The 72089-nt window shown below is 36.2% G+C and overlaps 1 pseudogene; it reads left to right on the top strand.

The window, feature by feature from the left end:
• The first annotated feature begins 37912 nt into the window (after positions 1 to 37912).
• LOC129394116 (MICOS complex subunit MIC26-like) lies at positions 37913 to 58260 on the top strand (annotated as a pseudogene).
• The last annotated feature ends 13829 nt before the right edge of the window (positions 58261 to 72089 follow it).

Below are 72089 nucleotides of genomic sequence, written 5' to 3'. Positions count from 1 at the left end.
TCGATTTTGGATCTTTCCTGCTTTCTTTGGTGGGCATTTAGTGCTATAAATTCCCCTCTACACACTGCTTTAAATGTGTCCCAGAGATTCTGGTATGCTGTGTCTTTGTCCTCATTAGTTTTAAAGAACATCTTTATTTCTGCCTTCATTTCGTTATTTACCCAGCAGTCACTCAGGAGCAGGTTGTTCAGTTTCCATGTAGTTGTGCGGTTTTGAGTGAGTTTCTTATTCCTGAGTTCTAATTTGATTTCACTGTGGTCTGAGAGAGAGTTTGTTGTGATTTCTATTCTTTTACATTTGCTGAGGAGTGCTTTACTTCCAACTATGTGGTCAATTTTGGAATAAGTGCAGTGTGGTGCTGAGAAGAATGTATATTCTGTTGATTTAGGGTGGAGGATGTCTATTAGATCTGCCTGGTGCAGAGCTGAGTTCAATTCCTGGATATCATTGTTAACCTTCTGTCTCATTGATCTGTCTAATATTGACAGTGGGGTGTTAAAGTCTCCCATTATCATTGTGTAGGGGTCTAAGTCTCTTTGTAGATCTCTAAGGACTTGCTTTATGAATCTGGGTGCTCCTGTATTGGGTGCATATATATATTAGGATAGTTAGCTCTTCTTGTTGAATTGATCCCTTTACCATTATGTGATGACCTTCGTCTCTTTTGATCTTTGTGGGTTTAATGTCTGTTTTATCAGAGATTAGGATTACAACTCCTGCTTTTTTTTTTTCTTTTGCTTTCCATTTGCTTGGTAGATCTTCCTCCAACCCTTTATTTTGAGACTTTGTGTGTCTCTGCAAGTGAGATGGGCCTCCTGAATACAGCACAAGATGGTTCTTGACTCTTTATCCAATTTGCCAGTCTGTTTCTTTTAACTGGGGCATTTAGCCCATTTACATTTAAGGTTAATATTGTTATGTGTGAATTGGATCCTGTCATTATGATGTTAGCTGGTTATTTTGCCCATTAGTTGATGTTGTTTCTTCCTAGCATCGATGGTCTTTACAATTCGGCATGTTTTTGCAGTGGCTGGTACCAGTTGTTCCTTTCCATGTTTAGTGCTTCCTTCAGGAGCTCTTGTAAGGCAGGCCTGGTGGTGACAAGATATCTCAGCATTTGTTTGTCTGTAACAGATTTTATTTCTCCTTCACTTATGAAGCTTAGTTTGGCTGGATATGAAATTCAGGGTTGAAAATTCTTTTCTTTAAGAATGTTGAATATTGGCCCCCACTCTCTTCTGGCTTCTAGTTTCTGGTGAGAGATCCGCTGTTAGTCTGATGGGCTTCCCTTTGTGGGTAACCTGACCTTTCTCTCTGGCTGCCCTTAACATTTTTTCCTTCATTTCAATCTTGGTGAATCTGACAATTATGTGTCTTGGAGTTGCTCTTCTCGAGGAGTATCTTTGTGGTGTTCTCTGTATTTCCTGAATTTGAACGTTGGCCTGCCTTGCTAGATTGGGGAAGTTCTCCTGGATAATATCCTGAAAAGTGTTTTCCGACTTGGTTCCGTTCTCCCCATCACTTTCAGGTACACCAATCAAACATAGATTTGGTCTTTTCACATAGTCCCATATTTCTTGGAGGCTTTGTTTGTTTCTTTTACTCTTTTTTCTCTAATCTTCTATTCTCGCTCCATTTCATTAATTTGATCATCAATCACTGATACCCTTTCTTTCACTTCATCAAAATGGCTATTGAAGCTTGCGCATGTGTCACATAGTTCTCGTGCCATGGTTTTCAGCTCCATCGGGTCATTTAAGGTCTTCTCTACACTGTTTATTCTAGTTAGCCATTCATCTAATCTTTTTTTAAGGTTTTTAGCTTCCTTGCAATGGGTTTCAACATCCTCCTTTAGCCCGGAGAAGTTTGTTATTACTGACCTTCTGAAGCCTACTTCTGTCAGCTCTTCAAAGCCATTCTCCATCCAGCATTGTTCTGTTGCTGGCAAGGAGCTGCAATCCTTTGGAGGAGAAGAGGCTCTCTGGATTTTTAGAATTTTCAGCTTTTCTGCTCTGGTTTCTCCCCATCTTTGTGATTTTTTTTCTACCTTTGGTCTTTGATCTTGGTGACCTACAGATGGGGTTTTGGTGTGGATGTCCTTTTTGTTGATGTTGATGCTATTCCTTTCTGTTTGTTAGTTTTCCTTCTAACAGTCAGGCCTGTTGGAGTTTGCTGGAGGTCCACTCCAGACTCTGTTTGCCTGGGTATCACCAGTGGAGGCTGTGCTGCAGAACAGCAAATATTGCTGCCTGATCCTTCCTCTGGAAGCTTCGTCTCAGAGGGGCACCCATCTGTATGGGGTGTCAGTTGGCCCCTACTGGGAGGTGTCTTTCAGTTAGACTACACGGGGATCAGGGACCCACTTAAGTCAGTCTGTCCATTCTCAGAGCTCAAACACTGTGCTGGGAGAACCACTGCTCTCTTCAGAGCTGTCAGACAGGGACATTTAAGTCTGCAGAAGTTTCTGCTCCCTTTTGTTCACCTATGCCATGCCCCCATATGTGGAGACTACAGAGGCAGCAGGCCTTGTTAAGCTGCGGTGGGCTCCACCCAGTTTGAGCTTCCCTGGCTGCTTTGTTTACCTACTCAAGCCTCAGCAATGGCGGACACCCCTCCCCCTGCCAGGCTGCTGCCTCACAGGTCGATCTCAGACTGCTGCGCTAGCAGTGAGCAAGGCTCCATGGGTGTGGGACCTGCCAAGCGAGGCGTGGGATATAATCTATTGGTGTGCCATTTGCTAAGACCGCTGGAAAAGTACAATATTTGGGCGGAAGTGTCCCATTTTTCCAGGTACAGTCTGTCACAGCTTCCCTTGGCTAGGAAAGGGAAATCCCCTGACCCCTTGTGCTTCCCGGATGAGGCGATGCCCTATCCTGCTTCAGCTCACCCTCCATGGGCTGCACCCACTGTCCAACCAGTCCCAGTGAGACGAACCAGGTACCTCAGCTGGAAATGCAGAAATCACTCATCTTCTGCGTCAGCCACACTGGGAGCTGCAGACTGGAGCTGTTCCCATTTGGCCAACTTGGAACAGAAACCCTGCATTTCTTATAAGGTAGATCTAGTGGTGATGAACTCCCTCAGCTTTTGCTTGTCTGGGAATGTTGTTATTTTCCTTTCTTTCTTAAGGACAGTTTTGCTACGTAAAATATTTTTATTTTGCAAGTTTTTTTTTCTTTCATCCAATTGAATATATTATCATTTTCTCCTGGCCTGCAAATTTTCTGCTGAGATTCACTGATAGCTTTATGGGTGTTCCCTGGTATGGGAGGACATTATTTTTTTGCTCTTGCTGCTTTCAGGATTCTTGCTCTATCTTTGATTTTTGATAGCTTGATCATAATATGTTTTGGTGTAGTTTTCTTTAAGTTGAATCTGAGGAGACCTTTGAACTTCTTGTACTTGATTGTTTATAACTTTTCCCAAATTTGGAGAGGTTTCACTCAGTATTTTTTTTAAAACAATCTTCTGTGCTTTTTTCTCTCTCTTGTCCCTCTTTAATTCTAAAATGCAACTGTTAGATCTATTTATGTTGTTCCAGAAATCTTGTAGGGGTGTTTTTACTCTTATTTTATGTTTTCTCCTCTAACTGAATAGTTTTAAATATCTTGTCTTTGAGTTAATGGACTCTTTCTTCTGCTTGATCAATGCTGTTGTGGATGCTCTCTATTGCATTTTCTACTTTATTCATTGTATTCTTCATGTGTAGACTTTTTTGGCTCTTTTTATGATTTCAATATCTCTGTTAAACATCTCATTTTGTTCATGTATTATTTTTATTGAATTTAATTTTCAAATAATCAAACTTCATTGAATTAACTTTTTGTGCTCTCTTGAAGTTTACTGAGCTTCTTAAAGCAATTATTTTGAGTTGTCAGGTAACTTGTAGATTTCCATGGGGGCTTGCAGTTATTTTAAATTATTGTGTTCTTTGGTGGTATTTCCTTGGATTTTCTTGTTTCTTGCTGCCTTGCATTGTTATCTGTGCATTGGATGCAGCAGTCGCCTCTTCCAGACTTTATGGATAGGTTTTAGTGGGAAAAGATTTTCCCCCGTGGGTGTGGGTGTGAGGGCACCAGCTTGGTGGGCTACAGCAGTTCTGCCTCTCATGAGGACACAACAGTGTAGTCTCCAGACATCTCTGTTAGCTGACATCAATGTTGGTAAAGATTCCAAAGGTGTCCAAAGGTGTCCAGTTGCCAAGGCTATGGGTGTCTGCAGGGATGTTGGGGTCTTTGGTGACAAAGGCTTCTGGGGTCCTCCTGATCTATTTTTCTCCTATTGAAGAAGTCATGTACAAGGACTCTTGGTACCAGATATGGATTACAGATATGCTCACAATGGTGGTGGCACTGGTGTCTGATGTGAGGCACCTTTGGAGCAGCCACAGATCAAAGTTCTAAAGCATGAGTATTTGTGGAGCTACTGGGGCTCCAGGATCTGGGGCAGCAGTGTCATCAACGTCTGAGGCACAAATATCTTACTATCACATTCATAGTGGTTTGTAAGATTATGGTCTTCTTGATCAGTCAGGGACCTGGTATCTGGAGGGTGAACAAGCATAAATTTATAGAAACTGCTGCAGCTGTCAAGCCAAGGTCTAAAGCACAGGTATGCACAGAGTGATCAGGGCTCCAAGGTTCACATAGAGGCTAGGTCACAGCAGCAGTGGTTCCAGTGTTTGAGGCACAAATGCATTGAGGCCACAGAGCAGGATTCTGGAGTGTAGGCATGTATGGAGTGACTGTAGCTCTGGGGTCAGGGGTACACATAGGGTTGGGTGGAGTGGCAGCTTCAGTCCTAGTGTGGCACCATAGCAACTCCTTGGAGGTGGACACAGCCATTTCTCCCTCACCATGGGATTTGTGGCAGAGTGGGGGCTCTTAGTTACCTCAGTGTCAAAAAAAATGTCAATGTCCTTTGCAGAGCAGTCTGCTGCAGACCATGATGGGACCTGCTGCATAAATGACACTGATAGCCTCCATCCTTCCTTGTTTCTAGCCATGACCAGACTTCTCAGGTATGCCAATGTCCCCAGCTATTCTTTCTGTGTGGTTAGTCTCCTGTTTTTTGTTTTGTGTTTGTTTGTTTGTTTTGTCCTGCTGCATTGCTGCAGATTTTTAAATGGACCCTTGAGCTCTCACTAGGTTCACATCATTTGTGGTTATTTGTTGTTATTTGTTGGGAGAAAAAAGGCTTACATCACCAATGCTGCCATCTTGCTGATGTCACTCTCCCTTGCTAATTTATTACATCTGTTTATTATTTTGAGATCCTTTTGATTATCTAGATAAATAATCATCTGCAAGTCAAAAGATTTTTTACTTCATAATTACTAAATTCTATCTTTCATTTATTTTTCTTTCCTTATTGTCTTGTTTAGGATCATTAGTATAATGTTGAAGAGAAATGCTTGAGGCGATATTCTTATTTTTTTCTGATTTCCCAAAGGGCCAACCAGTGGGTATGTTATTCAGTTAAGGCTTTTTATAGATGCATATTATTACTTTGAGAACATTCCTTTCTATATCTAGATTTCTGAGAGTATTTATCAATAATAGATGCTAAATTTTGACTTTTTTTCTGCACCAATGTGTAAATTGCATAAAATATTGATCAACTCTAACCATTCTTGTAATAAATCTGTCTTGGTCAGAATGTATTACCTATTTTATATTCTGGTAAATTCAATTTTTTAAATATGTTGTTAAAGTTTTGGTGGTTGTTTTCCATTTGTCTTTCTTTAAGTATAATATTAGTAATTAATTTTCTATTACTTGAAAGCTAGTGAAGCCATTTAGAATTGGTGCTTCTGTATGAGAATGTTTTAAATTATTTATAATTTGATAGCTGGGTGTCTAAAGCAATCCCATGTTCTACCAGAACCACAAGTTTAGAGTGGAATGCTTCACAGGGGTTAGTTAATTAATTAAAAGTTGATGAGTGAACATCTATAAAGTGCCCATTACAATGCTCACTGTTGAGGGCTTGGGACATAATCAAAAAGAAAAGCCAAAAATATCTTGCTATATTTTGCCTGTTTCAAGAAGGTTTCTTAGTATTTAAAAATCACTAACTAAGGCTTAAGTCCTAGAAAAGGATAGATGAGAAAGGTTTATAACCCTCAGGCATCTGCTTTAAGACAAGTGATGGGGATTGAGTGCCCATGGGGAGAGCTTGGCACAGCAGAATTGAAGGAGGCAAGGATGCTATGAGTTGGGTGTGTTGCGGGAAGCTGTGATTGAGGAAACAGATCTCAAAGGGTAATGAGACTGCATTACTACCTTCTGTCCTCCAGGATTTGGCTTTGCCTTTGAATGTCTTCTGAGTGATATCAGGAATAAAAGACACTATGTTCACTCTTGCATGGCTTGCTTTCAGATATTGGGTTATCAGAGCATGGGCCCATCAGTCATGATGATGGATTTATGGGTGAAGAGACATCTTGGAAGGAGATATGGTAAGTTTACCAGGGGAGTGGTGGGAAGTCCCTGGGAAGATAATAAGGCTGACCTTGGGAAATATCAATGAAAACAGCTTTCCTGATTATGTCCCATGAACATCTACCTAAAGAGGAGTGATTATTTGAAACACACACACACACACACACACTAGAGAAAGTATGAGTATTTAATAATCATAAAGGAAATATCCACATAAAACTCCTGCCAATTAAAGACGTAAAGTATTCCCAGGACTTTAAAAGCCCTCCCCACTGCTCCAGCTCATTTTTATAGGTAACCTTAATCTTGACTTTCATAATGACTATGCCTTCACTTTTTTCTATAGTTTTATCATCTATCCCTAAAGAATATATTAGTTTGTTCTATTTTTCATTTTTATGTAATAAAATCATACTTTAAAAATTTAATTTCTTTAGTAGTTATAGAGCCCTTCAAAGTTACCATTTCTTACAAAAAAAAAAAATTAGCTGGAAGTGGTGGTGACACCTGTAATCCCAGCTACTCAGGAGGCTGATGCAGGAGAATCACTTGAACCTGGGAGGAAGAGGTTGCAGTGAGCTGAGATCATGCCACTGCACTCCTGCCTGGGTAACAGAGTGAGACTGCATCTCAAAACAACAACAACAACAACAAAAGTTACCATTTCTGTATTTCAGTTTGGGCTAAGGTAGGATTTTCAAGGAATTTGTACATTTCATCTAAGTTATCCAATTTAATTTCCAATACTGCCTTATTGTCCCTTGAAGATGACTAAAGTTTACATTGGAATCTCCTCTTCAATTTTGGTCATGTTTTGCACATTTTCTCTCCTGCTGGTCACTTGCTTGCTTGTTCTCACACTTGTGCCATCTCTAGCTCTCTGATTGGTTCAGACTAGAGATGGGTTCATAATTTTATTAACATTTTCAAAGCACCAACTTTTGGCTTTGTTGATTTTTTAATGTTGTTTATCTTAGATAGATTTCTGTTCTATTTTTTTCATATTTCTGCTATATTATTTTCCTTGATTTTAAATACCTCCTCCTTCTCTAACTTCTTAAAGCACAAACTTGAGTCATTAATTTTAAGCATTTTATGGCAGACAGACAGATAGATATAGATGATAGATAGATAAATAGAAGGCAAAAAGGATCATGGATACAGAACATTGAAGTAATTAATTAATATCTCTTATTTGGAATAAAATAGGAAAAGAACTTCAAATGTTATTTCTTTGTGTTTTAACATAAAGTATTTATCATGGTGTAATTTAATAATAAATGATAATTCTTCTATTAAAACTTTTCGCCTTTTAAGTGTCACATTCTGACAATAATTAAAGAATAAAAGAAGAACATACATTAGTATGATTTTTTTGGTATTGAAATTAGGTCAAAACCAGTAACATACCCAACATTGGGTAATACATCTGTGAATCTGACTATATAAAATATGCAATAATGAAAACTTTCTGATTTCCTATTAGATTAAAATTGTTTCCAATTTATACCTAAATATTAATCTGGGCAATAGTTCCCTTGGCCCAAAGGGATTATTGTTACATTTACAGGCAGAAAGCTTCAGATAGGACAGAAACTTATTCCTTCCTCTGCAGGAAGCCCTTCTCCCACCGCCACCATTTAACAACACAGAGTTCAGTTGAGATGTCTTACAGTGATGGTATAAATTAGGGTCTTGGCTCAGTGTATGTGTCCTCTGATGTAAAATGGTGAACTGAAAAATGATAATAATAATGAAATCAAACCCAATTCTTATATGAACCCTCTAAAAAGGAAGAACTAAATAGAAAGCAATTAATTAATGTGACACTAGATTTTCAGCAATGGAGTCTTTAGAAGGCATTTTTAAAAAGTACGTAAGTGTCTATTCTTAATAGCATGGTACCTAGAGAATAATGCTGAAGTGTCAGGAAAAAATATCCCTCGGCTATTATTTTATTCTATTTTCATATGTAGTACATGTTTATGATAAAATATTTATATAATATCAATACATAAATAGAATACATGTATTAATTGTCCATTATCTCACCATTAATAAATAACACTGTTAACATTTTGATGCTTTTTTGCCCTTATGTGCCCAATTGTGCACCTACTTGCCCTCCTACTCCCAGAACCTTCATCTCTTTGTCAGCATCTCTGGACATTGGAACCAGTTCTTTCAGTGTGCATAGCAGGTAAGAAATGCCAGGGAATTAATGCTCCTTACCACCCCAATGGCAACCCACAACCAATAATTGATGGGAATGGTTATATAAATACTCTAGCTTTCTCCCCCTTGGATAGAATAATTTTGATGTTCTACACTGTTCTCCAATATTCCCCAGCAAGTTTCACCTCAGCTGCAGCTGCTCACAGTGATATCTTGGTTGAAACTACAAAATGTATTAGTTTTTCTTTCTTCCTGATCTCAGTTCCCTACTCTTCTCTCGGTCTTTCCTGGGCCAACCTCCACTATACAGTACTGTCCAAACCAAATCTATGGAGAAAAAGAAGGAAATTCAGGTGCTCATAGTTAAAATACTGCAGTAACCCTCTCCAGGTAATAAAACATAGCTATGATTTGTCTTTGACTTAACGTTGTAGGTCTGGAGGAGATGTAAATGCTATGAATAGAGACAGTGTTTTAAAATTATCTTATATAGCTGTGAGCCTTTATAGTTTTCAAGGTTACAATGTCAATGGTAATAAAAACGTAGAAAGCCAAAACATTTTGTGTATACTTCTATTATTTTCAAATAAGAAACTATGTGGTAAGGCAATAAAGGCTTGCTATTTGTTGTCTTGAAGGTAACGTCGTACCTCTAATTTCCCATTTGATGGCTGAGGATTGTGGAAGAAAGATCTATTTCTTCATTTGAAAGATGGGACCACAAATACATAAGAGAACACATATGAAATGTGTTTCACTGTGTATGGTAGACAGAAATTAATTCATACATACAAATCTTCTCTTCATTTTCTTTGTGGAAATTATTTAGGGAATACTTTGCTATTCCACATTCTTTTGCCTTTCTGGGAATACCATTAGCCCTCTACTGCTACACAAACACGTTGCAAAATGGAATGGCAGGAAGAAGAAGTGACAGGATCTAGTGGGGCAAAGTTCTGCATTTTCCTCAACTGTTCAGATCATTTTTACTACTATTATTGTCACTTTTAGCAAATTTGATAATGCACTCATTTCTCCTTTAAATTTTGTGACTAGCACTGTAAGAAAAATCAATGTGTTTCTCTTTGGCAATATGATATCTCATTGTTCACAAACTCAACTCATGTCTAAGAGGAGAAAGCATGAATGACCTAGTCTGGAAGAAAAAGAAATTTGTTGAAGTCCATTACGAACCTTGAATCCATCTGTCTTGAATTTTAGGCTGGTAGTCTTGGAGTCCAGTTGTCTTCATTTCTCCTCTACCACATCCATGGCCACCAAACTGACTCACAGCCTCCTAATTCTTGCTCCACACAAATCTGCTCTCTGCATAGGAGATATAGTGAGCATTTAAAATGTATACTGCACACTATTTTACTCTTCTGCTTAAAGCTTCTTCTAGAGTCAGCATTAAGGATCTAATTACATTTCAAATGAAACTCAAAGCTCTTACATAGTGTACAGTCTGACCCTTGTAGACTTTTCAAATCTCTGCTCATTCTACTCTTCCATTCACCTGCCCTATGCCAGCTACCCAATTTCCATTCAGGTCTTCACATCGCTGAGCTAGCCAGTGTTAGGACTTACACACTTACTGCTTCCTCTATCTGAAAGTCTCTTCATGGCATTCATGTGCCTGGCTTCTTCCTGTCCTTCAGTCCTCGATGTAGGCTTTCCCACTTAAAGCATCTTTTAATTTTCCACCCTATTTAAGGGTTACCCCTCACCCATTATTCTCTATCATAGCATCTTGAGGCCTTCACGATGTTTAGTGCAAGTTAAAATTAGATCATTGTTCATTTGCTTGCTGAGATTTCTTTACCAAACCATACTGCAAGCCCCTGAAGTGCAGAGAATCTGAACATTTTTTTCTCACTTAGTACTGTGGTGCATGGCATGTAAGAGAAATCACAATCAATATTTTTGAATTAATGGATAAAAAACTAAATAGTAAAGTATTTGAAGATGAGAAAGATTTTCAAATAAAAAGCTGTCAAGACATTGAAAGGCAGGATTTAGTACATTATATGGAAAAACAGTGGATATTGCTAAGGCTTTTCAAGGGTCTGAATCTTCCCACATTGCCCCTCTGATTAGCTTGGAAATATAAGTGGTCTGTTGGGCATGGTACAGAAAAAAGTTTCAAGCACGCATTCTTTCAGGTCAAAATATCATCGGAGCAGCTGTGTTGATTGTGTTTTTATTATGTATGTGATGTATACCGTTGTTTGACGTTAGTAGTTTTCTGATCTTTCAGTTACTGTAGCACATGAAGTTGGGGAAGGTGACCAATGACTGCAATTCAAAGTAGTTTTGCCATAATATAGTGTAATCTTGCTTATTCTTCTTATCACTGCCATTCAGACTAACAGTACTATACAAAGAGGAGGATATAAGGACAAATAAAGTAGTTTTGAATTTAAACCACATCATTTAACAATAGATGACCTTGAGCAAGTTATGTAACTTCTTAGAGCCTCAGATTCTTCATCAGTAAAGATGTTTGCAAAGCCTGAATTACGGAACTTAGATTCTAGTGCAATATCAGCCTTATAATCAATGCTCAGTAGTTATTTTTTCTACTATTACTTTGTTTTTGCATTATTGCCATTACAATGGCAATAATCTGGTGGTTTTTGTGGGTCTTCAAAAGCCTATAATGAAGTTTCCAAGGTTTAACTGACAGTGACATTTTTTTGGAAGATGGCAACCTGGGTAGACATGACTATTCTGGAGTGACAATAACAGCCCATTTCTTAATTTAGCAACCATTTATTAAGTGCCTTCTCTGTGCTAGGCATTCTCCCATGTGGTGGGATACAACAGTGAACCAAACACTCAAAGGTGAGAGATGAGGATCCAGTTTCATTCTTCTACATGTGGCTTGCCAATTATCCCAGCACCATTTGTTGAATAGGATGTCCCTTCCCCACTTTATGTTTTGGTTTGCTTTGTCAAAGATCAGTTGGATGTAAGTATTTGGCTTCATTTCTGGGCTCTCTATTATTTTCCATTGGTCTATGTGCCTATTTTTATACCAGTACAATGCTGTTTTGGTGACTATGGCTTTATAGTATAGTTTGAAGTCAGATAATGTGATGCCTCCAGATTTGTTCTTTTTGCTTAGTCTTGCTTCAGCTATGTGGGCTCTTTTTTGGTTCCATATGAATTTTAGGATTGTCTTTCTAGTTATGTGAAGAAAGATGGTGATATTTTGATGGGAATTACATTGAATTTGTAGATTGCTTTTGGCAGTATGATCATTTCCACAATATTGATTCTACCCATTCATGAGCATGGCTTGTGTTTCCATTTGTTTGTATCATCTATGATTTCTCTCAGAAGTGTTTTGTAGTTTCCCTTGTAGAGGTCTTTCACCTCCTTGGTTAGGTTTATTCCTAAGTATTTTACTTATTTTTTTTTTGAAGCTATTATAAAAGAGGTTGAGATCTTGATTTGACTCTCTGCTTGGTCACTGTTGGTATATACAGGAGTTACTGGTTTGTGTTCATTAATTTTGTATCCTGAAACTTTGCTGAATTCATTTATCAGTTCTAGGAGCTTTTTGGAGGAGTCTTTATGGTTTTCTAATTATACGATCATATCATCAGCAAAGAGTGACAGTTTGACTTCTTCTTTACCAATTTGGATGCTCTTTATTTCTTTCCCTTGTCTGACTGCTCTGGCTAGGGCTTCCAGTACTATGTTGAATAGAAGTGGTGAGAACGGGCATCCTTGTCTTGTTCCAGTTCTCAGAGGGAATACCATCAAATTTTTCTCATTCGGTATTATCTTGGCTGTGGATTTGTCATAGATGGCTTTTATTACATTAAGGGATGTCCCTTCTATGCTGATGGTTTTAATCATAAAGGGATGCTGGATTTTGTCAAATGCTCTTTCTCCATTTATTGAGACAATTATGTGATTTTTGTTTGTAATTCTGTTTATGTGGTGTATCACAACCATTCTTGCATCTCTGATCTGAAACCCTCTTGATCATGGTGGATTATCTTTTTGATATGCTGTTGGATTCAGTTAGCTAGTATTTTGTTAAGGATTTTTGCATCTGTATTCATCGGGGATATTTCTCTGTAGTTTTGTTGTTGTTGTGTCCTTTCCTGGTTTTGGTATTAGGGTGATGCTGGCTTCATAGAATGATTTAGGGAGGCTTCCCTCTTTCTCTATCTTATGAAATAGTATCAATAGGATTGATATCAATTCTTCTTCGAATGTTTGATAGAATTCAGCTGTGAATCCATCTGGTCAAGATGGATCAGGGACTTAAATCAAAGACCTGAAACCATAAAAATTCTAGAAAATAATATAGGAAGAACTCTTCTAGACATTGGCTTAGGCAAAGACTTCATAACCAGGAACTCAAAAGCAAATGCAACAAAAACAGTAATAAATAGGTGGGACTTAATTAAACTAAAAAGTTTCTGCACAGCAAAAGAAACAATCAGCAAACAGACAACCAACAGAGTGGGAGAAATTCTTCCCAATGTATACATTTGACAAAGGACTAATATCCAGAATCTACAAGGAATTCAAACAAATTAGCAAGAAAAAAGAACAAACAATCCCATCAAAAAATGCACTAAGGACGTGAGTAGACAATTCTCAAAAGAAGATATACAAATGGCCAAGAAACATATGAAAAAATGTTCAACATCACTAATAACCAGGGAAATGCAAATCAAAACCACAATGTGATACCACGTTACTCCTGTAAGAATGGTAATAATCAAGAAATCAAAAAATAACAGATGTTGGCAGGGATGCAGCCAAAAGGAACACTTTTACACTGCTGGTGGGAATGTAAACTGGTACAACCACTATGGGAAACAGTGTGTAGGTTCCTTAAAGAACAAAAAGTAGAACTACCATTTGATCCAGCAATGCCACTATTGGGTATCTACCCAGAGGAAAAGAAGTCATTATATGAAAAAGATACTTGCACACACATGTTTATAGCAGCACAATTCTCAATTGTAAAAATATGGAACCATCCCAAATGTCTATCAATCAATGAGTGGATAAATAAATTGCGATGTACATACACAGTTATATATATATATATATATATATATATATATATATATATATACACCTCAATTTATTTATCCACTCATTGACTGATGGATCTATCTATCTATCTATTCAGCCATCAAAAAGAACAAAATAATGGCATTCCCAGCAACCTGGATGGAATTGGAAACAATTATTCTAAACGAAGTAACTCAGGAATGGAAAACCAAACATCGTATGTTCTCACTCATAAGTGGAAGCTAAGCTAGGAGGATGCAAAGGCATAAGAATGATACAATGGACTTTGGGGATTTGAGGGAAAGAGTAGGAGGGAGGTGTGGGATAAAAGACTACCAATTGGTTACAGTGTATACTGCTTGGGTGAGAGGTGCACCAAAATCTCACAAAGCACCACTAAAGAACTTGTGTAAACGAACACCACCTGTTCCTCAAAAACATATGGGAATAAAAATAAATAAATAAATAAATAAATAAATAAGACACTCAAAGCCCTTGTCTTCGTCAAGCTTGTGAGTTAGTCAGCTAGGCAGATAAGATAAAAATAATGTAAATGAGTTACTTAGAATAAAAAATAAATCAGGGCAAGGGAGTAGAGAGTGACAAGGGAAGCACAGGAAACTACTCCCTGAGTAGGTGCTACATAAGTGTGAACTCAGAGGATGGGAAGGTGTGAGCCACAGAGATTTTAGAGGAAAGAGCTTTCCAGTAATGATCCTGAAACAGGAAAATGTTGGCATGTGCAAAGGTAGCTTCAAGCTTGGTGCAGGCTGGTGAGAATCAGGTGAGAGCAAGTGGGGGAAGACATGAAATTGGAGAGGAAGGCAAGTTTGTGTATGTCGGGATAAGGACCCAGATTCATTCTCATTGGGAATCCTTTGAAAGTTTTCTAGTCAAGGAGGGCCACATTTTCATCAGGAGCACACACTGGCCCACAAGAAGCACATGTGTGATCTGTTTTTCTTCCTATTTACATCCCCATTAGAAATTGACAAACAAGGCTTTTATTCTAAGACTGAAAATAGTTCATGATTTCACATTATTATTATGTTTTGCACATAAATATACATTTAAAGCTCTTAGAGGGTGATTTATGGGTTACTGATTTATGGGTTACTTCTCTTGTGAAAACATTTTCTTCTACACATTTTATAAATAAGAATGCTAAACTGAAAGAAGATGTTAACCCTATTTTTAGGCAATGCTTGATCTGCTTTTCTTAAATTGGGGTTCTTCTTTAGCTAAGTTGTAATTTTCCATTCATGGGTCAGATGGTCATAGGTTCAAGTGTAAGTCTATTATATACTACCTGTGTAACACCTTGGACCTGCATAACACCTGTGTAATAACGTGGACAAGCTATCTAACCTTCCTTCTTCCTCTGAATAATGGGGCTATTATTACCTACATTACTTATATGGAGCTAACACATTGTGTAACACATAATAGATACCTCAGACCTTTCTCTTCCCATTTGAATCTAGTGTTTTGTTTTGTTTTTTTACACTTATTTTAGGTTCAGGAGCATATGTGCCAGTTTGTTATATAGGTAAATTTTGTGTCATGGGGGTTTGCTGTACGGATTATTTTTCCACCCAACTAATAAGCAGTTTTTCATTGAGTCTGAGTATCATGAGTCACCATAAAGATTTGTCTGAATTTGGGAATAGTAAAGTCTGACAAAGGAAAATGATCAAGTATGGTGTAATCACCCTTGATTGTCTTATAATAACTGCAGAAAGGTGTGCTCAGTACAACCATTGCCAGACAAAATATTTTGATCAAAATCCCAGTCTGAAAGATTAGTACCTGCTTGAGAAATGGGCTGTGAATTCACCAGGACTAAATGAGGATGAAGCTTCCTATGGGCAATAGACCTTGCCCTCATAGTTCTGTAGCTGGACATAGCTCAGTTCTGACAGATGGTACTGGAGGGAGACTTTCAATGTTAAAAAATTTATTTATTTACAGCTACAGGCTATAATTGAGGTCATTTAGTCTTCTGGTTTCCAGCCCACATGGGAAAGTGGTTAATTTGCAAAGTGGGAGAGTGGGCATCCCTGTAATGTTGGAAAAAACACATAATCTCTAGGAAGAGGTCATGGTTCCTATCCTATTTCTGAGTCCTTTATTATGTACCTGATCTGTCTTTGCCCTCCCCCATGCGCCCCCCACCGCCCACAGTAAGCCTCATAGTTCAGATCTGGCTCTGAGGTCTGTACAATCTGTCCAATTCTAATGCTCCATATGTCTATGAGAATGTGATTAAAAGTTACCGAGGTAATATGCAAAAATAATTTGGGATGTTCAACCCTGTGGTAATATTTAACACCTTAGAAATCTTTTCTTTAGGCTGTTACATCTATCAAGAAAGACGGCAGTTCTGAAAAGCAGTTAAGATGAGAGAATTTATCAAACTTCCCATTAACTGCAAATTCGTGGGATGTTTGAAAGTTGTGAGTGAACTCTTAAGACCATGGTCACGGGGTGGCCTTTAATGTGAAATAGGTCTGTGGCTGAACTTTGTCTTTAAGACTTGGTGTTTTAATGAGGTTTTATCCCATCTGAGCAGAGACAAGAAGGCCAGCAAAAATGCTATGTCTGCTAGACACTTGATAGTTTTTGTTCTGGGGAGAAGTGGTTAGGCTATGTTAGAGCCTACACAATTTTAGGCATTCTTCTGTTTCTTGAAGTACCCCAAAGCTTTCATGTGCAGGTCAACTATCTCATGTCTTCCAATGCCCACCTGTATCTAAAGATAAAGAGGTAATGGACATTTCCAAACTTATGGCACCACATTGCCAATTCATTTACTTTCCTGACATTTCAAAGTGATCTTCTGCCTTTGTGACCTTTAGAACAATAGATTATTTATGCAGGTATTTGGGAAGATGTACAGAAAGTTAAAATTACTGAAGCATTTTGTGGGCTGGTGGGGACATGGGGAAGACTGAAGTGTGAGGGAAATGGTGATTCCCTTTTAGTTACTTTTGAAATGGCTTAGATCATCACCAGAATAAAGGTTACACTAATAAATGTCTCATTTGTTTTAAATGCTCTGAAATGTGAACACTTTCATGGAACATATAAAATCATATACAGTAAATGGGCTGTGGTGAGATACTGTGAATGGCAGTAATTCCTTTTTGGAGTTGCTCATTTATTCTCCTTCCCCTTGACCAAGTTCTAAATTGGAGTAGAGTGGGGGTGAGAAATACAGAGTGGCAAATACTGCTATCTCTGAGTTCAAAAATACTCTGAAAATGCAGAGTGACTCAAAATGTGGTTTTCATTATTAATATGGCATAAAAGAAATAATGTAAAGTGTCCATATTGTTCTTTCCAACATATCCTTCCATCATTTTCTCCTCACCCATTAAAAGTGAAGAATAACGAACTATAATTCCCCAAATATGCCATGCCTTTGCACATGTCTAAAATGTCCATTCCCTTATCTTCTATTTATGCTTGGAAATCCAACTACTCTTAGAAGCACTACTGCAATGTAATTAATCAAAGCTTTTGCTAAATTAACTCTATCTTGGAATTGCATTTTCAAGCTGTATATTTTAATGCTTAACTGTGTGGGTTCTAAAGTCAGATTGTCAGATTATAAGCCTTGGCTTCATTATATATTTGCTGTGCAACCTTAACCTTAGGTACATTTCTGAATCTACCAGTGCATCTTATTTGTATCCAAAATATGGAAATGTAGTTTGCCGGTCCACATGGCTTTTGTAAGGATTATAAAGGTATATACCAAAAATTTTTTAAAAGTAGTGCTTGACATAAACTGTTCAATAATTGTTAGCTATTTTTATTGTATCTCTGTTACTGCATATGTAATACAATATGAAAATTAGGTGAAACCCACTACATTGTTAACATTTCACACCCTAATACTTTGCCTGGAATAATAATGATCTTCTGTACTACTCTAATTCAAGATCATACTGCTCATCCTTCGGCTTTGTCATTTGTACCAGTGCTCACTGCCTTCCAGACTTCATTAGTCTCTCAAGGAAATATGGACATTGGTTTCTTGTTTTTCCATGCAAAGGTAAATCCAATTAGGGAGCAGCCCAGCTTTATCAGCTTCTCCAAACATTACAAAATAGAATTCAATTCTTTGGAATATTTTGATTATTCCACAATTCTGCTATAACTAAATAACTTACATGTTCCATGAAATTTGTCTTCTTTCCAACAAAAATAATTTTTAAAAGTAAAACTTAGTCTGCAACATTTTTCATGAATACATCTGTTCAAAGCATTTTTCGAAGTTATGCATTGTGCTAAAACTGTGACTCATAACAGGTTTGTATAGTAAGCCTAGAGCTGTTTGTGGCCCCCTTTGGTACTTAGAGAAGATATTGCTTTTAGAAAAGAAAACAATAAGTCAGTGGAAATCAAGCTACACTACAAGATAGAAAGAAAATACATCTCTGAAGACATCGTTTGAACCCTAGATCTAGTTATGTCACTTCCCATCTTTATGACCTATTAAATAATAATTCTTGATATTAGCAGTGTTAGTGAGGGCCATAGTAGCAGTACTTTGCTTATACTAGGTTCTATGTAGGGTCTGTCAACCTGCTGGAATAATACTTCTCTTATACCTGACAAATTTCCTCATCTTAAAAGGGATATAAAGATCAGGTGTTTTCGTTCTTCATGTAGGTTCCGAGTGCATAGTATATTCCTGATGCCACTTGAGGCATTGGGATATAGCAGTGAACAAGGTCTACACACTCTTGGGCCTCACATTTTGGATGTACGAGACTATCCATGGGTATAGCACATGGTAGAAATACAGTAAAGATAGGTCCTTTCCATTTTACTCCTTCTGAAATTATCTGGATAACTTAATACCTTTGTTATAAATCCAAAAATATATAACCTGACATTCAAGAAAATGGGAACATTTAGCCAAGAAGGTGGAAGATATTCTAGAACACAATAGCTACTTTTGATTATTTGACACATTGTCACATAGTAAGAAATTATACTGTCTTACAGAATTAAAAGGATTAAAAGAAATCATGAGGAACAATTAGAGACACATCGTGGCTTAATATAAGAAATTCTTTCTCACAGGCATGAACGTGTTCTTCATGAGGTCAGGAACCATGTCTGTCTTATTTCCCATAAATTTTATGCTTAGGACAGCAGAGACACATGATAAGCTTCAATAGGCATCTGTTGAACAGAGTAATGAGAACTTGGGAGACTGAGAAAATGAATAATGTAAGGCAATAAGCTGCCTCTTAATGTTGTATCTTTCCATTTACTTGAGTTTTCAAAAAGCATTTAGGCAACCTCCCCATTAAAAGTCCTCATTAGTTGGAATGTAGAATCTGATTTGGGCTAAATGACCTTAGGTCCCTGTTTACCACTCAATGCTTAGATCCTTGTTCTATAATCCTATACTTTGTCATGGGTTATCCTCTCCCTCTCTGTTCTTTTTTTGATTTGCCAACATGGAGTTCCCCTCCATTTACATCAACATTACTACGTTCTGCTTTATTAGTTTCTTAATCTCTTTGCTAATTCCCATATGTTGCAGCATCATTTAATTAAGGGCTACACTGCTGTGTGGCTGAGGCTCAAACAACGTCCTTTCCTGCTGTGAGCACAGCCAGGCTCTTGGGAATGTGGAAGGACTCACTCTACCTGGATTTTAGAAAACCTAGTCCAGCTTACGTTTCTTGAAAATTTTGCTGTGAAAGGGATTCATGCATACATCAAAGACAATCAGAATCTTGGAATTGTTGGTGTTTATTCTGTAGCTTTTCAATTGGAAGAAGAGTAAAAATATCCCAAAATAATAGTAGTGTTTTGTAAAGTGTCTGATAGAAAGGTGGGAAAAGACCAGAATCCAATAAAAGGTTTAGTCATCTATCTACTAATTGCATGACTTTGGGAATGGGAGTAGTTTTTCAGCACTACAGATTTCTCGCCAATAAAATGAGGATGAGACAAGCTATAGTTTGATTTTCTCTTACTATTTACAAATCATTCTACCATATATTTTCAAAAATTAAATTGAATCCTTCAACAATCCCAAAAGGTAGGTTGAAGATGTGTTTGCATTGTAATTTACAGAAGACCTGTTCTATAGACTAGAAAGTTGATATAATTTTAAAAACTGTATATTGTAAAATGCTCCATAAATTGTTGAATAAAACTTTAATTTCTTCATAAAATGTATAAGAATTACCTAATCTACTTTAATACCACACATACATAAAAAACCTGATAACATAGCTCATGATTTTTCTACACACTTACAAGAATTATTTTAAAACAGAATGTTCCATAAAATCATCCAGAAACAGAATCTACTAAGTGTCCATAATATTTCCACTACCATAGTCAACACTGAGGAAAATGAAGACAAAATACTAAGCCTTCTAAAAAAGCTACTTCAGGTCATTAATAAATGAGATGATCATTCTCTATATTACTTAGACTACACCTGGAATATTCTATGCCAGTTGGGTTCATCCCAAATTAAGAGAGTAATTTTGTTCTTGGCCACCCTTCAAATGTTTTCAAAGGACCTGAAAATCATAAACTGTGAAAAAAATTTGAAAGAACTGGCATTTAACCAGACAAAGGAAAAACAAACCCTCAAAAGCATATAACGGACTTCCAGTTTTAGCTGTAAGAGCTTGGGTGTCATCAGTCCCATCCTTAACAACAAGAAAATGCTGAGTAAATTGAAAAACAATAATCTTTTGGGGGGCTATTTGTGAATAGAGTTAGCAGGACAAACCAATACTCTGAAACCTGGAGAGAAGGGCAAATCCAGAGAATCAAGCCAGGATCTGCTTACCTGAAGCAGAAGCTGCTGAAGCCATAAAGAAGTAGAAACATTTAAAGGGCAATTTTGATCAACTGCTAGAGGTTGACAGTGGACTAGTTTGGGGAGGGCCCCACATATTCATGGGCTTTGTGTTCAGAAACATTACCAAGTGCTCTTGGTAAAGATATAAGAAAGATCCTCACATGGCCCTGGCAGGGGGAGGAATAAAGAATAATTGTGACTATGCCAATAATTTTATCTATAACCCTCCAGGCAAAAATAATTTATCAGAGCCTGTCCTAAAGACATGGGAAAAGGGAATTCCTCGCCATGCAGCCACATAGAGTCTCTCTATATTAACTGAAGAGAGTAGAGGGGGCTATATAAGAAGAAACATCTTGAAGGTCATAGGTAAGAAAAACAGACCCACTAAAAGACTTAGGTTTAATTAAAAGATTATATAGAACTTCCCTGCTCCAAACCTTATCACCATACCAACAGTGGATAACAGTTAAAGGAGCTGCAAGAAATAGACCCTCGGAGGAGTATTTGGGGAAGTTCAAAATCAAGAAGAGAGACAAAAACAATGACACTAAAGGAAGTTAAAGCCTCTGAACTGTACAGCACCAGCAAACAGTAAACAAAGTCCAACTCCTAGCCAGATTCACAAAATCCTAACACTTGAGGCCTATGTTTTCCAGTTCCTGTTACCCAATATAACATGTCCAGCTTTAAACATAAAAAGTTATAAAACACACCAAAAAACACAGTCTGAAGAAACAAAGCAAACATCAGAACAAAACTTAGATAAGACATATATGTTGGAATTATCAGACAAGGAATTTAAATCACTTTGATTTATATATTAAAGGCTTTAATAGGAAAAATAGGTAAGTTGCTAGAACAAACGGATAATATAAGCAAGTGAGAGGAAAAACTCCAATAAGGAATCAAAAGGAAATGCTAGAAATCAAGAACACTATAACAAAAATCAAGAGTGCCTTTGATGAGCTCATTAGTAATTAAAAATGGCCAAAGAAAAAATTAGCAAGTTTAAACATTGGTTAATGGAAATATCCTAAACAGAAATGCAAAGAGAACAATGAATAAAAAGTACAACAGTATCCAAGAACTGTAGGACAATTTCAGAAGCTGTAATACAGGCATAATTGGAATACTTGAAGGTGAGGAAAGAAAAAATGGAGTGGGAGAAATATTTGAAGTAATAATGGACAAGGACTCTTCAAAATTAATGACACTAAACCACAGACCTAAAAAGCTAAGAAAGCACCAAATAGGATAATACCCTCTCCCCCAACAAAAGAAAGCCTACATTTGGGGATGTCACATTTAAATACACAAAACCAAACACAGAGAGATAATCTTGAAATAAGTCAGTTGGTGGGGGTGGAGGAGACAACTTACCTATAAGAAGAACAAGGATAAGAATTACAGTAGACCTCTTGCCAGAAATCATGCACTCAAAAAGAGAGTAGAGTGAAATAAAATATTGAAAGAAAATAAAAACACAAATCTAGAATTCTAAATCAAGGAAAATTATGCTTCAAAAGTAAAGAATGAAGACTTCCTCAGGACAAAAAAAAATTAAGAAGTTCTTTGTCAGAGACCAGACTTGCAAGAAATGTTAAATGACTTTCTTCAGGCAGAAGGAAAATGATACAGGTTAGAAACTTGTTGAAAATGCATATTATAAACTCCAAGGCAACCATTATTTTTGTGAAGAATAGTGATATATCAATAAAGGAGATATAACAGAATCAAATAAAATGCTGTTAAAACAAGAGAAGGCAGGAAAAGTAAAAATTTTAAGAATGTAATGGAGAGAAAATAGTTACAAACATATCTGATATTCATCCAAATATGTCAATAATCCTTTTAAATGTTAATTCTCTAAATGAACCAATTGAAAGACAGATTAGATTTAAAAAAAAAAAAGAGAGAAACCCAGTATAAGAAACTCACTCTAAATGGAAAAACTCTGAGAAGTTCAAAATATATAAATCAAGAAAGATAAACCACATTAATACTAATCAAAAGAAAGCTGAGTAACTATTAATTTCAGACACAGCAGATTTCAGAAGAAGGATAATCATCAGTAATAAAAAGGGGTCCTATATAATGATGAAGCGATTGATTCCACAAAATTACAAAATAATAGTAAATGTGTCTGCACCTACCAACAGAACATCAAAATATGTGTGGCACAAACAGATAAAACTAAAAGAAAAAATGGAAGAATCTGTTATAGTTGGAGATTGCAACACCCGTTGTCAGCAATTGTTAGATAAATCAGTCAGAAAAAAATCAATAAAAGTATATTTCACCTGAAAAGCACTAACCACCAACTTGATCTAATTGATTCTTATAGAATAGGTCTTTGAACGACAGCAGAATACACATTCTTCTCAGCTTGCATGGAACATTCACCAAGGTAGACCACATTTTAGGCCACAAATCATGGCAAATATAAAATAATAGAAATCATATACTATCTTTTCTCAGTCTACAATGGAATTGAGTTATAATTCAACAATAGAAATATAGCTGGAATATCCCCAAAGGTATTTGGAAATTAATCCACAGACTTCTAAATAACAATGGTCAAAAAGAAGTGTTATGAGAAATTTTAAAATCTTCTGAAGTAAATGCAAATAGAAACATAATGTATCAAAATGTATGAGACACAGAAAAGGCAATGCTTAGAGAGAAATGTATAGCATGAAATGTACATATTACAAAATGAAAAATAATTTAAATCAATAACTGAAGCTTCCACCTTAAGAAACTAGTAAAATTAGAACAAGTTAAGCATAAAGCAGGCAGAAGAAAAATAATAAAAATTAGAGCAGAAATTAATGAAATAGAAAACATTTGCTGAACCAAAAGCTGATTGATCAATGAAACTGGATAAACCTCTAACCAAGAATAAAACAGAGATAACACAAATTATCAGACATAAAATACCAGAAAATTTAAAAAATGATTTTTTCTACTGATCCAATGAGCATTAAAATGAAAGTAAAAAACACTACCAGCAATTCTATGCCCACAAATTTAATAAATTAGTGAAATAAACCAAATCCTTGAATGACACAAACTATGAAAACACACACAAGAGAAAGACAATCTAGATCAATTATTAATAATCTTAAAGATAAATTACCAGACCCAACTGGTTTACATGGTGAATTGTAGGAAACAAGTAAAAATGTGGTAGCAACTCTCCTCAATCACTTTCAGAAAATAAAATTAGAGGGAACACTTTCTGACGCATTTGAAAATATCAGTAAGTGTTGGAGAGGACATGGAGAAAAGAGAATCCTTGCACACTGTTACTGGGAATGTAAATTAGTACAACCATTATGGGAAACAGCGTGAAGTTTCCTCAAAAAATTAAAAACAGGACTGTTGTATGACCCAGCAACCTTACTACTGGGTACATAACCAAGTGAAATGAAATCAGTATGTCAAAGAAATATTTGCACTCTCATGTTTATTGCACCATTATTCACAATAGCCAAGATATGGAATCAACTTAAGTGTCCATCAGTGGATGAATGAATAAGGAAAATATAAAATTTATACACAATGGAGTACTATTCAGCCTTAAAATGAAGGAAATCCTGTCATTTATGACATCATGGATGAACCTGGAGGACATTGTGTTAAGTGAAATGAGCCAGGCACTGCAAGACAAATACCATGATCTTGCTTATATATGAACTCAAAAAAGTCTAACTCATAGAAGCAAAGTAGAACAATGGTTACCAAGTACTAGGGAGGGAGTGGAGGCAGATTGGTGAGATGTTAATCAAAGGATAAAGAATTTTGGTTAGACAGGAATAACACGTTCAAGAGATCTATTGTACAACATGATGACTATAATTAATAACAACTGATTATATACTTCAAAATTACTAAGAGGGTAGATTTTGTGTTTTCACTGCAAAAATAAATATGTGAAATGATGACTGTGTTAATTAGCTAGATTTAACTATTTTACAACATATACCTATTTCAAAACATCATGTTGTACACCATAAATACATAATTTTTATTTGTCAATTAGAACAAGAAAAGAAAATTTTTTAAAGTGAGCATTTCCCTAATACCAAAACCAGATAAAGACATAACAATTAAGTAAATTAAATACTAATATCTCTCATGAATACAGATACAAAAATTCTCAATAAAATATTTGCAAATTGATCTAACAATGGATAAAAAGAATAAACATACCACAACCAGTTGGGATTTAGTCCAAGTATCCAAGTTTGCTTTAACATTCCAAGATTGATAAATGTAACCAATGCAACAGGCTGATGAAAAAAAAATACATGATTATATTAACTAAAGCAGAAAATTTGGCAAAACCCAGTATTAATTTATGAGGAAGATTCTCAGCAAACTAATGACACAGGGAAAGTTCTTCAACTTGATAAGAACATCTACAAAAACTCTGCAGAAAACATTATACTTATTGGCGAGAAACCATATGCTTTCTTGCTTAGAAAAGAAGGCAAGATGTTTCCTGCCACTATTCTTATTTAACAGTGCACTGAATTACTAGCTGGTACAATAAAATAAGAAAGAAAACAAAAGTATACAGACTGGAAAGTAAGAAATAAAGCTTTCTTTGCAGCTGATATGATTATCTATCTAGAATATCTTTAAAAAATCATCAAAACAATAATAACAACAAAACTTCTGTAACTAATGAGCAAGTATAGAAGGAGATAGGATATATGGTTAGTATACAAAAGTCTATTGGTTTTCTACATACCAGTAATGAACAATTGCAATTTGAATTTTAAAATTAATATTTATAATAGCACAATAATATGGCATATCTAGGTATAAATCTAAGAAAATGTATATAGGATATATATGGAGAAAACTATAAAAATATTGATAAGAATATAAAAAATCTAAATTAATAAATACTTTGACTGAAATAAATAGATATTCTAGATTCAAGAATTGGAGGATTCAATCTTGTTAAAATGTCATTTTTTCCCAACATACTCTAAAGGTTCAAAGCAACCTCAATAAAACCCCAGCACACTCTTTTGCAGATACTGAAAAACTGGTTATAAAGTTTATATGGAAAGAGTAAAGACCTAGAATGTCCAACACAATACTGAAGAAAAACAGAGCTGGGAGATTTACACTACCCAATTTCAAGACTTATTAAAAAGGTACAGTAAATAAGACGGTATAGTAGGAACTAAAGAAAAAACATATAGAAGTATGGAACAGAAAAGAGAGCCAAGAAATAGACTCACAAAATATGGTCAATGTATCTTTGATGAAAGAGCAAAGGGCAATTCAAAGGAGAAACGATAGTCTTTACAAGAAATAATCCAGAAACACTGAACACTCTATTAAATAATAATGATGTACAAAATAATATTAACAAAACCAAAGCCAGACATTAAACCTTGCACAAAAACTCATTTCAATGAATCATAAGATCTAAGTTTAAAATGAAAAACTCTAAAACTTTAAAAAGAAAGCATAGGAGAAAATATACATCACCTTGGGTTTAGTGGGGGGAGATTAAAATACAATATCAATAATACACCATATAATAGAAAAAAATATAAATTGAACATTATTAACATTATGATTTTAAAAGTATCTGCAAAAGATTCTATTAAGGAAATGAAATACAAGCCATAGGCAAGGAGAAAATATTTGCAAAAGACGTATCTAATGAAGAATTTGTATCCAACATAGATAAAGAACTCTAAAAACTCATGATAAAAATAACTAAAATATAGATAAAAGATTTAAGAAACCACCAAAGAAGATATGCAAGTGGCAAATGAAAGCATATGAAATGAAAGCATATGAAAAGATATTGAAAATCACTTGTCATTAAGGAATTAATTTTTTAAAAAATGCGATACCACTCTCCACCTGTTAGAATGGCTAAAATCCAAAAGCTTAACAATAGCAATTACTGGTGAGGATGTGAAAGAACAGGAACTCTCATCCATTGCTGACAAGAATGAAAAATGGTACAGCCACTTTGGAAGACAGCTTGGCAGATTTTTACAAAACCATACAAAATCTTATTATACAATTCAGTAGTCATACTGCTAGGCATTTACCCAACTAATTTCAAAATTTATGTCCACACAGAAACTGGCACATAAATGTTTACAGCGGCTTTATTTGTAATCATAAAAATGGAAGCAACTAAGATGTTCTGCCAAGGAAGAATTGGTAAATAAACTGTGGAGCATTCATACAACCAAATATGAGATTTAAGAAAATGAACTAACAAGCCCTGAAATGACATGGATGAATCTTAAATACATATTGCTAATCAAAATAAGTCAGTCTGAAAAAGCTATATACTGTACTATTGCAGTTATATGACATTCTGGAAAATGCAAATCTACAGAGATAATGAAGAGCTCAGTGCTTGCCAGGAACACAGTGGGTAGGGAAAAGGAGAGGGTTAAATAAATTAAACACTGAGCATGTTCAGGGTGGTGAAACTATTCTGTAAGCCACTGTAATGATGACTATAATGATGACTATACTTAATATATTCACATTTTCAAAAATGAATATACTTAACCAATGCAAATTTAAAAAAATTTAAGAGGCTCGAGAATCCCAAGATCCAATGTAGAATGTGACAAAAAGCAATTCATTACAGATTTATGAAACAACCTCACTGAAGTGGGTGGTGGGATAGGTGGAATAAGTTGCTGATACAAGTAACTTTAAATGTGAATAAAGTCTGTAGGACTAGAGGCAAAAAGAACTGTACATAAGTACTGTATTCTAGTTGATAAAGTTGCTCCCCATAAGTATACAAGTTAATGGTTCTAAAACCACTGTGTCATGTATACTGGAATTGAACAATTAAGTACATGAATGGCAGAGGTAGAAGCAAATTTTTTCACTGTTGGAAAGGGATATTGCAGATAAGTAATGGAAGATGAAAAGAGCATTTTATGTAGTAATGGAACTGAATTGGAGACATCAGTATAAACTCATGTTTAGCTTATTATAGGCACAGAAATACTTGCAGGTATGAGTGTGTGCATGGGTTAGCATACACACGTAACTCCTTGTCAACTGAGAGGTCCTGGAAGCTGTAATATCTCAGTAGCAATGAGCACATCCAACACTCAGAACTTGGTTTTTAATACCATTCTCCAATAAAAAGAATGAGGGTTTCTCTGAGAAATGTCTGATTTTAGGACTGGGATAAGAAATATACAAGATGAACCTGGAACATCTTATAGATCCAGAAGGTAAGGAAGTGATAAATACACACACACACACACACAGTCACTGAGGTATGTCAAAGGGACACAAGAGCAAACTGAAAGAACTCACAGTGACCAAAGCTGGAACAATTTGAGCAACATCATAAAGTAGTTTTGGATTATAATCCAAAATATAAATGTCTGTAAGTCTAAACTGATATAAATGATTAAATAAATAGATAGTAAATGGGAGATAGACAAATCTCCAATGCAGAAGAATTGCAGTTTGTGAAGACACTTCACCTTTAAAGAAGCAGAGCATAACTCCTCACTCAAGTGTTGATTACACATAACAATTGCCTTCCAAAGAATACAGTGTGGAATAGGAGAAAAAAAAGAATAACTTTCCAGTGGAGATACCTGACAAACACAACATCTACAGGTGATTAATATTAACATCAACTGTGGTAAGTCATGTTGAAAGTATGTGCCCTTGATATGATGTGACGAGAATGGTATTTTACTTCTATAGTCTTCATTTGAAAACCCAAAACTCCAGTCTAATTATGAGAAAAGCTTCAGACAAATCCCAATTGAAGGACACTCTACAAGATAACTGACCAGTAATTCTCAAAACTCTCAAGGTCATTATAAATAAGGAATGTCTGAGAAATTGTCACAGGAAAGAGGAGTCTGATATAACATGACTACTAAATGTAATTTGGTATCCTGGATGGGATCCTGGAGGAAAAAAAGAGACATTTAGGGAAAAAATGAGGAAATCTGAATAATGTATAAAATTAAGTTAATAATAATGTATCAATATTTGTTCATTAATTGTGACAAGTGTACTATTCTAATATGTTACAATAGAAGAAACCATATAGAATATGTAGAACATCTCTGTATTATATTTACAATGATATTTGTAAATATAAAAGTGTTCTAAATTTAAAAGACTATTTAAAATAAAAGAATATGGCAGCCATCTTCAAATATTGGAGAGGATCCCACATGAAAGCAGTTGTCTTCTCCACTGCTGTTTCCAAGATTAGATCTAAATTAATGTGTGGTCACAGTCCAGACATATAACAAAAATGACAATTTCACATTACACACGCACACATCTTTATTTAGAAAAGCTTGACTCATATGGTAGTGAGATATCAGAATAATTTTTTAAAAGGCTGGATGACTAACAGTGATGCAGTACTATAATTCTAGCAGCACATGGATATTATATTACTGTCTACTATGGCCTGTGGGCTGGCCACCTGTTTTTGTAAATAAAGTGTTATGGGAACACAACCATGATTTTATACTATAATGGCAGAGTTGAGTAGTGATAACAGAGTATGACTTTCAAAACTCACCATATTTATTACTGGTCCTTTACAATAAAACTTTGCCAATCCCTGCATTAGAAAACATCACCAACATTTTGGGCCTTTAATTACCATAATTCCACATTCTCTTCCTCTCCACATGAGCCCAGGTTGAATGCTTATCTGTTATCAATATTCAATCCACATTTACTCTATTCAAGGTTCTGCTTAATACACCATGCTTGCCAGCATGGCCTATCAACTTAACTAAAGAGAAAGTGAACATCGCCTCCAAATTAACAATGATGATCACACAAAATCATGACATCAAATGTCTTGTCTATGTGGTCCCTGAGGACAGGTGTAAAAAGTGAATAACCAGATAAGCAGTGAAGCATGTAATATTAGTGCATGCAACATTACCCATAGCACATTGTTTTTAATCCATTTCTGCACCTTTCACCCCAGACCTCATCTCCTACCAGTAGTAGAAAGGTGATACTAATGCTACAAAACATGTGGTTTCATAAGCAAAGAAAGTATGAGTTGTTTATTCCTTGTTTCCAATTTTTCTAATAGAAATCTCCTTCCTTCCTTCCTTCTTTCCTTCCTTCCTTCTTTCCTTCCTTCCTTCTTTCCTTCCTTCCTCCCTTCCATTTTTCTTCTCTTCTTTTCAATTTCCCTTGTAATAATTTCTTTGTTCATTTATCTTTTGAAAATGTTTTGTGTATAAAAATGACATCCAGAGTCAATGACACAACTTCTTCCCTAAGGAACTCATCTCATTTTGGAATAGTCTGAGAACTCTTCCAAAATGTATTATGACTTATTAAGTACCATAACAAAGGTATAAATAAGGCCCTATTATGAAAGATTTTCAGAGGAATTGAGGTGTGTGCAACATTTTTTATTGCTTACTCCTACAAGGACCAAATAAAGGAGATATTTGGCCTTAAAGTTTTAGCACAGGGCATCAAGACTCACTCACTGCTTCACACATAAAAGTGGATTGTAGAAATAATAAATTATGATTAATCATTATGCTTATACAGTACATGGAAGTTCACAAGTCATTTTTATATTCAATATTCCAAAGACAGGCTTGTGTAAAACAAAAGATCTAACAGACAGAAGAGGTGAGTGTGTGGTATATAGGCATCCCTGCTGTCATTTTATACCCAAATCTCTGTTCCATAATGCTGTTTCCCACAGAGTTCATTCATGACTTACATCTCTTCTCAGCAGGAGGCTCTACAGCCCCACAAAATCTGACATGCAGGTTGAAAAAAGTGTGCAATCTTTTCTGTAAATTACATCTTAAAAATATGAAAGCTACTATGCAATGGCACCTGTTGCTTGGAAAGTGTAATCAAGTGAGAGTGAGTAAAAGAGAATGAGAATGAGTAAGTTGTGTAACTCTGGGGCTTTTAAGTGCAACTCCTAGAACCTCATTTTTATCAAACTGAATTTGCCTTGAGGGTAATGATTACATCCTGCAATCATTGTTTTCCCAGCCTATCACAATGTTCAGTACCAAAGTGTTCAAGTGAGTTTGGCTTAATTGAATGAATTTTATTTTTCCTTGACAGTGTCAATTCTCCTTAGCATCCCCTGATGACAATTTCTCCCTTGATATCTTGGGAGCCTTTTCTTTATTTGCCAAGGCTAACTTCTGCAGCTTGAATAGTCATGGATTTGACATCACTGGTCTTTTTAAGTTATGCTGGCTCTACCTGTTATTTCTGAAGAAGTGGGTTTGCTTTGTCAGGAAATGGGGTTGGATAGTTTTCTCATCAATTATTCTCTTTTCTCTTTGCACTGCTCTTCTTTTCCACCAATGCTGTTCTACCTGTCAGGAAAAAAGATCATCACCCCCAGTATTAATATTTTCTGATTGGATGCCAAGGACAGAAGCTTTTCTCTTTCAGGATCTCACTCTAAACTTAGTGTCACATTGACTTTGCACATACCCATCTCCATAATTTTCATCCCATCCAAAACTTCACAATGCTTTTCTTCTTATTTTAAGTTGTCTATTAAAGAAAACGTCAAAACTGATGCAACTCTCAATTCCATTCCTAGCCAGACTTCTCCCTAAAGCCTCCCATTTAGAGTAGACTGATATAAATGACTCTGGATTAAATCCAATGTACCACTTCACAAGATGTAAAACTCCAAATTGTCCCTCCCTTTTCAAGGGGCATCTTTGCTCCACCCTACAATGGGTTGAACTTGAGGGTATAGAGTATCCTAAACTAAGCCAAGCATTTAATAGATGAGTTATCAACATAACAGAGATACTCTCAGATAGATCAAGGGGACTGACACTCTTCCTTTCCAAAGGTCTCACATCCAGAGCAAACCATTCTGTCTATAATACTAGAATGGTGTTTCCAAGAAAGTATCATAGCAATATGAAGGTCACTTTGGTAGTAAGTCCCTCCCCTATATCTGTGATTTAAAATAACTCAGGCCAGTTCATAGTAATCTTTTGGACCCTATCTGCTCTTCACAATTATAAATATCAAGACTCCAAAGTGCCCCCATGAAAATCAATATTGGTTCAAAAATCACTTATCTGGACATTTAATTATCTCATTCTGTCTCACTGTCACCTCTATATCATAAATTCTCTGAGCCTCAGTACCTTCATTTATAAAATCAGTATTATTATATTCTCCTTCCCAAAGGATCATTTAAAAATCCAAAGCAAGTTAATTCAAGAAAAATATTTCTCACAATGATGCGTGTTTACCAAGGGCTCAATAAATAGTAAGTGTGTTGTACAATATAGACAATTTGGAGAAGGTCCTTAAGGGAACAATCTATTTTCTTTTCACATAGGTAAGAATGAGAAAGTATGTTTTAACTTTCTCACCACAACACTTTTTATAAATAAGTAAATGGTCCATTTGGCCAGGGAAATACTGCTTTGTAAAAAATCTAAGCCAGGCATGAAAGATGACTAGTCAGATCAGTTTTTCACCATATTAAGACAAGAAAAATTTATGAAGGGAACAGCTTTGAAAATGTTAAAATTTCAAGTTCTTTCATTTTCTTTCCCCTCTACTCTTCAAAGTTACAAATGTTGAGACTCCTAAATGCTCTGTGAATTGCAACATTTATGTTATTTCTGTTAAAAATTCTCACGCTGAAAATCTTCTGGCTTAGAAACATGTTCAATATTCTTTGTGCACAACTGAGTATCGGGGAAAAAAAAGCAAAAAGAACTCAGGATTTCTAAAATGTATGTTGCAGAGGGCATGCGCTGAGGTCAATTACTCTTTGCTAAAAGGGAGTCTCTTGAATATTCACTCAGAATCCATGTATTCCTGTCTTGCCACAATTGTGATAATGGTTGCTATTTGATATCTTGGTTTACAAAATACTTTTATATCAAATTAAAAATATCAGTTACTAGAGTGTTCTGGGTTGAACTCCTATATATGCAAACCTATTCCCAAAGGCTGGGGGAGATGAGAGGCCAAAGAAAGAGGCTGACAAATCCAGTTTTTCAGAAAGAAATAAAGGAATAGGGACTAAAGAACAGAAATGATGCCTTGAGTGACTGTGAGACAGTGGATCCTCTATATTCACCATCCAGAAAATAGCCTTTAAGTAGCAAGCTTTTAGGATAAGACAGGTTAAGCTGTTCATGTCTTCAAACTTTCTTGCCAAAGGATCATGAACATTTGGGTAGGTTAGAGAAGCATCTTTATGAGGTTTTATCTATGCTACAGGCACTGTTTAAAGACCTTCCTGCAGAACACCTGTGTGAGGGTCAGACAGTGGTCATCATGGCAGTTTTGCTTCAAGGTGGCATCACTCTCACCATGCAACATGCTGTTTTCCTACACCTGAGTTAGGCACACTAAAAGATATTAAGAAATTTAAAGGGGCTGGGCACGGTGGCTCACGCCTGTAATCCCAGCACTTTGGGAGGCCAAGGCGGGCGGATCACGAGGTCAGGAGTTCGAAACCATCCTGGCTAACACGGTGAAACCCCGTCTCTACTAAAAATACAAAAAAAATTAGCCGGGCGTAGGTGGTGCACACCTGTAGTCCCAGCTACTTGGAAGGCTGAGGCAAGAGAATGGCGTAAAACCCGGAAGGCGGAGCTTGCAGTGAGATGAGATCGCACCACTGCACTCCAGCCTGGGAGACAGAGAGAGCCTCCCTCTCAAAAAAAAAAAAAAAAGAAAGAAAGAAAGAAATTTAAAGGAACAGGAAAAGAAGTAACAGACTAACACTAAAATTAATCAGAAGAATTTCAATGTGAGGGACATTGAGAGAACAAACACTTAGGAATCCAAACACCACCATTAATCCCTGGGAAAGTAATTATCATTGTTTGAAAAGTTATCCTGGGTGATATCAGCAACATGACAGAAGAGGAGTAGGCTCTGGACTCTCCCTCTAGCTACAGATACACTGAATAAACAGCTATGCATGGATGAATACCTCTAACAGAAATCCATAAACTAGTTGAGAGTCTCCTGCACACTTGGTAAATGAGAAAATTATTCCACATTGACATGGGTAGAAAATGGGTAAGACACACTTTTGTCATAAATCTCATTATCAGCACAGCACCATACAACTGGGAGGAAATCCCCAACTCCAAGCTTCTCCCTGAGGAGAAAAGAGTTTGTTTAGACTACATATCTAGCACTACAACTTTTATGACTGCTACCCAAGGGACTGGCTCCAAGCTCACTCACCTATCTCTGAATGACGTTCAGCATTTACTAGTCTCCATAGACCAGAAAGAAAAAAGAGGTAGCTTTAAACAAATGCATAGCACTTTCCTTGCCTTTTCCTCCTAGCTCATCACCAAGCAAGGAGGCAACAAAGCTGAACTCTCAGCTTCTCCCTGGAAGAGGTTAGACCGCATATCCAATGTCCTGACTTTTCTAGCTGCTTCCAGAGGATCTGGCTTCTAACTTGCCTGTCTCCAGGAGCTGACAGGGCAAGAAATCACTAGTTTCCTTGAAATTGAATGGGTATGTGGACACTTCCTATGGCCTGGAGACTGAACAGGCATGTAGGCATGTGAGCACTTCCCTCGGCTCCTCTCCTCAGCTCACTCCATTGATAACACCAAGAATGCAGCTTCTCACTATAGGGAACTGGGCTTATAGTCATCAATCCCCCCAACTTTTCTAGCTGCTACCCAAGAACTGACCTCTAACTTTCCTGTCTCTGAGAACTGATGCGGCCCAGCATTTGCTAGGTCCACGGGGGACAGAAAGCAAAGCAATGGTTTGAAATTGCATATGATCTGAAGGAGAATGCAGGCATTTGCCACAATTCTTCTCCATGCTCACTACAAACAGAGAATAAACTTCAACTCCTAGCTTCTCGCCGATGAAAGAAGGAATTGGGCCATGCATCTAGCACCTCAACTTTTCTGGCTGCTACTCAAGAAACTGGTTTCTGTCTCACCTGTGTTGGTGCACTGATGAATTTGGCATACTGTCGTTTACTGGGAGCCACTAAGAACAAAGGCAGTGGTTTGGACAAGCACCAAAGCTTGGAAGGCAAACAGAATATCTGTCTGGGCTGATTGGCGAGGTTCATCTTCTGTACAAGGCAGTCTGTGAGGAGGGGCAAAGATAGATATTTTATCTAATGTGTAGAAACCAAAGAAAGAATTAAGGAAACTAAAGACATGGGAAAATATACTCCAAACTAAAGAACAAGATAAATCTCCAGAAACCAATCCTAATAAAATGGAGATATGTAACCTATCCAACAAGAATCAAAATAACTGTCATAAAGGTGCTCACTAAAGTTGTAAGAGCAATGAATAAACAAACTGAGAATTTCAACAAAGAGATAGAAAAAAATTATTTAAAGTACCAAGCAGAAAACAGAGCTGAAGACTATGATAACTTAATTAAAAATGCAGTAGAGGAGTTTAGCAGCATACTCAGTCAAGCAGAAGAAAGGATGAGTGAACTAAAAATCACCCAGTCAGAGAAGCAAAAAGGAAATAAAAACGAAGAATAAAGACAACTTAAGGGACTTATGGGACACTATAAAGTAGACTAATATACACATTGTGAGAGTTCTATAAGGAGAAGAGAAACTAAAAGAAGCAGAAAGCTTAATCAAAGAGTTAATGGTAGAAAACTTCCCAAATCTGGAGATGGAAATAAACAAACAGATCCAGGAAGCCCAAAAGACAACAAATAAGATGAATCCAAAGAGACCCACACTGAGACACCTTATTATCAAACTGTCAAAAAATAAACACAAAAAGAATTTTGAAAGCAGCAACAGAAAAGTGACTAGTTTTATGCAAGGGAGTATCATTAGACTAGCATAGAATATTTCAGTAGAGAACTTGAAGGTTAGATGGGAATCAGATGAAGTATTCGAAGTGTTGAAAGCACTTTAAGCAAGTAGTATTTATCCCTGCGATGCAGAGTTAGTTTAACATACACTAATCAATCAATACGATACATCACACTAATAAAATAAGAGATGAAAACCATATTATAATCTCAATGATATGGGAAAAAATGTTTGACAAAATTCAACATCCATTCATGATAAAAATTTTCAACTAAATAGGTACAGAAAGAACTTAACACACACACACAAAAGGCCATTTAGTGAAAAGTCTGTATCTGGCATCACAATCAATGAAGTAAAACCAAAAGCTTTCTTTCTAAGATTCAGCAGAAGGCAAAGATGCCCACTCCTGTGACTTTTATTCAATATACTACTGGAAGTCCCAGCCAGAAATATTAGATAAAAAACTAATAATAATAGACACCCAAATAATAAAGGAAGACCAAAAAGTCTGTGTTTGCAGACATCATGATTATATAGTAGAAAACTCTAAAGACTCTATTTTAAAAACTGTTGAAATAAATAAATTCAGTAAAGTTGCAGGATATAAAATTAAGATACGAAAATGAGTAGCATTTTTTTACATCAACAGTGAACTGTTTAAAAGGAAATCAAGAAAACAACTACATTTTCAATAACATCAAAAGTAACAAAATATTTAAGGAATACATTTAGCCAAGGAGGTGACAGACTTGCATAATGAAAACTATAAAACATTGATGAAATAAACTGAAAAATAAATAAATAAATTGAAAGACATGCAGTATTTATGGATTAGAATTAATCTTGTTAAATGTCCACACTTATCAAAGCGATCTACAGATCCAATGCAATCTCTGTCAAAGTTCTAATGGTATTTTCACAGAAATAGAAAAAAAGTATCTGTTCTGGAAAAACCTTCAAACCATCTTTTTCCTTTGCTCTCCTACCAACATAACAACAATCAACACAGAAAACTTCTGTGATCCCAAAATATATGAGAATTTCTCCCCACCAGCAAGCAAGCAATCAATTCTGCGGTGGACACCAGCTGGGTATTCTCCAATTCGATTATGACACTATCTGCCTAGAGATAGTGTCAGACCCCACAGGTTGAGGGCTAAGTTCCCAGGACTCCCCATAATTCCTGCACTGCCCCATCCTGACACCAATAATCAAGTCTGGGCCTCTGGAACTTCTGACAGACTGGCTTCAAGTTGAGGTTCCCATAACCCCGTTTTTGTGTTCAATTAATTTTCTGGAGTGGCTCCTAGAACTCAGGGAAACACTTACTTATGTTGACCAGTTTATTACAAAGGGTAGAGATGAAGAGATGGGTAGGGCAAGGTATGGAAGAAGGGGCACAAAGCTTCCATGCCCTCGCTAAGCACGCCAGTTTCCAGGAACATTCACGTGTTCAGCTGTCCACAACTCTCTGAACCATGTCCTTTGGGTCTTTTATGGAGATGTCATTGGTTGACCATGATTGAAGCATGGACAACCATGTCAAAATGTGATTGGACAAAAAGGGTATGATGTAAACCTAGCAAGGCCTGTGTGTAGAGATTCTTCTTGGTCTCTCTGTTTAGCATTTCTTTTTCCAAAGTATGGGCAGGACACTTTCTGGAATAAGGGTCTTATGCCTCAAAATCAGATTAAAGTCTTACCTTGGGCAGGTGAAAGGAGGGAAGGATAAGGTCAGAGAGACAGAGAGAGAAAGAGAGAGAGAGAGATTCTATTTCCTGAGGCCTGCTCCTAAGGCTTAAAGCACCCAAACATTATAACAAAATACTGTAACAAAGGCAATGGATGTTATGAGCCAGGAAACATGGACAAAAAATCTGTGTGTGTATATATATATTATATATATATTATATATACATATATAATATATATGTGTATATATATTATATATATACTGTGTGTATATATAATATATATACTGTGTATATATATTATATATTATATATTATATATATACTGTGTGTATATATAATATATATTATATATTATATATTTTATATATTATATATTGTATATATTATATATTATATATATATGTTATATATAATATGTTATATATTATATTATATATTATATATATTATATATTGTATATATAATATATTATATATTATATAGTATATATAATATATTATATATTATATAGTATATATAATATAGTATATATATTATATATTATATAGTATATATAATATAGTATATATATTATATATTATATAGTGTATATATATTATATATTATATATATATAATCACCTAATACCCCACAGTATAAAATTCATATGGTACCACAAAAGACCACAGGTAGCCAAAGTAATCCTGAACAAGATTAACAAAGCTGGAGGCATCATGCTTTTTTATTTCAAACTACATTATAAAGTTATAGTGATTGAAATAGTATGTATTGGCATACAAACGGACACAAAGACCAGCAGAACAGAGAGCCCAGAAATAAATCCATGCATCTTTGATAAATAAGCCCTTTCACAAGGGCACCAAGAATGCATAATAAGGAAAAGACAACCTTTTCAATAAATGATATTGATCTGGATCTCAACATGCAGAAGAATGATATTGGATTTTTACATCACACTATACATAAAAAGCAACTCACAATAGATGACTTAACGTAAGACTTAAACGTAAGACCTGAAACCATAAAACTCCTTAGAAGCTAACATAAGAGAAAACATAGAAAAACTTAAGAGAAAGATCCTTTCGCATAAATCTTGGCAATGATTTTTTTGGATATGACACCAAAAACAGGCAACAGAAGCAAACATAAACAACTGGGACTATACCAAACTAAAAATGTATACACAGCAAAGGAAATAATTAACAAAATGAAAAGGCAAGCTACAAATTGGGAGAAAATATTTGTAAAACATATATTTAATAAGGAGTTAATATCTAAAATTTATAAGGAATTCATACCACTCAAAAACACAAAAACACATAACCTTATTTAAAAATAAGCAAAGGATCTGAATAGATGTTTCTCAAAAGAAGACATACATATGACCAAAAGGCATAAGAAAAACTGCTCAACATCACTAATCATCAGGACATGTAAATCAAAATGACAATGAGATAACACATCACTCTTGTTAGAATGGCTATTATGAAAATGTCAAAACATAAGTGTTGGTGAGGATGTAGAGAGAAAGGAATTCTTTTACACTGTTGGGAGTGTAAATTGGTGCAGCCATTACAGGGCTTTTTTAAAAAATTAAAAATAGAACAAGCATATGATCCAGCAATGCCACCACTGAGTATATATCCAAAGGATATGAAATCATCTTCTCAAGCACAATGTCTACAATCCTATGTTTATTGCAGCATTATTCACAATAGCCAAGATAGGGAATCAACTTAAGTGTCCATTGACAGATGAATGAATAAATTGAGATCTATATATATGTTCACAGACAATTCAGTCTTAAAAAATAAGGAAATCTCATTATTTGCTACAACATACAGAACATTATATTGAGTGCAATAAGCCAAACACACAAAGATAAATACTGTATGATCTCACTTATATGTAAGAGAAGTATACACTTTAGCATGAAACTAAAGGGAAGTATATATTGTAAACAACAATACTACAGACATCATTTTAAACATGTCTTTGGTAACTTTAAGACAAAACATCCTTTGGATTAGTTACTAGAAGTGTCATTGACCAAAAGTAGATGCTTCTAACTTTGATGTATAGTGCTATCTACTTCTCCACAAAAATGTAAACTGAAAAAAATTAATTCCAAGTGTATCATGCATTGGTGGATTCTCACCTTTAAATTATACTTCTTGTGAGAATGAGAAATCACGCTATTAACTATTAGAAACAGGCTAGTCTTGATTTAAGACCCAAAGTGATTACAGTCAACCAGGAAATTAGCTGTGATTTGGATTCCTTTTTAAATCATTTTAACCAAGAATAAAGGAAAAGTATGCAATTAAAAATCACCATTCACTGACATAAAACTTATATTTAACCTTTAATATATTCCAGGCCCTCTGTACAAAATGATGTGCTTAACTTCAAGGAGATTATCCAACATGTTGGTGGACTGAACAGATTGGTTGCAACTATGGCTACAATTATTCCCCTATCTGTATACAGGACCCTTTGCAATGTGATTCTATGGCTCCTCCTACCAAGAAGTAGACTTTATTTCCCACCTTGAATCCATGCTGTCCATGTGACTTATTTTGACAAGTAGAATGCAACATAGACAACATTGCGCCCGTTCAGAGTCAGTGCATCAGCTCACTCTTGGAAACTTGTCTAGTCACTATAAATTGGCCTACCCTGCTGGATGACAAGAGGCATATGGCCCAGTTTTCCCCATCACTGCAGCCAAGGGCCAGCCAAGTCTCTAAAGCAGAGCCACAGATGCATGAGTAAACTCAGCCAAGACCAAAAGACCATCTAGCTGAGCCCGGCTCAAATTGCCAAACTACAAAAACAAAAGCTAATATATGGTTGCCATTTTAAGCAATTAACTTTGGGAGTGGATTTTTTATACAAATAAAGTTAACTGATACATTGAGTATCTTTCTCATAAAATTTATTTAAGAGTAAAGAGAAGAGCTCCCAGAACTGGGAGAATAGGGAAATATTTTTTCTATAAGATACGGCTTTTGGTCTGATCCTTGGAGGAACTAAAATTCAACCAATAATATTTACAAAGCAGTATTCCAAGCACGTAGAACCATCCCACAGTTATCAACTCTGGGGGGTACTAGAAGAATGTTTTATGGACACCGTTTAAAAGACAGAGAATATTACATCATACGGTGAAAGCATTTTTAACATAGGATTATTGTAAAAATAAACATATCAAAATATGTTAAGCACCAGAACAGTGCCTAGTATGTAGTAACTGTTAGCTACGTCTTATGCCTAGCGAACAGTTTGATTTTTTGTTTACCTATCAGACTGTTTTGTGCTATGTGTGCCCATGCACACATGGATATGTGTAGGAGGTAGCGAAGCACAGAAGGAAGGGAAAGAAATTTCTGGGAAAGGTGGAAGCATGAGCATAGAAGTGGCATATTTGGGCCATGCTTCTAAATAGTGGCTTGTAGTTTTACAAAGAATTTTCAAACCACTTTTTTCTCACTGTCTACAGCAAACTGGATAATTCAGCACGTATGTATTTGTGACTTTTACATTTCAGGCACTGTGTTAATTAACACTTGAATAATGTAGGATCAACTATAGGTAATATTAAATTTATGGACCCCGAAAGTCTTGCATCTTACCAAGAGTTCCTCTTTAAATTTCCTAAGAGGAAACTTAAGTAAAATATTCAGCCCAATTCTAGTAAGTGTTCACCTTTGTGTATTAACATTGTCCCAATTTAAAATTATTCCCCTATTTTTTATCATTTTTAATACACCGAATTAGTGTCTTTATTTCAGGTTCCCAATTTTTTTAAAACAGGGAGAAACATTAACACCTAGTGAAATAAATTCTTTGCCAAATTAGTCACTCCTAGGTTTTTGCTTTGGAAGGTGAGTCACAAGGCTACATTTGAAAACAACTTTATATAAACACAAATCTATAGATAATAGACAGGAGAATAATGTAGATTTGTTTGCATTTATAAAGTTTGCCTCCACACATTTCTTATGTCAGAGTTACTCCTTACTGCATCGATATATTGATGTTTTAAAATCTTCTTTTTGATTTTTATTATAGATTTAAGAAAGGGCTTGTCATCCACGGCACTATTGACATCTTAGATTGGATGAGGGGAAGAGGCTTTATATAGGATGTTTAGCATCATCTCTGAAATCTGGTATAGGAAGTTTGCTTCATTCATTTATTTGTTTATTTAGAATACTGTTGAAATAGCATGGAATAATCCAAGAGTCTAAGTGACCTCTAACAATCACAGCTGGCAATGAGTAAATTCATGAAATTACAAAGTATAGCAATGACTTTCAAACTGTAAAACATAGAACCAAACTGTCTTTAGAATGATCAATTTGTAACAAAACAGCAGGAAGTTTATTTCCCTTCTAAAGAAATAGATATATTTCATTAATTATCGTGTTAAGAGAAAAAAAGTCCTATTTGTTTAGCAAACAATAGACAGAACTACATGTTTTTATCAAGGATTTTCTTCTTTAACTTGCAAAATACTCATTCAACTCTGCTGAGTTTTTAACGTGCAGCATTTCATGTGCAATAAGACCATTATGTTAATATAACAGATGTCTTTCAAACTGTCAAACATTAATTACAATTAACTAGAGTGTTTTTAAAATAAGATTAAATTGTGACTTATTTTGAATTATGGTTCAACAAGCTAATGTTCTTTTCTCAAAGACTACATATTGACTGATCATGGTAAATAGTGATTGCAAGATAGTTTTTTTTAAAGACTATACTCAGAAAATAATGTGATATTTTGTGGGCTATCTTTGAAACACTTCTCAGTCCTTTGAATAGAGTGGAATGGATGTTTACTATATTTAGAGCAAAAACATGTCTGTATTAAGCAGAGGCTGAAAAAATGCCAATTTAAAAATTCTTACCAAGAAGCAAGGGTTCCAAACCCACTTAGCAATCTTTGATACATTTGTAATCATTTATTTTTGGTAATATTTAGTGTCTGCAGAAAAGGACTGCAATCTTTAATTTTTAGATTCTTCTAGCAAAGCCTCAAAATAGTAAGTAGATATTGATTTGGGTAGGTCAATGTTTGTCTTGTAAATGCTAAAATCCCTAAAATGCACTTGCATAATGTATGTCAATTTGACTTGTAAACTTTTGACTAATATTATTAATTTGTACTATAATTTAAACTGATATTGAACGTAAACATGTTAAATCTATATAATAAAACAGGTGTTCCCTAACTTAGATATTATTTGATCCCTGCTGACCATATATAATCCATTACTATAAAATGGCAGGAGTTAAAATTATGTGGTACCCTTAAAACATCACTGACTCTAAAACCAAATTTGGTCTCAAATTCCTGTCATATCACTTACTACGGACGTGAACATAAGCAACTCATTTGACATCTACTTTCTAACTTTCTCACCTGTAAAACAAGACAACTAGCCGGGCGCAGTGGCTCACGCCTGTAATCCCAGCACTTTGGGAGGCCGAGGCGGGCAGATCACGAGGTCAGGAGATTGAGACCATCCTGGCTAACACGGTGAAACCCAGTCTCTACTAAAAATACAAAAATTTAGCCGGGCGTGGTGGCGGGCGCCTGTAGTCCCAGTTACTGGGGAGGCTGAGGCAGGAGAATGGCGTGAACCCGGGAGGCGGAGCTTGCAGTGAGCGGAGATCGCGCCACTGCGCTCCAACCTGGGCAACAGAGGGAGGCTCCATCTCAAAAAAAAAAAAAAAAAAAAAACCAACTAAAGTAAATTCTACCTGCCACTTTGTTGTTTTATTTTGTTGTGTATTTTTTTTCTCAGCCCCATTCTGGCACTCGGTAAATGTTGGATGAATACCAGCTCCATTAAATTTCCATATGGGGAGTTCCAAAATTTGACATATGATATGTTTCGAAAATTCTTAATGTATTTCTGGTATTTGTAGTTGAGAGATCCAATTATTCTAATGAAAATAACATTTTCATTAGAAAACACCGTACATAAGAAATTCTGTGATAAACAGAATAACAAGTTCCCAATGATGTCCATGTCCTAATCCCACAAATCTGTGAATATATTACCTTACATGACAAAATAAACTTTGCAGGTGTCTTCATAGTTAAGGGTCTTTTATTTAGGACTTATTTTTCAAGCTATACAAATAATAAAATGCAAGTTATACCTCTGACATTAACTTCCAAAATGGATGAATCAGCCCTGTACCATTTCTCTATTAAAATAATTTCAGACTTCCTTTCTGCTAAAATCGTTTTGGTGGAACATATCAGATGATTGTTTGTTCTTCTAAAAGTAGGGAACTAAAGCAACCAACCTCAACCTCTTTCAAAGTCATCAATTATACCTAAAAAGATTTTTTTCAAAATCCAATTCCAACACTTCTAATAAGTCTCGTAATAACTCTGGTTTCCTCTTAATACTTGTAGTATTAAGTATCGTATGGTATCGAATATTCTACAAAGCACTTACTGTTCATCCTATAGTATTATACATTATCTGGTAGACTTTAAACTCCTCAATTGTTACATAAAATTTGTGGAAAAAACATATAGATAGGTATAAATAGTATTTACTTATATATTTTAGAAAACATTTATTTAATCCCACTACATGCAGGCACTGTTCTTTTCAAAAAAGAGTAGAAATGCTTAACAATCAGAAGATCCTTGTAAAGAAAAATCTGTTTGTTTAAAAAGATTATTATAATTTGATTAAAAATTTTAGCAAAGTTACACACCATACATAATGTATGAGTAAGACCTTCAGCAGGAAAGAAGATCCAGCCCAAGAAACCACATGCAGAGGGAATACACACATGTATGTGAACAGAGTTAAGGGATACTGAGGCACCCAAAGACTAGCAACAGTAGTAATGCATTATCATCCCTAAGACAAAAAGATATTTATGCGACCAAAAAACATATTTTAAAAAAGCTCAACATCACTGATCATTAGAGAAATACAAATCAAAACCACAATGAGATACCATCTCACACCAGGCTGAATGTCAATTATTAAAAAGTCAAGAAACAACAGATGATGGCGAGGTTGGGGAGAAATAGGAATGCTTTTACATTGTTGGCAGGAATGTAAATTAGTCTGACCACTGTGGAAGACAGTGTGGCAATTCCTCAAAGACCTAGAACCAGAAATACCATTTGACCCAGCAATCCCATTACTGGGTATATACCCAAAGAAATATAAATCATTCTATTACAAAGATACATGTATGCATGTGTTCCTTGCAAGACTATTCACAGTAGCAAAGACATGAAATCAACCCAAATGCCCCTCGATGATAGATTGGATAAAGAAAATGTGGTACATATACACCATGGAATACTATGCAGCCATAAAAAGGAACGAGATCATGTCCTTCTCAGGGATATGGATGGAGCTGGAAGCCATTATCTTTAGCAAACTAACACCAGAACAGAAAACCAAACACCACATGTTCTCACTTATAAGTGGGAGCTCAACAATGAGGACACATAGACACAGGGAGGGCAACAACACACACACTGAGGCCTGTCGGTCAGGGGACAGGGGAAGGGAGAGGATAAGCATAAGTAGTTAATGCACGTGGGGTTTAACACCTAGGTGATGGGTTGATAGGTGCAGCAAACCACCATAGCACACATTTACCTATGTAATGAACCTGCACATCCTGTACATGTATCCCAGAATGTAAAACAAAATAAAATAAAATTTAAAAAAATAATAAAAACAGAAAAAACATTACATAAAGAGCAAGAAGAAATAGAGAGTTACTGGAGTACAATGTGAACTGGAGCCATGGAGGAAAGGCTGTGTAACAGGAAAGGGATCATCGAAGGACACAACCATGCCAGGAACAAAGCTTAAAATAGGTAGAGCACAGGAAGGAATGGCCTCCTCTCCCACTGACTCCTGCATCCCACAACTTGCGATTTTTTTCTGGGTACCATAGACTTAGCCAAAACAAATGACATAAAGCAAGAGTAGGGAAATGGGGGAAGCACTTGGAATCAGACTTCTGAGCATTGGGGCAGGAAAGAAACGTCTAGACAATGTATCTGAGTACATAGAGATAGGGTTGAGCAAAGGCAGAATAAGAAACATACATACTCAGTGTAGAAAAACAGGTATGCTGGTTATATTTGAATAGAAGGGAAGGGAGACCTACAGGGAGAAGGTTAATTAGAAAGACAGCAAAGGCATTCCAAGTAGAGACAATTGCACAAACATGTGAGTAGACCTTGGAATAACAAGAAAGTCAGTGTGCCTCCAAAGAGCAGGTATTGGCTGGAGGAGTCTGGGAAAGTACGTGTAATCCATATCATGTTACCTTTAGTGCCTGAGCCACAAATGTGAACAGATATTCACTGACTAGTGTTGGGTGAATGAATGACCAAATGAATTAACTGAAATTTCCTTTATGCTGATTTTTACACAAATCAAGAATGGCAGATGCAGTATTTCTATCATCATACCGTAGTTCTGGTAGATGCTGTCTTGTTAAATATGTCCTGATAATTCAACTTCAATGGATTCCAGTTGTTTTTCCCATTAGCTTTTTGTTGTTGTTTGTAATGAATAATGCACTGGGGCTTGAGATGTTGAGTGAAATTTCATACCAAGATATGTATATGCTTTTTTGTAATATTTTAAATTTCAAAGGAAATTGAAAATTAGTAGTAATTACTACTTTTTACTTAAGTAAATTGAAGTTCAGAAATATAGTACCAGAGAAGATAAAAATAGAACACAAAATACAATGTTAATGATTGTTAGAAATAAAAATTGAAAAAATGAGCATACAATCTCACAATATTTTTTTCACTTCAATATCTCTAAAGTCTGTTGGTACTAATGAATAATCTAATGTCTTTAAAGTTCATGAAAAAAATAAGATCTATAGGCTACGCCTTAGGAGAAACTGATATTTATCAATACCCAATATAAACCTACATTTATCAGCTCAGGTATCATTGTTCTACATTATCATCACAACTTTTCTTGAATTTTTCTAATGCTCTTATCTCTAATGACAAAGGCATTGCATAGGCTATTTTATTTAGATGTCATAATAATCCAGTGAAGTAGGAACATTCATCCCCACTTTACAGATGAGAAAACTGCTTCAAAAAGTTTGAGTAGTTTGCATAAAAACATATTAAACCATAGTGTCAGAGGCATTAGAACCAGACTGACTCCCATTTTGAGTGGGTGCTGGGTAAAATGTGACTGAGACCTACTGGGCTGCATTCACAGGACATTAGCATTCTTAGTCACAGGATAAGATACAGGTCACAAAGACCCCACTGATAAAACAGGATGCAGTAAGGAAGGCTGCAGAAACCCCCCAAAACCAAGATGGCAACGAAAGTGACCTCCAGTCATCCTCACTACATACTAATTATTGCATATTATACCTAATTATAACGCATTGGTATGCCAAAAGACTCCCACCAGTGCCATGACAGTTTACAAATGCCATGGCTACGTCCAGAAGTTACCTTTATATGGTCTAAAAGGAAGGTGAATCCTTAGTTCTGGGAAATCCTCATTCCCTTTCCCAGAAAACTCATGAAATAACCCCTTGTTTAGCATATGATGAAATAACCATAAAAATAGCCAACCAACAGCCTTCAAAGCTCTGCTTATGGAGTTGCCATTCTTTTGTTTCTTTACTTTCTTTTTTTTAATTATCATACTTTAAGTTCTAGGGTACATGTGCACAACATGCAGGTTAGTTACATAGGTATACATGTGCCATGTTGGTTTGCTGCACCCATCAACTCGTCATTTACATTAGGTATTTGTCCTAACCCTATGCCTCCCCCAGCTCCCCACCCCCCAACAGGCCCCAGTGTGTGATGTTTCCCTCCCTATCTTCATGTGTTCTCATTGTTCAACTCCCACTTATGAGTGAGAACATGCAGTGTTTGGTTTTCTCTTCTCGTGTTGCTTTGCTGAGAATGATGCAAAGTACATGAACTCATCCTTTTTTATGGCTCCATAGTATTCCATGGTGTATATGTGCCAGATTTTCTTTATCCAGTGTATAATTGATGGGCATTTGGGTTGCTTCCAAGACTTTGCTATTGTGAACAGTGCTGCAATAAACATAAATGTGCATGTGTCTTTGTAGTAGAATGATTTATAATCCTTTGGGTATATAACCAGTAATGGGATTGTCGGGTCAAATGGTATTTCTAGTTCTAGATCCTTGAGGAATCACCACACTGTCTTTCACAATGGTTGAACTAGTTTACAGTCCCACCAACAGTGTAAAAGCATTCCTATTTCTCCACATCCTCTACAGCATCTGTTGTTTCCTGATTTTTTAATGATCGCTATTCTAACTGGCGTGAGATGTTATCTCATTGTGGTTTTGATTTGCATTTCTCTGATGACCAGTGATGATAAGCATTTTTTCGTATGTCTGTTGGCTGCATAAATGTCTTCTTTTGAGAAGTGTCTGTTCATATCCTTTGCCCACTTTTTGATGGTGGTGTTTTTTTCTTGTAATTTTGTTTAAGTTCTTTGTAGATTCTGGATATTAGCCCTTTGTAGGATGGAAAGTTTGCAAAAATTTTCTCCCATTCTGCAGGTTGCCTGTTCACTCTGATGATAGTTTCTTTTGCTGTACAGAAGTTATTTAGTTTAATTAGGTCCCATTTGTCTATTTTGGCTTTTTTTTTTGCCATTGCTTTTGGTGTTTTAGTCATGAAGTCTTTGCCCATGCCTATGTCCTGAATGGTACTGCCTAGGTTTTCTTCTAGGTTAGGTCTTACATTTAAATCTTTAATTCATCTTGAGTTAATTTTTGTATAAAGTGTAAGGAAAGGATCCAGTTTCAACTTTCTGCATATGGCTAGCCAGTTTTCCTAGCACAATTTATTATTAAATAAGGAATCCTTTCCCCATTGCTTGTTTTTGTCAGGTTTTGTCAAAGATCAGATGGTTGTAGATGTGTGGTGTTGTTTCTGAGGCCTCTGTTCTGTTCCATTGATCAATATATCTGTTTTGGTACCAGTACCATGCTGTTTTGGTTACTGTAGCCTTGTAGTATAGTTTGAAGTCAGGTAGCGTGATGCCTTCAACTTTGTTCTTTTTGCTTAGGATTGTCTTGGCTATGTGAGCTCTTTTTTGGTTCCATATGAACTGTAAAGTAGTTTTTTCCAAGTCTGTGAAGGAAGTCAGTGGTAGCATGATGGGAATAGCATTGAATCTATAAATTACCTTGGGCAGTATGGCCATTTTTACAATATTGATTCTTTCTATCCATGAGCATGGAATGTTCTTCCATTTGTTTGTGTCCTCTTTTATTTCCTTGAGCAGTGGTTTGTAGTTCTCCTTGAAGAGGTCCTTCACATCCCTTGTAAGATGGAGTCCTAGGTATTTTATTCTTTTTGTAGTAATTGTGAATGGGAGTTCACTCATGATTTGGCTCTCTCTGTTATTGGTGTATAGGAATGCTTGTGATTTTTGCACATTGATTTTTTTTATCCTGAGACTTTGCTGAAGTTGCTTATCATTTAAGGAGATTTTGGGCTGAGACAATGGGGTTTTCTAAATATACAATCATGTCATCTGCAAACAGAGACAACTTGACTTCCTCTTTTCCTAATAGAATACCCTTTATTTCTTTCTCCTGCCTGATTGCCCTTGCCAGGACTTCCAATACTATGTTGAATAGGAGTGATGAGAGAGAGCATCCTTGTTTTGTGCCAGTTTTGAAAGGGAATGCTTCCAGTTTTTGCCCATTCAGTATGATATTGACTGTGGCTTTGTCATAAATAGCTTTTATTATTTTGAGATAGGTTCCATCAATACCTAGTTTATTAAAGAGTTTTTAACATGAAAGCCTGCTGAATCTTGTCGAAGGGCTTTTCTGCATCTATTGAGATAGTTATGTGGTATTTGTCATTACTTCTGTTTATGTGATGGATTATGTTTATTGATTTGCATATGTTGAACCAGCCTTGCATCCCAGGGATGAAGCTGACTTGATTGTGGTGGAGAAGCTTTTTGGTGTGCTGCTGGATTCGGTTTGCCAGTATTTTATTGATGATTTTCGCATTCATCAGGGATATTGTTCTTCAGGGATACTGGCCTAAACTTCTCCTTTTTTGTTGTGTCTCTGCCAGGCTTTTGTATCAGGATGATGCTGGCCTCATAAAATAAGTTAGGGAGGATTCCCTCTTTGCTATTGATTGGAATAGTTTCAGAAGGGATGGTACCAGTTCCTCTTGGTACCTCTGGTAGAATTCGTCTGTGAATCCATCTGGTCCGGGACTTTTTTTGGTTGGTAGGCTATTAATTATTGCCTCAATTTCAGAACCTGTTATTGGTCTATTCAGAGATTCGACTTAGGGTGTATGTGTCGAGGAATTTATCCATTTCTTCTAGATTTTCTAGTTTATTTGCATAGAGGTGTTTATAGTATTCTCTGATGGTAGTTTGTATTTCTGTGGGATCAGTGGTAATATCCCCTTTATCATTTCTTATTGCATCTATTTGATTCTTCTCTCATTTCTTTTTTATTAGTCTTGCTAGTGGTCTATTTTGTTGATCTTTCCAAGAAAAAAAACAGCTCCTGGATTCACTGATTTTTTGAAGAGTTTTTTGTGTCTCCATCTCCTTCAGTTCTGCTCTGATCTTAGTTATTTCTTGACTTCTGCTAGCTTTTGAATTTGTTTGCTCTTGTTTCTCTAGTTCTTTTCATTATGATGTTAGGGTGTCGATTTTAGATCTTTCCTGCTTTCTCTTGTGGGCATTTAGTGCTATAAATTTCCCTTTACATACTGCTTTAAATGTGTCCCAGAGATTCTGGTACATTGTGTCTTTGTTCTCATTGGTTTCAAAGAACATCTTTATTTCTGTCTTCATTTCATTATTTACCCAGGAGTCATTCAGGAGAAGATTGTTCAGTTTCCATGTATTTGTGCAGTTTTGAGTGAGTTTCTTATTCCTGAGTACTAATTTGATTGCAATGTGGTCTGAGAGACATTCTATTGTGATTTCTGTTCTTTTACAAATGCTGAGGAGTGTTTTACTTCCAATTATGTGGTCAATTTTAGAATAAGTGCAATGTGGTGCTGAGAAGAATGTATATTCTGTTGATTTGGGTTGGAGAGTTTTGTAGATGTCTATTAGGTCCACTTGGTCCAGAGCTGAGTTCAAGTCCTGGATATCCTTGTAAATTTTCTGTCTCTTTGATTTGTCTACTATTGACAGTGGGGTGTTAAAGTCTCCCATTATTATTGTGTGGGAGTCTAAGTCTCTTTATTGGTCTCTAAGAACTTGCTTTACGAATCTGGGTGCTCCTGTATGCATATATTTTTAGGATGGTTAACTCTTCTTTTTGAATTGATCCCTTTACCATTATGTAATGGCCTTCTTTGCCTCTTTTGATCTTTGTTGGTTTAAAGTCTGTTTTATCAGAGACTAGGATTGCAACCCCTGCCTTTTTTTTTTTTTTTTTTTTTTTGCTTTTCATTTGCTTGGTAGATCTTCCTCCATCCCTTTATTTTGAGCCTATGTGTGTCTTTGCATGTGAGATGGGTCTCCTGAATACAGCACACTGATGGTCTTCACTCTATCCAATTTGCCAGTCTGTGTCTTTTAGTTGGGGCATTTAACCCATTTACATTTAAGGTTAATATTGTTATGTGTGAATTTGATCCTGTTATTGTGATGCTAGCTGGTTATTTCACCCATTAATTGATGCAGTTTCTTCATAGCATTGATGGTCTTTACAATTTGGCATGTTCTTGCAGTGGCTGGTACCAGTTGTTACTTTCCATGTTTAGTGCTTCCTTCAGGAGTTCTTGTAAGGCAGGCCTGGTGGTGACAAAATCTCTCAGCATTTGCTTGTCTGTAAAGGATTTTATTTCTCCTTCACTTATGAAGCTTAGTTTGGCTGGATATGAAATTCTGGGTTGAAAATTCTTCTCTTTTAGAAACTTGCTTTCACTTTACTCTATGGACTCACCCCAAAATTCTTTCTTCCATGAAATTCAAGAACGCTCTCCTGAGGTCTGGAGCAGGGCCCTTTTCTAGTAACAATAGTTCTGCTATTCAGACTGATATCTGACTTCACAGTCGACACCCTGAATCAATGTGCTTTCCTGAATACATGGCATACTTTTTAAAAGTAAAAATTCCACACCTATTTTTGTATACACATAATCCAACTAACCTTGAGAATTTGGTTGAAGTGGCCTATTCCCTGAAATCACTGCCCATTGCCTCAGTCAGAAGTGATTGTTCCCCTCATTTTTAGGCAGGAGGTAGGTGAGACTCGATTGGGGACTAGATTGGAGACTGGCAGAAACTGGAAAGAGGAACTGAAAGTATGTTTTTATAAGGAATGTCCACCAGCGCCATGACAGTTTGCCATTGCCATGGCAACACCTGGAAGTTACTGCCTACTTTCTAGCTTTTTCTGAATAACCAGCCCCTTAATTAACATGTCCATAAAAGGGTATAAATATGACTACCTATGGAGTAGCCTTGCTCTGCAGGAGCTCACAGAGCTGTAACACTGCTGCCCACCTCAATAAAGCTGTTTTTTTCTACGCCAGCTTGCTCTTGAATTTCTTCCTGAGGGAAGCCAAGAACCTTCCCTGCTTCACTTGGAGTTTCTAAGAGTTGTGATTTGAGCATAACAAATATTTGTTTTGAACATGCCACGATGGAGGCACTGCTTTTCAAAGCTTCTTTAAATTTAAAAAACAATATATAAGTAAAAACAATATAAGTATACAGCTTGTTGAATTTTCACAAAGAAAACATACCACTGTAACTAGCATCCAGAACAAGAAACAGAACGTTACCTAAATCTCAGAAATCTCTTGTTGCTCCTTTTTAAAAAAATCATATTCCTTCTTCTATCCCCAAAGGTAACTATTATTCTGATTTCCAAGAACATAGACTAGTTTGGGGCAGATATTATTTTAAGTACTTTACATGTAAGATATTCAACACTATTGAGCTCTACACACAGAGATAATCTAAATAATTCACTCAGGTAACACAGCTGATGAATCCTATAGCTGGGATTCAAATTCTGGCTGTTTACTACAGAGGACACTCACTTAATCTATACTTCTGTATGGTCCATGTGGCAAATTATACCTTATACCTCATTTCCTCTTTAGTTGTGGCTATACCTATTTATTCCAGACAGACAGTAAGTTCCTAAAAGATAGGGTTTATATCTAATTCATTACATCTTGTTTAACATTCAGTGTAGTGTGTGGTCTATCCACTTAATAAATATTTGCTGATTGATTAAATGAAGGAATAAATAAAAGGAAACAAATAAATGTTTATTTAAAATGCTGTGCAACGACACTCTAGAACCTTGGGCAATATTAAAGCGATTTCCCCTCACAGTTGAAAGCACTGCTTTTTATTTCTCACTGCCACCAAAGAACACACTTCCACAAGCCCCGAGTCACTCAGCGTTTTCCAGTGATTGCGTATTTTCCATTAAATATAGTCATGTAAGCAGTAAAAATCTGTGCAGAACACGTAATGTTGTCTGATGGGATTTGGAAGAGAAGAATTTTTCCTTAATATGAATCGTCACTACTCAGGCAGCATCTTTCAGCCTCAGATTACAAAATACTTAACTGTTTTATTCACTTTTTTCCTCTGCTGACATTTCTTATTGTTACAAGCAAGACGACTTTGATAAATCCCTCTCTACCACTTTCTCAGAAGTAGCAATTCTGTTAGGTGTTAAAATACATTCCTCCCCAGTACTTACAAACTAATATTTTCATGAGTATAAAATATTAAGCAAAAGAGGTAACATTAGTAAATGTCAAGGCTAATCCTTCAGAGTTACTACTGGTTAAGATTTTAGAGGTTGATGAGCTGAGCTCGCCTCTTCACCCAGACAGGTGAAGTGAGTTGACCAATACTACCAGCTTGCTAAAAGAATTGCATACCTGGGAGCTCTGTCATGTTCATTCCACTACACCACTAGAAAGGATTATCTTCTCCTTTCTAGTTGAAGGTCAGCTGATGAATCACCTCTCTTGATCTTGCCCCGAGTTCCTCGTTCATTTCTTCTTAACTTAACCAGGGCAAGAGGGTTCCTCTGCTCCAAATGTTGCCCTCCTTTTCTTTGCTCTGCCTCTCACAAAAAGGGTATAAACGGCCCACAAAAAGGGTATAAATAGCCCACACATTCTGGGCCATGCAGTACTAAAACAGAAGTCAGAAATGTATTGCAATTAAGATGAATGTTTAATTATCTTACCCTAGGAGAGTCATGGAGCCTATGCTTCTATCAAATGAAAGGTCCAATTTTTGTCTCAGATTCCACTTCAAAGTTATTCATTACACAAACCAAACAATGCAGTTTTGACCATTAGTGATAGCAAACATTGAAGATTTTTTGCAAATAGTAATAAAGACATGGATTTGAACTTTGGCAAACTCCATGTGATAGCCTGAATAGTGCCCCACCCCCAGAGATGTTTTAATCCTAGTCTCAGAACCAATGAATATGTTACCACACATGATAAAAGGTACTTTGCATATGTGATTCATTTAAGGATCTTGGGATGGAGAGATTAACCTGGATTATGCTCATGGGCCCATTGTAATCACAAAGAGAGAGGGGGGAGGATTAGAGTCAGAAAAAAGTGATGTGTTGGGCAAAGAAAGACAAAGATTGGAAGATGCTATGCTGCTGGAAGAAAGTTGGGGCCATAAATCAACAAATGCAGGAAGCTTCTGGAAGGTAGAGAAGGCAAGAGAATGAATTCTCTCTCAAGACCACAGAAATAGCACAGCCCTGCTAACCCATTTTACATTTCTGACCTCTAGAGCTGCAAGAGTGTAAATTTGGGTTGTTTAAAGCCACTACATTTGTGATGATTTTTTACAGCAGCAATACAAAATAATGTATACACTTCATGTTAAAAATTATGGGACAAAAGACTCAGATGTACAGACTGTGGATCAAAAGAGATGAAGAGAAACCTGGAATAATAGAGAAAAACAATTTAATAGCTAAAATAGGTTAAGAATGTACATCAACTATTTAGAAGGAAAAGAATTGGAAAAATACTGGAATTCACTTCTTTATCCTCTATAGTATTTGAACATAATAATGTTCAATTGTGTGGAATAGTAAAATTCTATGTTGTTTCTTCTGTACAGATTGGTTTGGTTCATTTCAAACTAAATAAACATTTCCATCTTCATATAAAATCTTGTATTGAAGAACTCCTGCCAGATTTACTACAGATTAATGCATGTCCTCAACTGATTTTTGTAAAATTATAAGTGGAAGATTTACATTATGCTAACAGGCAGATGTGTGCATATTTGTATGTGTGTGTGTGTTGAATCACCATCTGGTTCTATATTTTAAAAGTTACTATTAACAAGAGTAAATAAAGCCCCTTCAACAAAATTTAAATTTCAATGTCATATATTATCCTAAATGAAATTATTTTAGTCAGCTAAATTTTAAAGTTTCCAGAATGTCACACTGAGGCCGGTTACAGAGATAACTTTGTACAGAGTTGGAAAAGGCAAAACCAGAAAAAGAGAGGAAGCATGTGGTAAGCTAAATAATGACCCCCAAAATGTATCCACATCCTACTGTCTGGAATCTGTGAATGTCACCCTATGTGGCAGAAAAGGATGTTGTGGATTTGATTACATTAAGGATCTTAGAATAAGGGGATTATCTTGGATAATCAAAGTGGGCCTTCAGTGTAATCCACATGTGTCTTTATGAGAAGGAGATTTGACACAGAAGGAGAAGGAAATGTAGCTTCAGAGGCAGAGATCAGACGTATGTGACCACAAGTCAAGAAAGGGTGGCAGCCACCAGAAGCTGGTAGAGGCAAGAAACAGATTATCACTTAGAGCTTCCAGAGGGAGTGTAACCCTACTGACACCCTGATTTCAGTTTAGTGATACCGATTTCAGATATTAGGTCTCTAAAACTTTAAGAGAATAATTGTTTTAAGCCACCACATTTGTGATAATTTGTTATAGGAGTCATGGGAAACATACAGATTTTGGTACCTAAAAACTACATATCTAAAACCTGTAACAAGTATCTAAAATGCTATATTTAACTAAATACCTAAAAACTGTAACAAATGTCTTTAAAAATCTTGTAACAAATGCCTAAAAATGTGAACATGGCCGTGGAATTGGGTAATAGGTAGAGACTCAAATAATTTTGAGGTGCTACTTAGGAAAAGCCTATACTGCTTTAAACAGACTATTGGTAGAAAAATGGGTATTATAGGCTCTGTTGATGAGGGCTCAGGAGTAAGTTAAGAGAACAGGAGAGAAACTCTCTATCATCTTAGAGTATATGTATGTTATCATCAATAGAATGTTGGTAGAAATATGCACATTAAAGGCTTTGCTGCTGAGGACTCAGAAAAAAATAAGGAACTTGATTTGGGGAGCTGAAGGAGAGGGACCCTTGTAATATAGTGACAGAAAGCCTAGCTGAATTGTGTCCTACAATTATGTGGAAGCATAACTTGTAAGCAAATAACTTGGTTGTTTTTCTGAATATTTTAGGCAACATGTTGAAAGTACGGTCAGATTTCTTTTTGCTGCTTATAATAAAATGCAAGAGGAGGGAGATAAATTGAGGAAGACTATTAAACAAAAACCAGGATTTCATGATTTGGGAAATTCTCTGCCTATTCATTTTGCAAAAGAAGCTAAAACGAGAAGATTCATACTTAGGAAAGTGTGTTCTGAAGAGAAAGTCAAGGGTGTGGTTAAACAACTATCACCCAGTGTCTCAAAAAGACCAAAAGGTGTGCGTAGGTTCTCACCCAGAGAGTTCTTTGAGGAGATTAAGCATGTGACTCATGGATCCATTGAGCATCTCAGCAGAATCCAGGAATAAAGATGAGACTACATAGGAAGGATCTTAAAAACCAAGCAAACAATACTTACTGGGTTCCTCTTAAGTTTTATTCTCCAAGCCAGTAGTTTTAATATACATTATTTTTATATATTAAAAAAACTGGGCCGGGTGCGGTGGCTCATGCCTGTAATCCCAGCACTTTGGGAGGCCGAGGCGGGCGGATCACCTAAGGTCAGGAGTTCGAGACCAGCCTGACCAACATGGAGAAACCCCATCTCTACTAAAAATACAAAATTAGCCAGGCGTAGTGGCGCATACCTGTAATCCCCGCTACTCAGGAGGCTGAGGCAGGAGAATCACTTGAACCCAGGAGGCGGAGGTTGCTGTGAGCCAAGATGGTGCCATTGCACTCCAGCCTGGGCAAAAAGAGCAACACTCCATCTCAAAAAAAAAAAAAAAAAAAAAAAAAAAAAAAAAAAAAAAAAAAACTGACACCACCTTTGTGAGCGAAGTATAATTATTCCCATTTTACATGTACAATATATTAGTTACAATTTCACATGTACGATATATCAGTTAGGTTTGTTTTTGGTTGCAAGCAACAGAGACCACTGCAATTAACTTAAAAATGGGTGTTAGTGGAAGGTTCGTAGGCAGCTCCATAGAACTGAAGGAGAACGTAAACAATCAGATATTGGAAAGAGAATACAAACATTGGAAAATTCGGACATTGGAATTCTGGAGGTGTACTAACCAGGACAAATGGATAGTGCTTTGGGGATGACTACCAGAATAAATCAGTTCTAAACCTTTTCCATATTTGTGTCACTTCGCTCAGGACTTCATTTCCCTGTAGGGAGAGACTGGTGGACTTAGCTTGTGACAACAATTAATACTGTGTGCCAGAGGAGGGCAGGATACCTGAATGGAAGGTTCCATCAAGAGCACAGGCAGGGGTGATTGAACCAAGGCTTCGCCGCACCGAGTTTGCCCTACTGCAGTCACCCACACCGCGGCTCGCTTACGGTTGGAGAAATCAAGGCCCTACCGGGGCCACCTCTCTGTTGTGGGCGTGGCCGAGGCTGGGGTGAGCCTGCCGGAGCTGCAGTTGCCAGCGACACGTTCAAGGTAATTCAGAGGGGTCCGTGGGGCCAGCCAGCCGGAGCGTGTTCACCTTCAGAGTCTGTGCAGCACCGAAAAAGGACTCACCTCCCAAAACTTCCGTGAAGGTTGACGAGCTTTCGCGAGGGCAAATCGCAGTGTGTGGAGGAGTCAAGGAACCAGCTTGAAGAAAGCTTCTCACAGCTCCGACACTTATTGCGAGCCATACACAAGCTGGTGTCAGGACACGTACTCCCAAAGTAAGCCCAAGATGCAAAGTTTGGTTCAGTGGGGGTTAGACAGCTATGACTATCTCCAAAATGCACCTCCTGGATTTTTTCCGAGACTTGGTGTTATTGGTTTTGCTGGCCTTATTGGACTCCTTTTGACTAGAGGTTCAAAAATAAAGAAGCTAGTGTATCTGCCTGGTTTCATGAGATTAGCTGCCTCCCTGTATTATCCACAACAAACCATCGTGTTTGCCTAGGTCAGTGGGGAGAGATTATATGACTGGAGTTTAAGATTTGTGGAAGGAGAACTTTCAAAAGCCAGGAAATGTGAAGAATTCACCTGGAACTAAGTAGAAAACTCCATGCTCTGCCCATCTTAACTTATTTAAGTTACCTATATTAAGTTACCTACAACTTAATCAGTTATAGGTACACATTGGAAACTCCACAGACTAAATCAGTATTTCTACAGAAAAATGTCAGAGAAGTCAGTATTGAATGTATTAAATCGGCTTTCTTCTTCAGGAAATACTAGATCAGACCTCTGTTATCTTGGGTGGTACCATCCTACACGCAAACTAATCTGAAATCCTTTCACCTAGGGATAATGTACAAACCTTAGAACTCCTCGTTTTCATGTTGCTATTTATTTACATAATTAAAACCCAAATTAAAAAAAAAAAAAGCATAGGCAATTCAAGATTCCTGTAGTTCCCAAAGAATAAAGTGAGGTGCTGAAGGAAGGTGGAATGGCTGCTGAACAGACTAAAAACACACATAGGGTAAATGAATATTCTCTACAATGATGCCCAGGGTTGTCCAGTGACTTGCCCGAAACCCCTATCAACAGAGTGGCTTAACCCTTACTTAGACCCCTCGATTTAAATTGAAGAGTTCATGTGTGTCTAATACACCTGCTAACCGTCTCCTATGGGATTTCAGTCCTCCCATACACATAATGAGGGAATTGGGCATATATGACCTTTCAGGGTTCTTCTAACTTTTAGCATTCTCCTCTAATGAACCAGCCTGTTGTTTTGAGGCAATGGATGGCTGTTTCTATCATTGACAACAGATATACTCACTTCATTCTTATTTACATAGACAGAAGCTGTGTAGTGACAAGGTCTCTTCAAGGCTGGAATACTTCCTTAATAATATGAACAAAATAGCATCTGGTATCAGTCTTGTCCCACTGACTTGACTGTAGTGATTTAAAGCTTTCATTCTTTGAATTCAAAATCTAATTTTTAATGCACTTTCTGTCAGCTGTCTTCATGGATTCTAAATGAGTTTCTGTCATCCTGACAGAGCCCCAGATAAATTGAAACTTAACTAGGGAAAAAAAAAATAAGTGTTAAAAAATGATTTGTTCTGAATAGAATAAATGTGATATATATTTTGGTTATTTTCTCCCTAAATTGTCATTGGCTTCTCTCTATTAGTGAGCTGATGAGCATGTGTGATGATCAACTACTTCTGTAATTTACTGCCTGACAATAGTTTGTAGGCAAATTGCCAGGCTGACTTTGACTGAACCCATTACGCATTATTTCTTTTCAAGTAAACTGACCTGAAGAAAAGACTGAAATAATTATTTTTTCAGCATAACCTAAAATTATTGAGTAGTCCAGCTATTATTTCCTCCAGGTGTTCACTTTAATTGGATATGTAATCATTTTACATGAAAAAAAGCCATTATGATGGCCAAAGGTGGGTGAGAAGGCAATATTGTGGTTCTCTTTCACTGGTATAGAACCAGGAGACAAGAACGTTAAGCCAAGGAGAGAGCAGGATGAGGAAAACTAAAGAGGGGAGACAGAGAAGGAGAGAGATGAGGCATGTGGCATTTTATGAGGTTCAATCAGCATACAAAAGTCTAACTACCCAAAGCATTCTATACTAATACTCCAAAGTGCCTGGTTCAAAATACATATAACCATCCACATTTGTAAAGTAATGTACTACTTAAATGTAATGTTGCTTGTTGCTTCCCTCTTCAGAGTCTCAAAATACACTTTAAGCACAAAGAGCTTTATTTATAAATTAGGACCTGAAGTTTCCTGAGGACAAGTGATTTAATCCATGTCACACAGCTGGTTGATGGCAGACACTACATTAGGACCAGGTCTCTGCCTCCTCGACCCAATGTAATTTCCATATCACCTCATTGCCTTTACACCAGAGATCCTTAATTAACTTCCACCAGATGTTAATTACATTCTTCTTTCCATGAAACTTTCCTGAGAAAGTTTTTGTTGTTGCTTTTGAGAATGTTCTGCCCCAAGTAACACTATAGTTTCTGAAAACAGCCTTGAATTCAGCTGATGTTGAATTGAGGCCACCCTACCTTGCTGGTTAAGAAGATGGGGCCCTGGTACAATCTTAACTGAAGAAAATTCCTCAGTCTCTCGAGAAGTGTCGTGTGGGCACCCTCAGCTTGGGTAACCTGACTTCTAATATTTCATTTGTTATTTGTTTTTGAGCAACACACTTAAAATATTTAGACATCGTGTCATTAACTCTATTCTCTTAAGAACTAAATGAGCTAATTCATGGGAAAACACATGTAAGATGTTAATGTTAATAAGATGACATTTCTCCAAAGGGAGGGCCAATATGTACTTCTAATACTCGTTGTGATGACTGAGCATTGTGCAGGAATGGAAAGTGTCTGCTTATCTGTAGCAGATGCTGTTAACACCTCACCCATGTCTCCTCAGGTCCCACCAATCCCGTACTAGCTGTGGCTTCCAAAAACAAGCACTTGAGGGCTTTCTCTGGCATTCTGGGCTGGTGATAGACACAAGGATTGCAGGGTTTGATATTCCCAAGAAATAGCTCTCTGTCAATGACAGGTAAGAGTTGAAGGACCAATACCCAGTTTCTTCTCACTTCAGGTGGAACAGTTCTAAGGAATCCTTTTTAAATTACAGTGCTTGTTGTACTACAATGTTAATAATCTTAAAGAAATAAGCTCCAAAGCAGCTGAATAAATCAAATGGGATATTTTCATGCTTACTCTCTCTTCTCAAGCCTTCTACATCCCTAAGGTCATAGAAGCAGAGGGAATGTATCCTAATAGCCACACTTGTATTTTAAGATCTAATGACTGTCTAGCATTGTTGCCTTCATGCAGACTATGTAGACATGCTGGATAACTAACCATGGCATTTTATAACCCTATGAGAAGACTTAATGCCAAGGATATATGCATATTAGAAAATTTTTTCTATAAGTTATAATGCTAAACTTATTGGTGGAGGTATAAATCTTGAAAAATTAAAGAGAATTGCCTGAAGTTCTTCTATATTTTTTAAATGGTTGATAGGCTGAAAGGAGAAACTAGAGTAAAAAGATGGAAATTTATTTCAGTTTCAGAGACTATCAAATCTGTGTTTTGTTTATTTTGTCTTTGCTTCAAGCTTGAACTAGTTCATTTCCTGACTCATGGGACATATTAAATGTCTTATGACCAATAAGATATTATTAAAAATCTTCTGGTCTAGTGATCTATTTCAAATGTCTATTTTAAGTTACTACAGAACACTAAGGTCACAGAAGCAGAAGGGATGTATCCTAGTAGCCACATCTATACACATCTATATTTTTAGGTCTAACTTTATCTGTGTCTCTTATCTACATTGTTGTACATTTATTCATAAAATAACCTAACTACACATACTTGTATGTAAGTGTGTGTGCATATATAAAATATGCAGAGATGCATACATTTTTTTTAAAACCAAACTGCTTGTGTTTGAATCCCAGTTCTGCCACTTGTGATCTGTGTGAGTTACTTAATATCTCTGTGTGTCAGTTTCCCTTTTGTAAAATAGGGATGACAATAGAATGTACCTCTTAGCGTTATTGTGAGAATTAAATGTGTTAATATATATAAAGTCTGTGATATGGTTTGGCCCTGTGTCCCCACCCAAATCTCATCTTGAATTGTAATCCCCACGTGTAGAGGGAGGGAGGTGACTGGATCATGGGGGCAATTTCCCCCATGCTGTTCTCGTGATAGTGAGTGAGTTCTTATGAGATCTGATGGTTTTATAAGTGTTTGACAGTTTCTCCTTCACATGCTTCTCTCTTCTGCCACCTTGTGAGGAAGGTGTCTGCTTTCCCTTTGCCTTCCACCATGATTGTAAGTTTCCTGAGGCCTCCCCAGCCATACAGAACTGTGGGTTAATTAAGCTCTTTCCTTTATAAATTACCCAGTCTCAGGGAAGTTATTTATAGCAGTGTGAAAATGGACAAATACACTCTGGCACAGATTAAGCACTATTAACATTTATATTATCTTAGCATATATTCTATCAACCCATATATATATTATATATAATATATATTATATATATATCACATATGTATTATATATATCACAGAACATATATTATATATCACATATTATATATTATATATCACATATATATTATATATATCACATATAATATATATTATATATATCACATATAATATATATTATATATATCACATATAATATATATTATATATATCACCAATATAGATAGAATTTGTCCATACATATTTCTGAATCCTATACAGGTGCAGCATAATTATCATATGCACATAGCATAATGAGTACACAATGTGACTTTGGTGATGATGCTGACTAATCCTGTTAAAAGGCAGTCTCCCTCCTGTGGGGAGTTAAACAGGGTCTCTCTGGGTGCTGCATGATAGATCCAACCCTGAATAATTAAAAATCTTCGTAGCACCACTTGAAATACATCTTCCAGAACCATTATTCAATTCTCCCCTTACTGGTTAAATTTATTTGCTTCCAGTTTCAAATGAAGCAATCAATCCCCTTTAAAAGAAATAAATAACAAAAATAATAACATAAATAATCATAAGCTGTCACATTAATTGGAGTCATTTTCCTCCTGGGTGTCTCTAGATGGTATATTCCTTCCCTGATCAGCCTGCTGCTTTGAGATTAATATTCAGTGCACCCTGCAGCTGCTCTTCCCACAGAGTTGTGAGGTGAAGGATATAATAGGGGACAATGAGAAAACTCAACTGTTCAGCATTATGGTCACTGAGGAGACTCCCTGCCATGTTACTTACAGAAAGGACTAGAGAATTATCACTGTACAGAATTGAAATTATTATCTATTGGGATAAAGATAGGAAAAGAAAAACATGATAGAAAAATAGAAATCTTAATTTAAATTGTCCCCATGGCTACTTCCCTGGGCTTATCTCTTCTCCCTTCCTCTAGCCACTAAACTCCAGACCATAAAACTAAGGTCACCTAACCAGGTTTTGTCACATCTTTCTTACCTTTGCCTAGCATTCCTATAAATTCCTTATCTATTCTACACAAGGAATTCAAATACTATCTTCTTATTGGAATATTTTTATTCTAGATGTGTTTATGTAAAGATAACTGCAGGCTTGATTTGGATGGAGAAAGGCTAAAGGAAATTAATATTTATTTAGGGCCAACTATGTTTCACACATTTCATGTGCATTATTGTATTTCATCCTCATCTCAATTATTTGAGATATCGTTCTCTCCGGGGTATAATTGAATGATCAGAGGCTTAGATGTGTTGAATAATTTGTACAATGACGCATACTGATGAACTACACAGCCAGGATTTGAACCCAGGCTTATCTTACTCCCAAGTCCAAGCTGTTCTATTTCTGCTGCACTGAAGAAATAGCAGCCATCGATAGAAGAAAAACAAATCTGATTTCTGTTATCAGAAATACAAGAGCTTGTCCATGATCATTTCACAAAGTTTTTTTGTACCTTAAAAGTAGCCATATGTAGAACGCAAGTGTAGAATTTCAAAACATTGCACCAAAATTCCTCCCATTTTCCACAGAAGGCAGGGTCTATGTGCCCTGGCCTAGAATCTGGAAGAGTTGTCACTGCTTCTACTCATAGAGTGAAGCAGAAGTGATGCTCAGTGGTTTCTGAGAAGGGCCATAAACGACACTGGGACTTTCTCTATGTTTGCTGAACACTTCCCCTTAGAGACCAGAACTACAATAAGAAGTCTGACTTCCCCGAAGCCACCATGCTGTGAGAAAGTCAAGTCACATGGAGATGCTTTGGCTGGCAGTCTTTGTCTTTGAGTCACACCAGCCAGAATCCACATGCGATTGAATGAAACCCACAGCCCTTTAGCCTTCCCAGATGAAAACCCAAACATTGTGAAACACAGATGGGCTTACCCTGTGCTCTCCCTGGATTCCTGGCCTCAGATTCTGTGAGCATAATAAATGAGTTGGTTTAAGCTACTGAATCTTGGCGTATTTGTTGTACAGCAAAAATAATAGAGACAAATAAACAAACTGAGATCCAGCAGAATGCAAAGCACAATTCTAAATATTCTGAAGAAAACAAAGCTGAAATACGTGTGGTCCCTGAATATGAATCTACAAAGAAAAAAAGGCATATATGCTGTTGTTTCTGATTCTGAAAGAAATCAGAAAAAGAAGAAAGTCTCTTTCAAGTTAGGTCTAAAAATAAAAAAATAAATAAGTAATATTTATAGAGAATCCAGAGTAGACAATAATGTTCCAAGAAAGGAAATCATATGAACAAGCTAGATAGCTTCTTTTGGAAATGACACTTGGAACAGAATAATCAGAAAATTTAATCTGTAGAACACAGTGAGAAGTCAAGGCCAGGCCATTGGGAATTTCTGCTTGGAAATTTTGGGTTTATTCCATACGTAATGGAGGACCCTTGAAGATAGTGAGCTTTACAAGCATATTTTCTCATAATATCCACAGGCTAGACTGGAAGTCTAGAAAAGATGGTAGAAAAAATAATGAACAGCTTCTTTCAGTATTCCAGATTATGGATGACAAACACCCAAATACAGTAATCACAGGAATAAAAGAAACGGAAATGTACAATGTACTTTTTTAGGGCAAATAGAAGTGACTCAACCAAAGATAAAAAGAACAGCACGAAGCACCTAACAAGTCATAGTAGAAGAAATGCATGGTAATACGAAATAATATTTTTACATATTCAGTACATTTTGATACCAAAGAAGCATGTTTTTCTATTTTTATATGTATAGAGAAATCCAGTCACTGCTGATATGAGGCAAAAAGTACGTTAGAGATTACTTTTGACTTGTCTGGAGTCAATATGGTGCATGCGCACTGGGCTTTTATGTCCCTTTGTATTTGTTTCTAGACATAACTCATGGAAATTATTTTTATTTCTCATCTACTCACATTCTTTCAATACAATTCAGTTATATTAATACTTAAAAATCATTGTCTTCAAATGACTTGGTTAATATTTTTTTGCATTTTCCTATCTTAATTCCAATATATTTGAAATTATAAGCCTGAAAGAGGAAAAAAACAAAACAAAACCTAAAAACCAAAGCAATCTCTTCTTGCCTTGTTTTGTAGAGACCACATGTGATTTCCTAACCGTTGAAATGCATTGGCCATATTCTAGCATCCTTGGGTATGAGGTCTACATACAGTTTGTCGCATCTGCTTATTGTTTACTAAAATACTTAGAGATTGATTTGCTTGCAGTAATAAGGCTTTAGAGATGAAAGATAAATTTTAAAAATATAAAAATTGGAAAATGAAACATACGTAAGAATAAAGAGAAGAGAAAATAATTCTTAATTAACTCAACACATAGTAATTTAATACTATTTGCCAAATACTGTTGTAAGTTCTCAGAGTACAGTAGTCAATAAAACACACAAAGTACCTACCTTCAGAAAATTTACAGACTCACGGTGGGAAGGTTTAGTAAGAAAATAAGTAAGTAGAACTCAAGTATGTTAGATGGTTACATGTACATTGGCAAACAGTAAGCAGATGAAAGAGGAGAAAGACTTTTGGAGGCAGACACGTGGAAGGTGGATACAATGTGACATTTGATCTGATACTCAAATAAGCAGAAGGAGGTTAGAAAGAGCACATCACACAGACTTTTTGGGAGAAGACATTTCAGGAAGAACAACAAGTGTAGAGTCCCTAAGGCACAAATGAGCATACTTGACATATTTGGGGAAGAGTAAAGAGGCCTGGGTGGCAGGAGAGGAGTGATCTAGCAATGAAATGAAGGAGATTAAATTAGAGAAAGAATGGGCAGTGAGAGACTGTCAGATCATAAATGGTCCTCTAAGTCAAAGTAACTCCAAGTGAAATAAAAGTAGCTTGCACTATGATTTGGGTCCTGTCTCTGCCACTGCCTAGCTCCATGATTTTAACAAATTACTCAACATCTAAGCCTTAGTTTTCTCTTAGAGGTAAAATTGGATTTTGCTTGTAAGTTTCCTGTGGGGGTCAAGTCAAATAATACAAAGTGACCCTTAAAACAAGTACTTAGTAGAGTGACTGAAAAACAGAAGAACCCCCAGCTAACAGTATTACTATTATTTTAGAAGATAATATGTAATGAGAACCTTAAATGTACTAATTTGGGGAATGAGGTCGTAAAGGTAGTATCCTCAATTTTTAAACTAGAAAATAAAACAATTTTAAAAGGCTCCTCATATGCTTCTGTGTGATGTCACATGAACTGATCAAGAAAGGTGATGATGAATGGCAAGAATTAACAGAAATGCACTTTACCTTCATTTCCTACCTAGAGCAATCCTCATCATCATACATGCCCAAGGCCTTTTCATGATTCAATGTGCCAGACAGAAAGTATGACCTCCTGCGATAAATAAAATCATTCTCATCCCTATCAATTCTGTTTAGTGCTTTGTTAGAGCTTGAGGATCAGCAAATATTTATCTTGGATATTTAAAAGAAGTGATCATTTAACTCATTTTGCATTATATATCATTTTTCCAACTTTCGAACTCAAGTCGAAGTCCAAATCTTTGAAGTTTATTTCTATTCAAAGTAGTATTACTCTTGAAACTTATCTGACATTTGGAAAATTTCATAATTTTTAGGGATAAGCATCAACCTTAACCTTGAGTTTTTTGAGGGAACTCTTTGCAGTGGAAGCTCCTAGTCATTTCTTTCTGGCCTGCATTCCATGCGTGGGTGGTGATGAGTGGGATGGGCTTGAAAAGGAGAAAGGAGGTGTCTGACCCAAATATTACCCCAAACTGAGGTAATAGACATAGGTGCCCAAGTACCTGGCGAGAGTCAAGTATACCAACACCAGCTCTGCAGGCAGAGATTCTTACTAACTACATCAGCCTCTTGAAATATTTTGGGAATTCCCATATTTCCAGGAGCTTATTTTACTTCTGATGCATTTTCCTGTATATTCTTCTTTAAATTTAGATATGTCTCTTTCTTCTCTGTTCAATACCTGTATGGTTGAGATTGGAATAATATCATATTTTTGTCAAAAACTTTTTGGGGCTCTGTACTGTCTACAAGAGTTTTTTCTCTTTGTGTGAGATAGCATCGGGTTTTACATCTCAGCAGTTCCATTGATTAACTAGGTATAGGAAATGCTGGATTAAACCAAGGTAATTTGATTTCTTACTGAAAGACTTCTCAGATCTGCTTAGATGCTAATGTACATTTTAACTTGTCAAGGGGAAGATATCAAGTCAGAATCTTCTAATCGTATATATCCATGGGTCACATTTTCGAGGGACAAATACAGCTGCTAGTGTCCTGGGAAACTTACTTTGGGGATTTCTAGGTTGGATTTCAAGATTTTTCACTTTGTAGTACAATTTACTATTCCATACTTTTTCTCACTCCTCCTAGCGCTTCTCCTGCTTCTACCACACAGAACTAACCCCGTTTCTTGAATACAAGGTGCTTTTTAATGCTCTATGCCTCCAGTGCAGAGAAGATGCTAACAAGTAAACAAACTTTTTTAATGCAAAGATTATCTTTATGTCTTCTTGTATTAATCTGAGAGCCTAGCAAAGCCATTAGCACTTGATCACTAGAATCAATAATTAATTGAACCAATTTATACTGCTATAGATATAGTCAACCTAGAGATTATTCTTATTTCTCATATTTCTTTTTGCTTATTACGTAGGTATCTAATTTTCTTAACATCATAATCCAGATCTTTCACTTTGATGAAAAACCTACATACAGAATCATTTTTCATGTGAATATAAGAATTAGCACTCTTTTGTCTGGAAATGTACAATGTAAACTTTTCTGCAAGATTTGATTAATTTATTTGTAATTAGAGATTGTCAATGTAATTGTATTACATTTTCATATTTTGATTTTCATTACTGTGAACCCATTGAAAGAAAGTCTGTGTAATAAAGAGACAAATAGAGAAGGAAAGGAAGGAAGGGAGGGAGGGTGGGAAGGAAAGGAATTTGTAAATATCAGGAAATAGATAAAGTAGGTAAAATATCTCCTGGTAATTTAGTGATGTATACACAAATGGAAAGTTGGAAATAAAATTTGATCCCCAAAATTTTAGTCCTAGAAGTGTAATTCAAGTAAATAACCACAAGTGTAGGTGGAATATATGTGTAACACACACACGCAAACACACATATATGTGTGTGTTTATATATGTATGAGAAATAATTACAGCTTTACCCATAACAACAGTAAAAAGAAACAAAAATGGAAACCACAACATTTTCCAACAATAGGGGATTAACTAAAGAAATGAGATTAAATTATATGAATATTTTAGGTAGCCACAGAAATAATAGTATCAAACTATCCTTCAAGTTATGTTTAAAGGAGTCATCAGGGGATAACTGATGTAATCTTAATCTAATGATTTTGTTTTATAAGTGTGTGTAGTCCATATATACATATATATTTTTTTTGGAGACAGAGTCTCACTCTGTCACCCAGGCTGGAGTGCAGTGGCACAATCTCGGTTCACTGCACCCTCCGCCCTGGGGTTCAAGTGATTTTCCTGCTTCAGCCTCCAGAGTAGCTGGGATTACAGGCACCTGCCACTGCGCCCGGCTAGTTTTGTATTTTTAGTATTCTAGTATTTTTGTATTTTGTATTTTCGCCATCTTAGCCAGGCTGGTCTTGAACTGCTGACCTCGTGATTCACCCGCCTCACCCTCACAAAGTGCTGGGATTATAGGCGTGAGCCACTGCGCCTGGCCATGTAGTCCATATTCTAAAACGACCCAACTTTGAAAGCCTTCCAGGCTTTCTGTGAATATGGAATTATTGTTTTGCATATTCCTAGTGTCAAGTCATGCACAAGATAGTTGTCAGTGTTCTCTCATTCACATTCTTTCTTACCTCAGGATTCCATGACCTGAGGTGCTAAGATTCTTTGGGACTGATTTGAAAGTAGAAGAAGGCTCTTGTCAAATGAGCTGTGTCTGCTGTGCCTCATGGTCCTATTTGCAGACCTGGAACAGATGTGCAGGAAGATTCAATTTACCTTAATTCCTCCCAGTTTAATTAGCAGCTGAGTTACTCCTGGCTCCAGAATAGCAAGAAAGTGACAGTTTGTGTAGCATAGCGTCTGTCCTCTGGAAACAGCTTTCCCCTCTGGAATGCTACTTGATCAATAGAGAAATCTTACCATGTTGACACCAGAAGTGACATACATCTACCATCAGTTAATTCTAAACTAAAGAGCCATTCTCAGCTTAAAGTAAATCTTATTTTTATATCTTAACTTGATCATATGCTATACTATTGGAGGGAAAATGGCAGATGAATTAAAACATAATTCTCCACCCAACCTTGAGAGTTCAGTTCACATTTGCAAGTTCTCCATCATTGAGAACAATTTTCAGGAGCATAAGCTGTTATGAAAATAAAGTTAAGGTAGAGTGAACAAGTTTAGGAATAAATCTATTATATCATTATATTAACTAACTAGAGAAATCCAGAGAACTAACTAAAGACTAGTCAAATTCCTCAAGCCTTAAAAAATCACTATTTGTTTTTTACATGTTAAGCCATTGAAGATGAGTTTCCTGGAGGTTCTCAGTGAAGTGTAAACTGTGTTCAGTTGTGTTGAGGATAATGTGACTGCTAAGAGTCTCCCTTGTTTTTTCTTTGTTTGTTTTCTGTTTCATCTTCCTGGTTATGTGATACATTTACAGGTTAACTCCTGTCTCCAGAGGTTAACTCCTGTCTCCCATCTCCCTTCTCCCCAGTTTCCTTTTCTAGTCCTTTTCTATATACATGTCTTGGAATATTCTTTCTCATATGCATTATAAGACTACAAGCACAAGTATACCTGCTCATTTTCTTAATGGGCCCACAAATTGGTTGACTTATATGAAAACTCGTTTCCTTCAGATTGCCAAGAAGGTGTACAGAAATACAACAACATATATCACATTTCTTATACAGGAAAATATCTGATAGGAATGCAGTAAAATGTCAGGGTACATGAAAGCATTAAATACTTCGAAATTAGATTAGCCAAGTATAGATAATGCTACTTAATATTTGTAGACATTTTCACCCTGAATTTATGTTCTTACATTGTGTTTACTGAAAAGATATAAAGGCAGATCACTTCATAATATAGGTATAATCAGAATACACGGTGGTTTAAATGAATGAGTCATAACCAAAAAGTAACTGGACAACTAAAATCAGAAGTCACTAGGAGAGGAAGAAAACACTGCAAGATCATCTCACTAATTAGAATATCTAGCATAACATCAAATTGCTGAGGAATTTGAAAAAAAAAATGTACTACATGCTGTACCTCACCAATTGCTCCTACCCAGAACCTGGTCTTCTGTGGGTATCAGGTTGGTTCATTTTCACTCAGCTTTCCCCATTTCATGCTTTCGTGACATTGTTTCTTCTGTAAACGTGGGCCCTTGCAGACACATGTGAAATCCTTCCATATTGCTGCCTCCAGCATACATTCAGATGTTGAAGATGGCTTCATCCATAAGATTGCTTCATACTCTTGGTGGGCATCCCATGTACATGACGTTCTCTTTACTATGATGCTGCTGTGTCACTTGTTCTGTTGACGTTGTTGAACTCTCTAAAGTCACCTGTGCTCTCTCAGGCTATTTTTTTTATGAGCCCCTACCCTTCCCCTACCACCCATCTCCAGCTCTAATGAGAAATAAATGTAATGCTTGTATAATGCATGTAAAGAGAAGTCAAAAAATGTGACACAAAAGAAATGTGTAGAGAAAGGTCATACACAGCTAGTGAACAGCAAATGTTTGCCTCAATGCCATTAAGTTCCTGTTTTTAATAGGCACCAATAATTACTTCATACTGCTTGTAACTTCCATAATACAATGGTTTGCATAAGTGGTCCAAATCACATTTCTAGACTATTACATTTTATTTGTCTTATTTACATACCCAGTACTATGGCGACTGTGTTTGACAGGCAATGGCCTTTATGTCAAATGGATTTTCTTTTAATAATAAAGTTTTCATTATTCTTCATTCATCAGATATTTACTGGACACCTCCTATGAGCCAGATAATGTGCCTGTGATAAATTCAGCATGAGTATACTCTTAAAGAATTTCAATGGAAAGAGATAATTACATCGATAATTGCTATAATTTTTCATTACTTTTATTAATGGATAAGTGGAGAATGCTATGGAATTACATACATATAAAGGGTACCCCTTAAGTCAATATCAGGGGATAATTTTTCAGATCAAAGAAAAGTCTAAGCTGAACCATACAGGGTGCTTTAAAGTTGGCTATTCAGTCATTCATTCTATTATATAATAAGGAGACAGGAGACTGGCAGGGCCTATTTTCTGGTCACAACCCTACTGACCAAAATGGGATCTGGTTCAGACAGGATAAAGTGAAGAAATCAGCTGAAACCAGCAGATAGTGACAAAAGGGATCCCAGCTGCCCTCATTCCTCATAGGCATAAGACACTCCCACCAGTGCCATGACAGTTTACAAATGCCATGGCAACCAACTGGAAATTACCAGCCCTTTCCATTGCAATGACTCAGAGGTTACCACCCCTTTTTAAAGAAGTTCTAGAAACCCACCCCTCAATTTGCATTAACCTTCCCATTAATTTGCATAAAATTGAAAGTGGGTATAAGTATGTATAAATACAGTCACCAACGTTGCCTACTCTGGGCACACTGCCTATGAGTTAGCCCCACTCCCCAAGGAGCAGTACCATTCAATAAAAGATTTCTGTCCAACACCACTGGCTTACCCTTTAATTCCTTTTTGGATTAAACCAATAACCCTCCCAGGCTGAGCTTCAATTTTGGGCCCCACCTGTCCTGCATCTATAATACATTGAGAACTTTGGCAAACACACAGTATAGTATCCTACATGTACTAAGAGTAGAAAAAGAGAGTGCAAGAAGTGAGAATCGACTTGACTTTCAGGACCTCGTGGGTCATCTATATGGAGACACTTGTTTCTGAATTCAGAGCAAATATAGAAAAAATTAATAAAAGTGAAGATTACAGATAAGATCAAAAGTCTCTCTTTTGAGCAACTCAATTTAATTCACAATTACAATGATTTCTTATCCTATCCTTTCTAATATCTTAAATCTGATGAATTATTGGACTAGTTCATTCATATTTTTTGACAGTTGCTATGTTCATGCATACAAAATGTAGAGACCTGTAAAAATTAGTTTCTGCCATTAAGAAGTTCAAGAAACTGAATTACATGTGTTTTTCTCAAACATTATTCCTTTAACAGTCACCAAGTATTGCCTCACACTCTCGCTTCTCTGAAATATTAATAGGAATTTTTGAAGGGAAGGGCCTCATGATCAAACATACTTAGGAAATAGCTTATATTTGGTCTGCTTCTTGGTGATTTGCACTGCGATTAGCATAATGGTGCTAAGAAAACCTGTATCAAAGAAACTTGCTTGAGTTTATTAGCCATGAAACTTATTGTTGTTATAGTTTGTTTGTGTGCTTGCTACATATTAA

Source organism: Pan paniscus, chromosome 18, assembly GCF_029289425.2.
Source record: "Pan paniscus chromosome 18, NHGRI_mPanPan1-v2.0_pri, whole genome shotgun sequence".
Lineage (NCBI taxonomy): Eukaryota > Metazoa > Chordata > Mammalia > Primates > Hominidae > Pan > Pan paniscus.
The sequence above is the reverse complement of the archived record's forward strand: the minus strand, read 5'-3'. Positions and strand labels throughout refer to the sequence as shown.